Here is a 72,089-nt window from a genome sequence, read left to right as displayed (position 1 = left end):
TCTCTGGTTTTTGTTATGCATCTTTTCGCGGGGCAGCCCTGTGAGACTCAGAGCCTGCTGTGCTTTCTGAGGCTATAGTTTGCATCAGTGAGCCCTGTCTGATTCATACCACCTGAATAAACTTGCTCTTACAGTTAAGATGGTCTCACTTTTTTTTTTTTTTTTGGAAGAGGGAAGGGTGCAAAGAAATTCTCTTAAACATAAAATGATTTAAAGACTTATTTTTTTAAGCAGATACTTTAGTGTATGGTCTCTGGTTAACCCTTTTTCAGGGGGCCTTAGACTGTCATTGTTAGTATTAAATCAAGTCCATGCTGTTAGCAAGTTGCTGTTATTTAGGACTCAAAACTAAACAAAGAGAAACACTCAAAGAAAAGAGATTAACAGAGCCAGAAAAATATAGTGGAGTATGATTTTTTTGCCTCTTTTTTAAAACTAACTAGACTTGCTAGGATATTGATTTATGAAGAAAATCTTATGGAAAACTTCACTTGTATTTTTGATCAGAACTTTCATATGAACAGTGGAACAGTATACCAGAGCCCTAAGTCAAATTTTGTTCTTAAGGCCTTCTTTCTCTAAACTCACTGGAGCTGCTCTGGATTTATATCGGTGTGACTGAAAGCGGAATTTGGCTGAACATTTCCAGGGGGACAATTAAGAATAGGGAATGCAGTCATGTTTAGAAACCCAAGGGAAAAAGAAAAAAAAAAAAAAAAGGAAAAAAAAAAAGGAAAGAAATCCCAAAAATCTTTTTTAGAAAATAATCCCATGAATTCTTGAATCTCAGACTTTCACATCCAAACTCAAAAATTACTTGTTCTGCAATTTTTTTTAAGTAGGTAAGATCAATTAAAAATTTATATCTTAAGCCGCATCCAAAATCTGCATCTTCTGCAGCGCTCATCCTTTCGAGGGAGAACGCAAGCAGGAGCCAGTTCATAAATGCAAGGTCACTGGAGGAATTGTCTGGGACAGACACTGTGGGGCTGAAACCCCGGTGACTGAAGCCGTTTCCCATCACCCTGCATAAGAGCAGCTAACCAAGAGGGGAGCAGAAATGAACCATAGCTCCACAGTGTCTTTCCTGGCAGGGGGAGACGATATTCCCAGCCCCTTCATCCTCAGCCTCAAAAGCCTGCCAATTTTGGATGATGTTTTGGGTATGTAAATACCTACCCTTGAGAAATGCGCTGAGACTACGTTCTTGCTCCACAAAGACTGACTGCTAGCGCTGATGTTTTCAAAGTTAGCGGTGTGATCGTTTCGATTGCATTATGGTATTCTTATTCTGGAAGCAGAGTCCACTGGGCAAATTAATTTCTGAAGAAATAGCTGAATGCCTGCCTGCCAAAGTGGATAATGAGTGTATCGCCAGTGAGTCAGAGGGGAGTCAGCAAGGGAGGCTGGACAGTGATAAAACAGCATAGAGGGAAGCTCAGACCTTGGCATCACTCTCATCTCTGCTCTTGAGGGAGTGCATAAAAAAGACAACATCCAAAGCCCTTAGAAAAATAGCCTTTAATGAGTCCCATAGAATGAACCCGTAGAAAGGATTCTGTGGAGGCTGGAGGAATTTGAAAGTGCAGCGATGATCAACCCAGTAGTGCAAACATGCATAGCCCATAGCTGCTGAAAACCAGTGAATCTCATCTTCACCTTCAGTTTTTACTGTTTAAATTATTAGCTATATTTTCCTAATATATTGAGTCCTTTTATGTACTGCATATGACTACTGCTTCTGGAAGTCAGAGAATTTTATATCACTTAAATGGAATATGTATATCCTTAAGGCTTCAAATAAAACTCAAAATATGGTTCCGTGGCATATTTCTAATAATGTTCATTTCTATAGCAATTTCACTTATCATTTAATAAGTTGCATGTATTCGAAACCTAATGTTTCTACTAGTGTCTGATGTGCAGTTCAAATTTGTGCAGAAACTACTGCAAGAATACTCACAAGAGTTATTCTGCTGCTCTGCAGGACAACTCTCTTTTCTTAGCGCTGTCCTGGTAAAGTTACCTAAAATATTTGTTTCTCCATCTGGAACAATAATGAGAATCAACTGCTGTCATGAAAAACTCTGAACATCACAGCAGAAAGCAAAAAAAGAAACAGCACAAAAAAAGAAACTTGATCTTCACAGCTTCCAGAACTGCGATATAAAATTAGGAGAACTCTCATGCAATTTCACAGGGACATGAAGGGGTGTAAGGCACCAAAGCTCTCTGCACGGGCTGCCGTAATAGAACTCTGCACCTGAGTTGGGAAATCTTCCTTAATTTTTATCTTGCTGTGCACTTCACTTTCCTGGCCAGTACAGCCGGTCAACCTTAGGGAAAGAGAGAGAAGATACTCCATGAATCAGGCTTGTAAAAGCTACTGACCTCAGGAATAAGAGGAGGGGACTGAAAAATCTCAGGAGTCTGGGACTGCATCCTCCTTCTCTGAGTCACTGGGGTGCAGGCATTTGCACCAAGCCGGTGTCAGGACCGGGTTGTACTAGAGGTTTGGTGCCAGTAAGGTACCACTGTACAGCCTCTCATTTGTAAGCTTCTCATGGTCTTGTAATTATTTTTCATGGCTGTCTAAAAAAGATTTCAAAACCAACAACTGTATTTAAAAGATAAAAAATAAGAGCAGTCAGAGAGGGTTTGATTCTGCCCCCGCTGAAACCAGTGAGACTACTACAAGGCTCCCAGTTTACAGCTGCGGAGGTACTCTGTGTACCACAGTTTCAGGATGTGACCATCTGTTACAATAGCTGGTCACCCGTGCAAGATTTTTTCATTTTTAATAAAGGAAGAGACATACTTTAACAAATTTCCCAGGAATAAATCTGCACATGTTCAAATCAGGACATATATCTGCTTTTATACATGGCATCAAGCTATACTGTAAGTAAAATTTCTCCTTCTACAAGTTTTCAGATATCTAACATCTTCACCTATTCCTTCCAAGGCCGTTTCTAGCTTGCTAGATATGTGACACAGCAGAACAAACCAAAAAGTCTGCAAGTTCTGGCACCAGGACCAGCATCCCTTCGATAATTAGCAAGACTAGATCTGACCATGGGACATAACGATGTTGCTCGCATCTTCAATAGTGACTAAAATATTGGAATACAATTTTCCTCATGTAATATTCTAAAGCTTTCTCCTAACACAGACAATTTTTTTGTTCTATCAGTCACTGAAAAACAGTTTATGCCTTTCACAGTTTATGCTTGTATATTGTCATTTTTTTTTCCCCAGTTCCTAGAAGTCCTCCTTGACGTACAACACTGTGTTTTGAAAATCAGCATCTTGCTTCCTGCCAGAGCCAGTAGATATGCCAGCCAGTATTAGCTGGTTTCTAATTTTTTTCTCTTTGTGCTAGGAGGGGGGGGGGGGGGGGGGAAGTAAAAAAATTTGCTGACTTTAGATCTTAGCCAATCAACTGAAGACTTACTGGTGCATTAGAGGCCTATTCAAAACAGGGTTTTTCTTGCAACAGGAGCCCCTAACAATTGGTAATGAGGACACATTCCGAATTGTTTGTGAGCAGCTGCTTAGTAGGTAAGAGCTTGTTTGGATTCAATTGAACAGTGTTTTTAGAAGCAGTTACTGACCCCTGACCCTTCCTACAGACTGGGTTGATGGGATTAGGGAAAGCTAGCGTTCAGCTTACACTTGGCTATAACAAGCTGGCAAGAGATAACATACTTTTTAATTATCAAGTTACACCTCTGCCAAAGTTTGTCTGCGAATTTACCGAATGGGTCAATGAACTATAAGAAATCAAGCTAGCCTATGGGATAATAGTTACATAAGAAAACAGTCTTGGGGAGACATAATTAATACATTAATGTGATTTTTTTTTTCGTTTGCAAATAATTTCAAATTTTCAAATCTTATTCTACATGTCTCTTGTACACATTCTAAAGGCAGGTGTTGTAAGTGGTATTTATGTCAATGCATCTTATAAGGTAAAAAAAGACCTAAATTACTTCTAAGAGTTGCCAAAAAGGTAGTCAAGGAGAAAAAACCCAAAACCATGCCATACATGAAATTTAAATTGAAAGAACAAACAGAATAACATTAAAATTTGAAGCTTGGTTTGTTCTACCACTCAGAGGCTGGAGTAATATAAAAATGCTTACTATTGGCTAGAAGCCAATTTGCCTAGCAGTCTACAACCATAAGAAAAGGAGACAATTGTGGTATTATTTACCTGGAATAATTAAAGATAATTTCTGACATAATAATAAAATTTTTTTCAGAGGCCCTAGGGATTTTATGTCTTAATTTTAATTAATTAAAATGAAACCAAAATTATAAAGCTTAATTATTTTGAATTATTCTTTCTCTGTTTTCTTCCAAGGATGAAGTGTGAAGAATTCTCCAGTTCAAGTTATTTAAGGCCCGTAGCTTTCTGTTAGAGCATTCAGTTCTGGGAAATTCTTGGTACAATAACCACAAAATTTATGCGCACTCAGACTGATCCTTTAATGGATTACAGAACTTACTGATAAAATAAAGCATAGCGAGCAGTGCCACTTGGTAAGCAGTAGAGGTAGGTTGAAAGCCGTAGCACGGGTTGGAAACTCGGGTGGATTTGCAGCAGACCCAGCAGGTTTCCCAGGAACACTTGGGATTTCTCGTGCTACTTCTTTCAAATCTCCTTTGTATCAGGGAATGGGGGTCTCAAGACCAGGTTTCGGTTCTAGTTACACCAAACTTCCTGTCTCAGCTGGAGCAGGTCTCATCTTCTGTTTAAAACAGAGAGGATGTCTAGGCGGGAAGAGCAACTGTGGGCTGGCAGACACCTTGCGTCCTTGAGTCAGGCCTTTGCCATGGGAGTTACCACGTACCATCATTTCATGAAGTGTCCAGCCACCCTCTCAGAAATAGCTGTACCTTTTCTTTCCTCTACCCCTATCAGAATTTGGTTTCTGGATCTCAGTGCTCTAATGGTCAGGGGCCTTTTAATTTCAGTCTTGAAGCTGTTAATGGCTAGGCTATACCCATTAGTTCCTTTGACAGTAATGTCTTTTAGTTTGCATAATGCCTTCCCTTTCCTGCTGTTTACTTCCCTAACATGTTTATACATGGCAATCGCTTATTGCCTCAAACTTTGTTTTGCTAGGGTAAATAAGCCAAAATTTTAGAATCTTTTGACATAGCTACTTCTCTATCTTCCTGATTTTCTCATGAGCCAGTTTTATCCTCTTTCTATTTAAATTTTTCTTTCTTAATGTGAGTGTCCAGAATTGTACACAGTGTTTCAGAGGACACCTCATAAGTGTCTGCTGCTGTGTGGATACTTCTACCTATACATCTCAAGATTACATCTGCTAGGCTGCCTCCCTGCTGGTCTCCCAGGTCCTCCTGGCCTTGGTTATTTAAAAGTGGTCTTCTAGTTTATAAAAGCAATGTAGCTATTGAATTTTGCACCATTGAATTTCATCCTATTTCTATTACTTCAATCTTCAAGGTCATTTTCTTTTTCTTGTATAGTAATCTAATAATGTATTGACAGTGCAAGTGGAGGGCACAGAAATAAAGTGTAGCAATGGAGGAGGTGTGTGCAGAGACCAGCTTTAGTCTGTCAAGGTTAGTCTTGCCAGGATGCCTCTGTGGGCAAGGGAAGGAGAATAGCTTGTCCAGAAGTCGAGTCGGAGCCAAAGCCTCATTACCTGGTATGAATTATGCTTGGTGGAGTTCATCCGTCATTTGCCATAGGAAGAACGCAGAGAAGTTAGTTCCACTGGAGTTAAGTCAGTCTTTGTGAATGCCCCCAACAGCTCTTTAAATTACTTTCTTCACCAGTAAGCTCATATTGTTTGTTTCTTAGTCGTTCTGGAAATATTAAACAGGATTAATCCACACACTCACACTTTAGGCGATTCTGCAGTAGCTTTCCTCTTGCCCCACGCTTCATGTCTCAGCCCAGTGCTGGTAACCCTGTAGGTGATCCCTTGTGTGCCGTACTGTTCCTCTGCTGATCCCAGTGTCTTCGGTACTCTCGTTTTGCAGTGGTAGTGTACCAACTGGTGTGCTGAGGTTGACATTAAAAAAACTCCAAAAAAAACCAGGCATCAGTATCTAGTGTGGCGTAATTTACCTATGACAACACCATATTACATAGTCTTTGAAGTCTTCAGGCCTAATTTCACTGAAATTTGCACACTGGGGTCAGGCTAAAGGATCCTGTAGGTGCTAGGATGACTGTTCTTTATGCGGGCACTGTATTTGTGTATTCCCATTATGAGGACTGCCACCAGGTTGATGGGTTTATTCTAGCCAATTGCTATGGGAATGTGGGTTTCACACACCTACTCTACCAAATCTGTGAGACTGCAGGTCATCTGAGTAACCTCAATTTGAGTTTAATAAACTATTTTGGGCAAATAGTTCACTTTGCTTGCGGATGTCTCCTTTTCTGTTTGCTTCCCAGTGTGTCATCCCACGTTCAAAAACATGGGTCTTATTGAAAACTGAAATCATTAGATTTTTCTGGCCAAATATAAACTGACTCAAATCAAATGTGGGGCTTTCATGTATATCTCATCCTCACTGCAAAGTCTTTCAACTTCCTGCCTTTTTCTCTATCTAAGCACACAGCTAAAGAAAACTTTAACTATTTAGTCTGATTTCCTTTCTGAGGTCAGATTCAGCTTGACTTTTAGCTAGTCCCATTTTTGCCAAGTCTCACTTTAGACCTGCATTTCTTGACTTCGAAGTCATAGTTTTCTTTGGTGATCAGTCCTTTTTTCCATTCCTTGTAGGCTCCCTACTTATGCTTAATGTAATTTTCAAGATGGTTATTCTTCCAGTGAGGTCTGGAAAGTTCTTGTACAACGTTTTGTTGGTTTGTTGTTTTTTTTTTTTCTCCTTGCCTGGCATACAGATTCCAGATAGCTTTAGCAGGTTTGACATGGAGACATTCCAGGCTGCCTCCAAAATCAAATCCCCAAGTTCCTTAGTTCAGGCGGCCTCCCTAAATAGTTACCTTGGGTTGCATCCAAACTCAGCAGCTTGCGCACCCGGCGCAGTGCCTGCAGTCCCAGTTGCTTGATCCCCAGATAGTGCGTGGTGTCAGAGCGAGGTGCCTCTCCCTCCTGACTCATGTGCCCAGATTTCCTTCTCATCGAAATCAAAGTTCAGCAAGGAAAGGGAGCAGGCGCGTGCCAAGGTTTTGCCCTCATACGCTTGGGAGATGGCCAAGGCCTGTTTCCAGATTTGGGAGCTCAGAAGTACTCACGGCTGTCGTTAGCTTAGATGAAGTTCTGTCTTTTTGAAATGAGGAACTTTAATGAGTTTTAACCGCATTCTTTTTTTTCAGTTAAATTAAATGCTGTGCACTGAAGGCACTGCTAATTAACAATAATACTTCTTCAGCTGGATGTATCAATTCTGTTTGAGCTGGTAGTACTCTTTTTCCTCACAACAGGATAATTCTCTGTTGTCTGTATCTTTGCAATGACAGCACAATAGTCTTTATTAGTGTCCAGATTTGATTCTGGGATCAATAACAGACTCCTATCAATTACCCAGTGTTCCCAGAATTTATTTCATCCTATCTCCCACAGGTGATTTTACCCAAACAAGTATTGTTCCATTTTATTGTTTCTTGTTTCTTTACACATTATGGATATACATTTCTGGAGAACCAATTTTATTTTAATGTTATCTTTTGTCAGCATATTATGTCCACCTCTACAGTCATCATTACTGAAGTTTCATTCAGTGCTTCAAAAATTCAAGTTCCTCCATGTTATTTCCCAGGTTTCTTCATTAGAGTAAGAGCATCTTACCACCTGCACCTAATTCTACATCTAAATTGGACTCGGCACAGTTTTTCTACCCACTGTATCCTGCTGCTCATATTGATATTAACCTTTCCCTTGACTAAAGGAGTTAAGACCTCCACCATTGAATGGGTAACATGAAGAAAATAGTGCTCCTGCACCTTGTGAAGGGGATTCTCAATCTGAATTCTTTCGCTGTTGTGAGCTGTCGAATCTGCAGAAACACCTATTTACAAATAATTACTCTCCAGCTTCTAAGGCTAGCCAAGGCCTAATGAAGAATTAAATTTTCATCAGATTGACAGATATATTTCTTACCAAATACACAATGTTATATCTTCAAATCACAGTGTGGATCTCTACTTCTCTTTATGTAACTGGGAATGAAGAATTGTGAAGTATTAGCTAAGGGGACTTTTTAGACCTATTTTTTGCATGCATACATGAAGTATGTGTATCACAAAGAAGATACAGAACAAATGAGATGGATAAACAACACAAAACATCAGATAAGAAGCCATCCTGGCTCCAAGGCAAGGCCATGCATATTTTTTTCTCCACATTCACTAATACTTTACTGTAGGATTGCACTACCAGACCTAGGCTTTAGGCTCGTGATGTGAGTTTTGCTGATGGACTTAAATCACTTAATGTTAGTTTAACATCCAAAGGGAAGTCTAGCTGTTAGCTAAAACACAGACTCTGCTAATATGGTGAAACACTTTGTTACTGTAGGAAACAAAACAAAACCCAACAAGTCAAATTTTAAGCGATGTCTATAATACTGAAATAACTGAGGATTTCTGCAGTAGTACAGTTTCTGTGACCCCATGTTTGCTTTATGCAGTTTTGTATAAATGAAAATGTTTGTCTCAATTCTACTTCTCTATATTAATGTACATGCAAAACCACACACACACATATACATAAACATGTATAGGTATTAGGGGAAACTTTAATGGCACCATCCCCACTCCTGGGTTAGTGCTAACATGTGCTCTCAAAAGACACATTGGTGTTTTTAATTCAGTTAAATTGTAGAAAGGAATTAATTTTGGCATGTCTTTTTAGCTTTATACAAATGCATGTACACATGAGTATGTGAGTGAGATAAAGAGAAAGAAAGAGACTGCTGAAAGCACGATGTGAAAGTGGTCCAGCATAAATGCTCCGGATTAAAATAGCCAGGAACAGTCCTGTGACTGCTAATTAAAATGGATATGCAATTTCCCAAAATACTCGATAACAAATTAATATTAACTACCAAAGAAAGTTTCCACAGGAAAGAAGTAGCAGCATACTAAAATTATCTTTAGTTTATTATGATCTCTGTCAAGGCAAATGAAGAATATCTACAGCTTTAGGTATTATAGAAATGTCTTATGTTTTGGATTTGTTGGGGGTTTTGGTGGTTTTGGTTTTGGTTTTTTTTTTCCCTCTTAAGCCATATGGATTTAAGATAAAGTAGTCATTTTCATAGGAAGTGTAACTTCTATCTATAAAAGATATGAAAGAATTATAAAATAACTCTTAAGCTATGTGGTGACATAGCAACACATTTTTGAAATTTGCAGGTCTAGTCATAGAGGAGCATATTTTATTAGATGCATAGCTTATTTGCAAAAAAATATGGGTTTGGAGGTACTAAACTTATCCATGAAATTCAGTCATTAGTTTGTCTGAATTGTTTTTAAGCTTTGAAAAAATGAATTTTTTTTTCCCTGAAAATGTGTGTAGATGTAAATTTCTACTATAGTTTAAAAACACTAAAATTAATTTAAATAATTTATTGGGTTATTTAACATTATCTAAAGAAGTTTATCTATACATTTAAGTTACTTTAAAAATATATTTATTTTTTGTCTTACTTTTTTTTTTTTTCCTTAGATAATTGGGGAAAAATATGTTACAAGTCATGTGAAGCTTTTCATATATGCCAACAAATGAAAAAAAAAATCTGGTTACTTGCACTGCTGTATTTACAGCTTGGTAAAAAATGGCCAAAGACTGTTTGTGTAGAAATTTTCTAGAGATTTTGTGTTAGTGCAGAATGTGGACACTAGTTATTTTACATGTCTGTGGGACTCAGACTGGTCCCTCTCCACCAGAGCACATTAGTTCATGCTTCACTTAAATAATGAGTATACTACAATGGACTTGTTTATTTGCCTAAAATTAACCATATGCTTTTATTTTGTTCCTGAATCCAGGTTAGCTTGTGAATAATAATAATATATTCCATACTTGTTTATGATTTTTGAGTCTGTAGCTGAAAACTTTTTAACTGTATGTGGCTCAAAGCATCTGCAAGATGGAAGAGTAATGCATAAAATAGCTGCTTCTGGACAAATGATATAAACTTAGGAGGCAAGAAGTGATATTTTCTTGTGTGAGGCATCTTGTCATACAATACAACGCAACAGAAACAGTGTGAGTTTTTTTGCACATGCAGTCCCTCTGAGGTCTGTTCATCAGACTACACACGTAACTATCTGGAGGAAGTTTAAAGTATCCTCACTTAGAGGCCAAATTTTCACAGGTAGCACCTACTGAAAGTTGTTTACTTCTTGCAGTATTTTACATCTGCCACTAATGCAATAAATGGGGAGGCTGAAAACCAAACAGTATTATTAATGGTGACAGAAAGCTTTTAGCCAAGCTCCCTATATAGTGATGGATATTGTTTATCATATTTTACTTGTTGCTTTAAACTTCCCCTGTCAGAATGAATCATTGATATAGGAGAAGAGGGACCAGATAACAGGCAATGTGATTTGTCTAATAGTAAGTTCCTCTAATCAAAAAATGTCGAAAAAAAAAAAAAGAACAAAGAAGGCCTGTCTATCTGCCAAAAACTGCCCTGGTTGTACTCAGGTATCCTGGAGAATATTTTGCCTTTTATATAATACACAGAGAGCTGCACATTAATATCAAAGGTTAAACCAGAAATCTCTTAACAATATCATAAAAAAATCAGTTGTTGATGATTTTGATTAGCTTTATTTCTTGGATTTTGTTTTCCTCATGGCAAAGTTGTTGTACATAATCAAAACACTGCTACAATCGCTGTTCTACAACAACCATTCCATGTTTTTCTTTCTGAGTTATTTATGTGTTTCCAACTCTTGGTTTTACCAAGCAGTGTGAATTAGCACAATGAAAAATGACAGAAAGATCTGCTAATTTATGGTTGTTTTTTTGAGCTAAACTAAAAGACTGGTATTTGGAATAATAAATGCTTCTAAAAAAAGGTAAAAATTCTTACAGATCTAAGAAAATATTTCTTGTACCAGACCCAAACCATTTTAATAGCTGTTTAAAAAGTTGTACAGATATATTTAAAAACAAAAATTATTTTTTTTTAGAACCCACTTTTTAAAAAATTTTATTCTGCAAAGTTTTAAATGCTTATAGTCTTTACTTTTTTTTTCAGATTTCTTTCCTAAAACATGTTACAAATTTAAATTGTTCTTTTATGAATATTTTTGGTCAATTTGAGCTGACATATGTGAGTGAAGCAAAGATTTTTTTTTTTGCAGCTATGTTTCTCCTGCAACAACTGACATACAAGTTTTGATAAATAAGAACCGATCCCTCAGTTTCAAAACCTGAGATGAAAGTGAACAGCACATTTTAGTGTTCTTTGATGTCTGAGTGGTTTTTTATTTTTCACTTTTTGTGTGTTCCTTCACTTTCTCATTCTGATTCAGACCAGAAACGGCATTGGAGTAGAGATGCTCTGACTACATGTTAGTGTTTTAGTTCAGATCAGGAAAGTATTTTGAAGTACATGTCCCAGTAGTCCCTGCTCTGGTTTACTGCATGCAGAGGTTTGAGTGCCAGGCTGAATTCATTTTGCATGAAATTAAACTGGAAAATGTGCTCTAGAGGCACACCAACTGCACTCCAGCCACAAATAAGTATTCAGGTTATGGGACCAGAGTAGAGCTAGTCTAATAGTAAATAAAAAGCTCTTAAACTGTGGATATTAAGTCCTGAGAACCATATATTTCTGTGTACAGTCTGCTCCTTTTGGTCCATTCTGCTTGCTACGGCAAACATAGCCTCATATGATACCGATTGTGTTGAACAGGTGACAAAATATCGTGGCAGAAATGTTAGTCATGTGGTAATCAATAACAAAATACCTGTTCATGTCAGTTGTTTCTCTATTGAAAAGCTCTTTTCATCACATGTGCTACTAATTTTGCAGAAAGAAGAGACAGAGATAAGTAACATAAGTCAAATTCAGTATGAACTTGCGAATTTTTGTGCCATTCCCATTGAACAAACTTTAGACAGATATATATTACTATGTTTCCCAGTGCTAGTGTAGTGTCCCTAAGCCTATTCCAAAGTAGGACACGTGATTATTTACAATAATGGCCCAAAAGCCATTTTCTTAGTAAAGCTAATATAGGTCAAGTAATTTTTGATACTGGTTAAACATTTGCCTTAGGGTGCTGATGAACTAAGGTTCATTCACTAAGTTCTTGCACACAAGGATTTGGGAGTGTGAGATACAGATTTAAAAAAAATCCACATTTATTCTTACCTATATAATCCTACATAATTAAACATTGCCCACTTGCTATTTGTCCCATAGAAGGCAGATGAAGGTTTTGCATTTGACATTTGTGCGAGCAGAAATAGTCAGTGAATTAAATCTGTATTTCCTGTCTGTGGAAAGTGCCTTGGCAAGGAAGAAAACAGCTTTCTCAGAGTCAGTAACAAAATAGATCTTGAAATTTCTACTTGTAGATGTAATAGATCCTGTAGTTTAAACAATGCCTGTAATACCAGTTCTACCTACTCAGATTTAGCTCCTCCTTAGTTCACTCCTTAGTCTACTAGAAGCAATTTTACTTTATGTTACTCAGAGAAACTACTTTAGCATTTTTGAAGCATTCTCCTTTTATTTAAAATCTGGTTTTATTTTTAAAGGTATACCAAAGCATCTTTCAGTTCAGCAGAGATCTCTTCCCTCTGTGCATATCTAGTCACATACCTGTACTTTGGAACCAAAAACACATTTTCACTGCAGGTAATTTTCACTGCTGCCCATCCTGCTGAGCTAATACAGCTAAGAGGGAGTGAGTTGAGTCCTACTTGTTCTTATGCAGAAATCACAGAATTAATTCCTGTTAGAGGTCCAACCTGTTACACCTGCGTAAACCTATGAAGGGTAATGGGGTTGCACAAGTGTCAGTAAAGGCATAATAGGTTTAATCAAGCATAACAGAAAGTAAATTGCTCTGCAAAATCCTCATTACTAGAGATGAAGTGCATTCATCTGTCTCAACTGTTAAGCCATAAACTGTCCAGGCAAAGGCAGTTCCTACAACGATGATTCTCTGATTTCAAGTGAAACCTCTAGGTGACATAGTACAAACAAATAATGATTGTATGATAATAACCTGGACTGACTACCAGACAGGGTATTAGTTTGCCCAAAACAACCGTTTATGTACAAACTCCCTACAAGTATTCTAAAAATTGAACTGAAAGACAATCAGTGAGGATGGCAACTTTATTGCTTTTAGTTTCATTTGCAAAGAGAGTTGACTTATGTCGGCAGGTTCGTATTAAAGTATGCAGAGTTAATAGTCAGCAATTTTCCCCCTCAACAATATAACACTTCATATTACAAAAAATAAGCTATCAGCTCATAGTAAAACATTTTTTAAAAGCTATTGAAATATTGTTGGTGGGTCACCAATATCTCAGTCTATGTATAGGAGAGTGTGAATAAAGATTGGCTTAAATAAACTAAATCTCTCTGTTCATCACTGTCCTAGAACAGTGTAAATAACAGATTAACAATATATTTGGGCACAAGAGTCACAGTAGACAGTGACATTATAGTATGACATATCATGACAATGTAACAGGGTCTGAAGAATAATAATCCAAGAACATGAATATAAGCTGTTGTTTATGGAGAAACCATATGTTGCATTTTGTTAAGACTAGCAGCAATTATGTCAGAATTTGGCCTCTCAGCATCCCTGCTACACTGAAACCAAAGGTCTGTATAGATTGATAAAGCTTAAGGTCTGAAGGACCCCTGCAGTCATCTCTTCCAGCAACCACAATGCGGGCAACAACAGCTGCCCTCAATTCGTTTCTTTTTGCCTTCTAGACATTAAATTTGATTAACCTTTCCTTTCTCAACATTGTTGAAGTTTTGTTCCCCATAAAGATGTTTCTGGACTAAACACATCACATGTCATCCTTCTCTTGGGTTAACTACATTTCTTTGATAAACTAAGTAGATGATTGAATTTTTTTGAGTTTTAACTATAAGTCATAAGGTAGTGTTGGTGCTGTGATGGTCTCACTATATAACTGAAGAAATGTTCATGAGAGGAAGCAGTATCCATTATTAGACCAACTTACATGGTATTAAAAAGGAGATGAGCTTTCCGATCTATTATATCATTCTAGCAACACTTCTTCAAACTTTTCCCATTTCGTGAATTACCGACAGAGTTTTCCACAGATATTGCGCCATGTTGAATAATCCTAATGGATATTCCCCAGTTTTAGCCAAGGACGGTGTTAACATTTTTGGTCAGGGTGTTACTTCCAGAGGTCATGTTCACCTGGTTGTCCTTGGTGACTCCCAAGTTCTTTCAGAGTTTTCTTATATAAATGGCTTGCACTTCACTAATTAATCACTGGCCTCCTTTCTTCCTTTTTTCCTATTTTGCTAACCTTATTTTGATGACATTTGCAAACTTCATTAGTAATGATTTTTAAAGTTATTATACAGACTGTGTTGACAATGTTTTAAGCAGTGTAGATCTCCCAGAAGAAACATAATTGCTTAATGATAATTCTTCAAGTAAGATTACAATTTAAGATTGATCAATAGCTTGTTTCCAACTATATGGTGCATGCCAACTCAATTTTATATAATTCTGACTTTATTGGCAAATAAAATGTCATGCAGTACTAATCCTGGACATAAGTCTATTCTATCAGCCTTTTTTACCTCTACTAACCACACTTCCTGTCTGATCTGAAAAAATCATCAAGTGACTTTGATTGCATCTGCTTCCCATCTTTATTGGAGTTGTGTTTCCTTGCATTAATTCTTTATGAATCAATCGCCATAGCAGATTTTCCATTATTTTGCCAAAGATCAATGCTGGATTGACAGACCTGTAATTACCTGGATCTGCTCATTTATCCTTTTCGAAATATTCACACATCACTGGGTTTGTTCCAAGCATCTGGATTTCAAAAGTTATTTTAAAACAGTTGTAGTGTCCTGGAGACACTAGGCTGTGTCAACTCTTCCAGAACTCCTGAATGCAAGCTATACAGATTTCTTGATGCTAAATTCACAACTTTCATAGCAGGCAGCTATGGTTTTAGGGTATGCCATAGAAAGTTCTGTAACTCTTCCCAGATGTTCTCATCCTCCTGGTAAATTTTTTTCTCTTTCTTATAGCCTGAACTGTAACATGACCCATGACCCATGACCAGGCAATGTCTAGGACAGTGCTTGTTGGTATGGGTTAAAATCATGCAAGGGAATATGCTTAAAATTAAAGAGTTACAGAAAATTACCTACCATTGCTCAAACCTGTCTCCCAGCCTTGTTTTGTTTACCCATATAGACATAGCTCTTGGGATTAGAAGTTCTCCCTGAAGGACCTCAGCACATTGTAGAAGCATAAAACATGGTGGTATAGGTAGCTGTAGGAAGGTGGTGTCCTTGTTCATCCTGCAGTGACTCTACCTTAGTTCTCCCTCACCACACCATTCCTCGACCTGCAGATCCTGTGCATCCTTCATCTCAGCTCTGTTTGGAGAGGCTGTCCAGCTTCACCATACTCGCTTCCTACTCACAGATCAAGGAGACCATGCAGATAACATCGACTCAGGTAAAGGCAGCAGAGACAGGCAATGCGTGGCCTGGATAAGGCCAGGATGGGACAGTGTTTCACTGCCCTGGGTACTGCAATACCACAGCAATCTCAGACCCGAAGAGTTTGGCGATCATTTGTTAGCATATGCAGGTAAGACCATGAACCATCACAGTGCTGGGCTGAAATGGCATTAGCCTGTTACCTGCATTATCTGCTTACATTTTTTGACAGACACAAAAATGCACAAAAAGTGCATTTTACCTACCAGCTCCCAGTGTGAAGATTTTTCTCCACCTGCTGTGCATCTGGCTGCCAGGGCTGCGGTGCTTCTCAGAGAGCTGTCAAAGGGGAGCTCTGCCCTGGGAGCTGGAAAAGACTTTTGAGGGTGTATCAGCACAGCCGCTAAATCATGGTGGATATTGAGGTGTTCATGGAGAGTCTGTTTATTTTTTTTAAGCTAAACAACCTAGTCCTAAGGTTTTGTGGATTTTTTTTTTCTTTTCTCTTTTCTTTTCTTTTCTTTTCTTTTCTTTTCTTTTCTTTTCTTTTCTTTTCTTTTCTTTTCTTTTCTTTTCTTTTCTTTTCTTTTCTTTTCTTTTCTTTTCTTTTCTTTTCTTCTTTTCTTTTCTTTTCTTTTCTTTTCTTTTCTTTTCTTTTCTTTTCTTTTCTTTTCTTTTCTTTTCTTTTCTTTTCTTTTCTTTTCTTTTCTTTTATTTTCTTTTCTTTTCTTTTCTTTTCTTTTCTTTTCTTTTCTTTTCTTAAAGATGAGATTATCAAGATGCTATCAGCCATGATGTTTTGATGGAAAGCTGCTGTTACCTTCATCTATGAAAAGTGGTTGTTAGTAAGGAAATAACATATTTTCTACAGTTTTCTGAGTAGCTCTGGAAACAAGAGATGAATTAAAGAACATTGCAGGTTCAGTCTCTTATTATTACATTCTTAATTTCTGAATGGGAAGATCCAAAAGGCAAAAGAAAAAAATCTAACAATTTCTTATCTCCTACCTGTCTTGCTGTGGGAGATACTTTGTACCCCTCAACGCAATAAAGCATGGGAAATCTTCAATAAGTTGCTCATGTTTTCTTAAAGCAAAGCAAGTGACGCTCAGTGATACTCAACACTACATTCAGTGCAGTGTCCCTCTACCCCCTCCTGTCATTTCTGCTCACCTCAATAAAATTTTGTTTCTATGCCTTTGTGCTGCAGCAACAAAAAATGACTTTACTGTAATGAAGGCGCTAGCTCTGTGCTTCCTAAATTCCATATGAATTGATTAAAATAATGTATATACTGCAGTTTATTTTTTATCTTTTGCAAAAAAAATAAGGTGAAAATCCTTCTCTAAAATGAAATTGGAATTAATTCTTAGGGAGGTACTATGATTATAAATGCTAGTACAAACGTTCCATTCTAAAACCCCAAGTAAATATTAAGTAGGTAATCATTGTTAAATAAGAAACCGGTATCAGTATTTGCTTGTATTTAATCAATGTACATACAACAATAATGTTACATAACATTAAAACAATTTTGATCATCATCATTTTCCTCCAAAGTCAGATGTCGACCTGCATTTCCTGTGTTGTAATTACACCATCAATACAATATACACTCACCAGTAATCACAGCACAGTTTGCCTGGTAAGAGACAGACGAGGAGTGCAAGGATTTCCAAGTACTGCTTTGAGAGTCCACTGTGTTCTTCCTTCAGCTTAGACACAAGGCATCTATTGAATAACTTTTAAAATTCATCGTCATTTTCTGATCCAATGTAAGGCATGTGAGTCTGGAAAATCCATCTGTTAAGACCACATTAATTTCTCATGTAACTCCATTGAAATCAGTGATAATCCACCAGAGATGAAGGAGACAGAGACATTCAGGATTTCTTGGGTGACTCCCATCTGCAGGGCAAGACATTCACAGACCTGTGGAACAAGAGCTTTCTGCAGAGATGGCTTCTCTGCCTGAGCTGCCTCTCTGGCCACAGAGCTCCTCCAGGATCACCTATTTACTTTGGCAGGAATTCCTCCTTGGCACCCAGTTAAATTAATCTTTTCCCGAATCACCATGCAAAAATATGGTGATATATGCATATGGAAAGATATGCAAAGAGAAGTTGCCTGGAAAATTCACATTTTGTTCCTCTATATTGGCTTTAAAGTTCTGCTGCAAGGTGCAAAGGGAACCATTGCTATAGAGACTACCATCAATCTCCAGGAGTGAGGGACTGCTGTGGATCCCATCTGAGGAAGGGAGTCTGGAGGATGTCAGTCAGAACGACCTTAAAAGTCAAAGAACCTTTCTGGAGAAAAGGCATACACTTGTAACTTTGATAAAAAAAAAAGAAGGCTGGTCAAATAAATTATGCAGCCCTTTAAGCCATGGAGACTTCTGCATAACATTCATACTTATGTGAACAGGCTACAAAAGGGCAAAATATAGTCCTTGAGAGACAAACTTCATACGGGTTTTTACCAACAAGCATTTCTAGTTTCACTAGCTTCTAAAGCAAAGTCACTGCAGTGAGAATTATGAGTAAGAAGAAGGGCAGGTACAGAAATATCACTTCTTAAAAGATTAATGTAATGAAATAAGTAGTTTCCTTCCCAATTAAACAATGTGGAAGACAATTTTACAAGGAACATTTGAAAAAAATAATTATGGTGTTCAAAATCAGAGAACCTTAACAGATGTACTTCTTAACAAAGCTACTTTAACTTTCAGAGCTTGCAAAATTCTCATGTGTCCTAATTGGAAAGGGAACAGAAAGGAACTTAATATAAAAAACCAAACTTTCTGAGCTGTTTCTGCTCAAGTTCTGCCAAATACTCTTTCTGTGTCTTGAAGAAATAGGACAATTACCTTTCTGTCTAAATCAGATACAGACACTGAAGAATCTTGTAAAGGAATGTGTCCTTTATAATTAATGTGTGAGTCACTGGGTTTGTTAAAATTAATAAACGGGTTCAGATCTTCCTGTTTGTGCACCATGTAGCGCTTCTAGCTATATTCCCATTGTAAAATCTTGACTGTCTAGGCTTTTGTTTTCAACCTCTCAGCTGCAAAAATCTGTTCCAGATTTAAGCTCAGCAAATTTTAGGTTCCAAATTTTGGGACCTAGATCAAACTTATTGTTGCAAAATTTCAGAAAACAATAGTTTAGATCCAGATACAATCTTTAGAGCCAAAATGACAAAAGACAACAGGATTTTCAGCAAAAGAAAAATGTAACTTAACACAGAATTCAGAAGAAAACCATAGTTCTAAGATCTCAGAATCAAGTTGGGGAGTTCTAAAGTTGTCAAAGAAAGGAAGAAAAATTATGAAAAAAGCTCTTACTTGTACTCTCTGGCTCTCTGTTCTTTATCCATTTTTCTTCCAATTATAGTGGTGTCACTGCTGAGGATGGCCTGATAATACACCCCTGTACAAATTGCTCTTTGTACTGACAAAATTCTCATTGAACCCAAGAGAAATTCCACTTTAAGGCTGTGGAGCATTGTTCTTGGAATTAGCTGAAGAAGGTAGGAGAATGAGGCCAGGTAGTTTCCATCCAAATGTGTAATATCTACAGGAAACACATATCTGGATAATTCCTCCCACTGTATGATTAAGGACTGTGCAAATCCTAGCCTGGTGGACTCGTTGGTGTCTATGAAAAAGATATGTCTTTTTGCTCAAAAGTACAGGACTGACTTCTGTGCTGAGGAGAGGTAACATCTGTTCTATCAGTGTCTAAAGATGGGAGACCTCCTCCAAAGCTGTTTCTGCTGAAGATTGCTCTGAAGAATCACCCGCTCTGTACCTGGCTGTCTTTTGCAGTTGAAAAAAAGTAGTTTGTCTTTAGAAAACATGTCGTACACAGATCTTTCTGCTTGACCTTTGATATTTAGCTGTGAGTCAGGGAAATCTTGTATCTCTGAGAGCTTCCCTGTGGCGAATGCTGGGGACTGAGAGGAGCACCGATGAAGGTGCAGGAGGGACAGTCCCTGAGCATGTCCCTGCTCAGCTATTCTCTGATACCGCTGGTACCATCACTGATGTCCCCCTGTGTGGTCACAGTCTCCTGTGGAAAGACCAGCCATGTCTTGTGCAAATGACATGAAAAAAAGGTAGGATTCTGCATAGGTGCACGTGCATATATGAGCAGTTAGATTAGGTAAATTTGGAAAGAAATGTAAAACGAAAGTAAAAATTTTAGATTCATCTTCTTTCTAAAGAATCAATTGAGCCAGATCCAAGGACTACTGGAATCTGAAAAATTGCTTCCAAGTGTTGCGTGTCATGCCTACAGCATATCTGTTCCTTACTGGACATGTGCTGTGTGAATCCTTTCCATTTATATATATCTATATATAAAAAATATTTATAAAAATGGAAAAAAAAAATATATATTTCTTTTTTTCCCCAAAAGACTTTTTGGCCGATTCTGTTACAAATGTCGTTTTATTTGAATGGGTTTATTTTTGTTAATCCCCCTCAAGATTTCCAAAATTCCAGCCTTACTTAATTTCAGTCATCTGCTTCAAACTACACAATCAGGCACAGAGGGCTGTCAACACTGAACATCCAAAATCCTTCCCTTCATGAAATCTACAGATATGTAGTAATATTGGGTGAGGAGACAGTTCATAATGTGTTCAAGACCAACACACAGCAACCTAGCAACAACCAGGCATTATGATGTGAAAGACCAAGACACCCTATATAAACACAAAACACTGCTTTTCTCTTTCTCCTTTTTTTTTTTTTTTTTACTTTTCTAATATCAGTTAAAAAGAAATAAATATCCTTATTACTTTTGTAAAGTTACTATGAATTATTTAGGTAAGAAATAATTGCAGGAAGCATTGTAGGGAAAATGACCCTCAAAGCCAGCAAAACTGCAAGTCAACCTGCCGTCATTGGACACACAATCATCATTAATTTTAATGAGATGTGGGAGTATGCAGTTCAGCACAAGGAGGAGAATGTAGCCACTTTTCAAAAACCTGCATTGTAGGCTAAGGGAATTTTACTAGCACTCCAGATCAATAGTGGAGACAGCAGTCAATATTAGTAGACCTCACAATCATCATTAATTGAAATCTCTCAACCTTCAGTTTGCATAACATAGCAGCTAGTGCCTTAATGAAGAATGAAATGTCTTGCAATGTTACAGCTTTCCAACCTCCTGCAATGTCCTTCTGGACTAGCATGGCTGAAAAGAGTGGCTTGACTGTCTGTACCTCCAATGCCACATGCAGTCACACACATACATGTATGCATACTCATATGTCAATGTAAGATGCAGGCAATTAAAAAACCACCTAGAAATTAAGTATCTGAATTCAAATAAAGTTGGTCAAGAAACTTTAAAGTGCAGCAGCAGAAGAAAACAAAACAAACCACCAAATAGCCTCACTTTATACAGAAATGAAAATGTGGATATTGGACAATATACATAAGTTAAAAAGTAATCTTCAAATTTGAGGTGGAAAAGTTGGAGACAGATAAAAAGATTTTGAAATCTAAGCTCATATTAAAGCAAGTTTTCTGGTTTGGGTCTTATTCTCTCTCTCTCGTCTTTTTTTTTTTTTTAATAGAGTGAATAAAGAGGCATTTGGAAAAAGATCAGGGAGGGTAAAACATAATAAGAATCATTTGCTAGTTGTCAGCCTAAACGTTAAGATGATTGAAGCTTGCAATTGTTCTGTCCTACCATATGTTAGTGTCTGTGTAAAAGAATCTGATGAAGATGATGAGATAACAATTTTCTGGCTGTAATGAGCAAGGAGACTAGGAAATTGCTGGGAAAATTGTGGGATTAAGGCCCATTTATGGCAGAAAATTGCAAAGAACTCTCAGAGCAAATGCAGGAAGGTAGTGGCTGAAGTATTTATTGATTCCACAAATCAGCCTTTTTTAAAAAGTCTGGCAAAAAGAAATGCTTGTAGGTCTTATAATGCAAACCCATACTCGCATACATTAAAAGTTATTTATTTTCACGATAACTCTTTCATTCTCCCTGTCTTCTCCAGTTGTGAGTGAAAATTCTCAGCAATAAGCTGCTTTTATGTTCCTGTTTTCTTAACTGCTTTCAGCTATTATTTCATGTGGGAGAAGAAAGTGTAATGTCCCTTCCAACTCTACCATCTCTCATGAATTATTATAATTGATAGTGATAATAACATATAATTGTTCTCACAGCAGTTCTGCTCAAAAGCCTGAAGAGAAATACCTGATTACATAAGCGAAGATAAAAGTACAAATCCAAAAGGCTGCACTTTTCCTTTTTCGAAATTTTTTATCTCGACTCTTGTCTTCATGTATTAGTCTTCCACAACTTTTCCTTTTCTATTTCTCTATTTCATTTTTTTTTCTTTTTCATCAACTCTTTATGCTTCCCCTTATCATTCTGTAAGAGTAGGTGTAGTATTGGTCCTAGTTCACAGCTCCTTTGGTCTCTTACTTCTCTCTCTTGTAGATTCTTCTGCTGTGGTTTTTCACTTATGCAAGATTAAATATGAGAAATGGCAGAGACAATTTGCTTAGAGCTGGGTTAACAGGATTGGGTTTACTCATCTTGAAAAATTGTTTTTAAGTGTTATTGGTTTTTGTCTTCTCAGCACAAAAAACCCCAATCCCTGCAGAACTTTTATGGAGAGAAACCAAGAAAGCTGCTATGCCAAAGTAGCCAGTAGCCCAGCAAATCAGATGCTCAGTGGAGCTGATCTGGGGGAATGAAACACCAAGGCTTGTTCAACCTAATTCCAGTGACTTGAAGCTTAACTTTCTAACAAGAATGTTGACAGTTCAGCAGTTTACTGGCAAATTTTCTCTGATAATTCTTTATTCTAGGTTCGACCCAGAAATTGCGACCTTAGAACTATATATATAATTTTTTTTTTAAGATTGTCAGCATTGAGTAATGAAAAATTTATTTTGACTTTGGGAGTGCACTATATCCTTTTTCTTATGTTTGCAGGATATATGTCAACCTGATGCTTGGCTGAACGATAAAATTAATCTCCAAGAGTCTAATGTCTTCAGACACATTTTACCTGAAATTCAAAACCTACCTCAGCATTTTGAAGAGTGCTGAATAATATTCCTAGCATTCCTCTAATTCTTGTTTAAATGCTGTTTCAAATAAACAACTAAGAAACCTTAAAAAGAAGGGAAAACTTAAATAAGACTGACGGGCTTTTTCTCTCTTTGAAATTTCGTGATAGAGCACAAAACTTCATTAATCTAGGAAGCAATGGCCCTGTTGTCTCTATGGTCATGAAGTACTGTGATTCCAGGCAGACTTTGGGGAGGAGGAACAAGCTGGCATTTGCTCAAATATGCATTAAAGGAGAGGGCTGCCAAAACCTGGAAAACTGAAGAATCTACTCAACGGGTAATGATAAGGAAAAGAATTAACCATTTTGGATCTTTAATAATCTCCCAAAATGATGTAATCCATGTCCTTTTAATCTTTATCTTGGGAATAAATTAATGTATTCCCATTTTTGTTTCTTTTTGTTCTTACTGTAATTTTCTGTCACAGAAATGAGGTGAGATAAAACTGTAATGACTAATACGGTCCCGAAGAAAAAAGCAGGCTGTTGGACTGGTTTGGGGAATGTGGATTTATTTTCATTGAGAAAATTGTGTCTTATTATTATAAGTTTATTGAATAAACTGTAGGCACTGGTTACTTCCCTTTTGCCTACAAAGTACAGACGGGTTGGTAGTACTTTCATTTCTGTGTGAGAAGATCATGGTGTCAAGCACAATATCCAGCACCACCCCACAGTGCAGTCAGCACCAAGAAAGAATCAGTCTTGAAGGGGGTCTAGGCAAAATACTTGTGGATTTTTGTCTGAAAACACTTTGTTGACACTTTTTCGGTGTTAAGCTGTTTGCTGACTAAGTTTCAAAGAGAGTGTTAGTTCTGTATAACAGGTTTTTACATTGAAAAACAAATAGAGAATTTGTATTTTTTTTTTCTAGTATGTTCTTTGTGTGTTGATTATTTTCATCTGTTCTGCTTCAGAGGCTTGAGGAGGCACTTATGAGCTACTTTTTTCCCTGTTCCTTGTGGGTCATGTCAACTATAGCATGCAGTGGGGCTTCAGAATCTTGACCTCTGTGAGATACTTTTAAGCCTCCAAAATCCCGAGATTACACAAAAAATCTGACCAAAGAGGCTGACCTCGCTGGAAAACAGAAACATAAACCATCTACATTACATGTCTTTTGAGACAGAATTTCTAGGTTGAAAATATTTGGAGTCTGGCCTGATGTTTATGTAAAATTACGTAAGACTAAGATTTTTTCAAGCTTTTCATCAATAATTTCTGATATGCAAATTTTATCTACAGCTAGTTCTAATAAAAAGTTTGTTAAAATAGGCCAACTGAAGAAAGAGAAATAAGTCAGAACAGATGAAAGGGAGAAAAAAAAAGCAAAAAAACAAACCACTGTTAAATGATTCTTTGAGCAAAAAAGAATTTTTACATAAACTTCCATGAAGATATTTATGATTAACATTATTTTTTATCAATGGCTAGCTCCAGTGCTGACTCCAACAATGTTAATGCTAGTCGTCCCTCCACTATCTAAAGCTCAGGCAGAAATTCTGAGAGGATGCACTGGTGTATTACAATTGTGATCATGATAATGTCAAAATGTCACTAATGAAAGGAGGTAGCGTAGTGGACACAAACATTTCTCCATTCTGCATGAGCACGTATTATTGTACTGAGGGCAGGCTGAAGCTTTTTGTGTCAGAGCTACTATGTTTTTAAAATTTGAAAAGAGTATGCTGAATTTTATCTTTTTTTTTTTTTTTTTTTTTTGGTCAAAGATGACCATCTAAATTTACAGGCAAATTTTGGTAAAATTTACTGGTAAATTTATAAAGGAAATGACTATATTATTTTATTTGGTTTTAGTTGAAAGAAATAAAACCATATTTCTTTGCCTTAAAATCTGCCACATCAAGGCTTTAATCTGGGAATTTACTCAGGTTTTTAAAAAATTCTTTGACTGGGCTGTATACGCTGAAGTGTGTAACAAGCTACATACATGGCCTATTGAATAAGTAGGTACAAGAGCAAAATAGGATCAGAATGAAAAAGTGAGGTAAAGCTCTCAAGCAATATAACAAGCAGTAGTCAGCGCATAGACGTTTTCAGCAGAGGTCACCCCCTTTGTTTTTCACTTTCTTCTCCTTCCAGTCTTTCCAAGCAAAAATTTCAAATTACACTCCTTCATCTATTAGAGGATAACCCGCATACACACAAGCCACCCCTTTGGAACTGTATTTCTCATTATTTTAATCTCACTTTGCTCACTGAGCTTTATATTATGCTTCATCCCAGTTCTCTTTTTACAGATGAGGTTTTTACTGCTCAGCACAAGTGCAGAATTTGTGCCTTGCTTTAAGGCTGGTAACTGTTAGCAAAACATTGGATGGGAATTATTTGTCTCTATTATTCTGCACATGCTGCATCATGAAAAAAATTAAAAAAAAGAGACTCACAGGTAAAAAAAGCATACATCATTAATGAAGGCTCTGAAGGATTTCAAAAGGGTGGCTTTGCCATTTTTCTTTTTTAAAAAACCAATAAGGGGATTCCAACAACCACACAATTATCAAATTTTGTCAATAAGGTTTCATGAACACGATTCCCTATTATGGCATATTAAAAATGTTAATCATTCAGTGTGTCTGTACTTAACCCTAAAGAGAAAGCCAGTTGCATTGTTTAGAGACACTAAGAATTCATTGTTTTTTTCTCCAGGGAATGTGAGTACTGATTATGAAAGTGTCACATCAGTTATGTACCTACTGGAAAAAGTTTTAGAAGCAGAAACTATATTTTGCTGCAATCAAAGCAATATAAGTGAGTAGCCAGCATTTTTCATTGATTTTTCTATCAGAGTGGCAGCAAGTTTAAAACTTTCAATCATAAATATCATAAATATAACATACAAATTGTTTTTGCCTGCCATATCATACTGTCATTTTAATTTTTAAAGCCGAGGGTTTAGAAATGAAAATACTTAACATACATACACACACCCCCCCCATGATAAAAAATAAAATAGATGGCTCTGGTCTGGATTCAGAAGGGGTCACTGCTTTGAAAATGGAGCTGCTTGAAAGTTCTCAAAATTTATTTTGATTCTTTGACAGTTTTGCACTCAAGGTGAAAGGAGCTGCTGACGTCAATCCCAGTTGATAGGCAGTGACTCTCCACTGTATCTGACATTAATTAATTCTCTTTCTAGCAGGGTCAACAATCAGAGCAAAGACTAAATAAATCAGGAATATCTGTGTGGAAATCAATGAAGTTACACTTGTGAAAAGTAAGCATGAGAGCAGAAAGAACCCCAATAAATGTAGTTCATTATTCATTTCACTTAATTGCTGTGGAAAATAAGTGCCTTTGAACTTACTAAGCCATTAGCAGAAGACGCTCAACCCCTGTCTTAAAGAAAAGGGTGATTAATACTTAAGTGTTTCTCTGCATCCCGAAGACATGATATGAAATGATGATCCCACCACTGGGAGCTTTCACCACTGGACAGCAATCGAACCATTTCAATGGATCAGGTGGGAATGAGGAAAAGACATGTTTCCCGGAATTCAGAGTTAAAATAAGGCTTTGGTTTTGCAATTAGTCTGCAATATACTTACACACTCTGTGAAAGAATATCTAAGCTGCAAATAAATTCAATTATCTTTAGCTGTTACATCTCCTGTCAACTCATTTTTCTTCCTGTGAGGAAAGGCTTGTCCTTCTGCTCATTCTATCTACACCACCTACTCTGCTCCACATGCTGGGGTGGACGTGATCCTCAGGCCATACTGAACTTCTGACACACAGTTGTGACCTGGGCACTTGGAATAACGCTTCTCACATTCAGCAATCAAGATGCAACTTACTGTGTTATTTTTAAAATCTAGGGCACATGAAGATATTCCAAGTTACTAGTGAATCTAGACTTTGAAGAAGATTTGTTTTCAAATCAATGCAAAATTAAGGAAAATTACTTACTATTTCGTATGGATCACAAAATCAGTTGTAGGAAAGAACTTTTGCCCTTTATATGTGACTGCTACCTGTATGAAGTTAAGAAGACAGTTTTAAACTGTTAAATTTGACTTCTGATATCACTAATCCAGTTTTGTGCTCTTTAATTTTTCCAGTTGATTTAACTGAAGCTGTTTTAATTTTTTTTTTTTTTAAATTAACAATGAATCCATGTGTCTTTAGGACCATAAAATCTGAATTTGCATTTGAATGTCTTTAAAATTCTGGGAAAAATAAAACTACTGTTCTATTTCTTTGTTATAAGTTTTTCAATCCATCTAGATCAATACAAAATACTTCTTGATTATTTGTCAAATCTATAATTTGTAGACACAACACATACATCTTAGGAAAACTAACTAACTAAAAGTCATATATTGAAGTTATTCAGAAATGAAAGTTTTCCAATCTGTCACAAATATCGCAAGTCCGCTGCATAATATCAATGTTACTCCAAGGTTTATGAGAAGGAAAAAAAAAAAAAAAGAATAGCTATTTATGGCAATTAAAATATTTCATGCAGCGTTTGACAGTCCACATTCACTCTTGGTTCACCAGAGGGCAAACCAGTGCATAACACAGGAATGTTCAGGGACATTTACCAATACTGCAGGGCAGAATTTAGAGACCTGTGATCCATGTGTACAATTAGTAATGTAATTTCATTGTTTTATTTCCATTAGTAGAAAAATTGACATAGACCATCTAGACTAAGTGTAGCTTAATTGGTGAATTACTTTTCTGCATACAAAATATGGGAGTTAATAAGTATCTGAAAGAAGACGGAAAAAGACCTGATGTGCTGCCCAGTTTTGTTCTTTTTCTGCTATGTTAAGTATTGATCTGTTTGAATCCTAGCATAGCATAAAGGCATAAACCGACAGATTTTTTGACCACTGTTTACATTAAGAAGTTTATGAGCCTTAGAGTATGAAAATCCTGAATTTTCTCCAGGAAAAAATAAAATCGTAGAATGACAGAATCATCTCCCTGCTCAAAGCAGAGCCACCTACAGCAGGTTGCTCAGGACTGTGTCCAGTTAGGTTTTGAATATCCCCAAAGAAGGAAATTCCACAGCCTCTTTGGGCAACCTGTGCTTCATCATGCTCGTAGTAAAAAGAGATTTTTCTTACATTGAAATGGAATTTCTTGTATTACAGCTTGTGCCCAATAGCTGCATTTGAGATAGTCCAATAGAATTAGGAATGTAGAAAGACTGTAATCTAAGAGGAAGTATATTCTGGACCAAGATATGAGAGATTTGTAAAAGGAAAATTATAGTAATATCTGTGATTTGATCCAAACACCTACTTGGGGTTTGTTAGATATTTCTACAAGGTCTATTATAATGTCTTCCAAGTGCATGAGTGTCTGCACTGTCATAAAAGTCAGCTCCCTTGTTTACTCCAAGTCCCAATCTCTTCATCATAACTGTGTACATACAACTTCACACCCAAGCTCTCTTTCAGAGTACAGCAGTAAGACCTTTCTGGGATGAAATTTGGTTGCAATTCTGAGAACATTGGCTCTGGTGGGCTGTAAAACACTTCACACATTATTTCAAGCATTTTGAACTGGGAAAACAAACAAAAAACAAACAAAAAAGACAACCAATCAACCAAACCAAACAACCCCCCACACACACACAGGTGTGCTAGCAGAAATCTGCCTCAAGTAGTATGCAGTTTAGATGCAACTGGTTTGCTCTTGAAGCAGTTAGCTCTAATCTACACGGACATGAGCCATTTGGAATCACATAGTCTGGAGATCAAGGACTGATACGAACTTCCTAAGTTGTGTAAGTGTAGCTGTAGATGTCAAGAAAGCTTTGAGATTTCATATTTTTCTCTTATGAGGGGAGTAATTCTTTCTGAAGTCAAGGGGATCCCCTTGTATTCTGCTAGGGAAGATCAGACCCAAACAGGATGAGGGTAAGATCCTTTGCGTAAACTGGCACATCCTGCAGGGTGTATGACAGGCAGCAAAACAGTATGAAAGAGAAAGATTGCAGAGGAACTGTTTTGAGATATAATGCAAGATAACTCTGTTCCTATGCTTCTTATCACCATTCCTGCAGGTTTCCTAAGGATAATAAATTTTAGTTTTATGCAATGAATTTTTTAATGTCTTTTTTACCTGAGTAACATTGCCAGTGAAATATTAGTAGGTTTCAGAGAATCTGGGAATCAACGGTTGTTAGCTGTGGTTATTGCTGACTGTTATATGCAAAGGCATGGGCTATACTGTCAAAAACAAGTGGGTTTTCCTTTGAGAGGCATTAACATGCTTGAACTGTTCCAGGACAAAGACACTGTGAAGATGAGACACTGCAGTTTCACCACGAGACAAGATCACCAGTGTTACACTATACTTAAACTCATGTTGCCTGACTGATTATAAAAAAAATTAAACCATGTCTTCCCAGCAGTTTTGCTTTAGAGCAAGGTAATATGTTAGTTGATCCAGGTGAAAAACACATACCTTTTGAGCAGTGAGCCCAAGACTAATATGTCTGCAAGGTCTCAGAAGAGATACACTTACAAAGTCATTGCAGTGCATATCGGGTGATAATATATCCTTCTCTAATCCCTGAACTCAGTTGCTTTAGAAACTTTTTCACAGAGACAAGGAAGGTGGCATTGTCATCTGAGAAGCGTTGCAATGGTCTGTTGTTCCTAAACCTGGAATCTTTCATCATTACCTTCAGCACCTGAGGCACCCAAGTTAGGAATGGAGCTGCTTTGGGTTCACTGAAGAGTCAGCGGAGGGAAGTAGGCAGCTGGAGATCTTGCCCTCTGCATTGCTCTCTTGTAAGTGCTTTTCTCTCTTGCTCTGCCTCTATAGGGTGAGTGGGGAACCTCGGTTAAGTGTCTAAAATTAAATGCAAGAAAAGCAAACAAAGCTTTGAATGGATTCTAGTCCCCCCAAACAAGAGTGCTCCATATTATTATCTGTCCATTCTTTCTGGACTGACAGTTCTCTAAAATTACCTGTATGTTTTCCCCAGTGCCACAAGGTCAATGAACCAGTGAAGTAGCAGTGTTGAAAGAAGTTTAGGGAAACACAATCAATTTGCACCCTTTTGCCAAGAAGATTATATTTCCTAAATGAAAATGAAAAGAAACTCTCAAACTTTCTAACCAAGTAATTTTGAACTAAAATAAAAATAATAATAATAAAAAATGAACTTGTGGAGAAGTTGTGGCTTTTGACTAATGACGTAACAAGACATTACTTTCTTCAGACAGACACTTGTATTATCATTGCTAGCTTCTCATGGAATTGTATTGGAACTGTATGTTTATTGGCATCTGTGAAGCTTCTGCTTGCAAGAGGAATAACCTGTGGCATTTACTTGTGAGAAAATAAAGGTGAGTGAGAGAGATCACTTTTTAAAAATGAAAAGTATATTGTTTCCTTTGTATTCTAATTACATGCTATTGTGAACAATGTCTGTGTGCTTTAGTGATTCCCAAATCCTTTCTGTCTCCTTGCCTTAACTCTGACTGCAGATCAGAATGACTTAAAATTTATTCCCTTTCTTGTGATGTCAGATGCAAAAGATGTTATTGCCTGCTCCAGCTTTAACAGCCAGAGTAAAATCAACAGCTCAGTCCTGTACCGATGAAAACAGTGGGAGTTTTTTCAGTCACTTGTGTAGGCTCTAGATGGTGATTATAATCCACATCTACCACAGGCTGGCCCCTGATCTATACCTCTCCTTCCAAAACCATCCCTGTGTCCTATGTATCTTCTACTGCTATGCTGAAATCACGGCAATTTCTCACTTTTCACTCCATGTAGAATCAAATAAAACAAATACTACACAAAGCAGAGAGTAATACTAAGTCAAAGCAAGTTTGTCCAGTTCTGGAAACCATCTAGCTTTACAATGTGGTGCTCTGCTTGGTCTAATCTGTCTGCCGAGGGCCTTGGGGAAGGCTGAGCAACAGAGAGCCGAGGAACTGAGGTCCACTCTGCCTTTGCAGCTGTGTTTTGAAACGTTTGGTAACTAACAGGGAGAAATACTGCTTGCCTAAAAGACCTGAAAAGGTTGTGAGTTTCAAGTGCTATGTAAGAAGTTCAATTTCTTGAACGTTTTTAAACATTTTCTTGACTGAAGCTCTGCTCCTGAGATATGGTATACACAGTGGGTTTCATAAAAAGGACTAGATGTTTATACATAAACTGAGAACAATGTTAGGTTAGTATGGTGTATAGGCTGGTTGTCTAAAAGGTAGTTACAAGCAAGTGCAGGAACTTCACCAGGTTTACCAGAACCTGTCCGCATCATTTGGGTTTAAACAGAACACGAATTGCAAAAATGCAAGGAAACTCAACTTTCAGGTCTCCATAACTCTGCAGAATGACGTATCCAGGGAAGTTTCTCACGGGAGTTTCAAAAGACTCAGAAATGCACATTCATATGTTGCTTGGATTTCAACCATGCCCTGAGGTCCTCACACAAAATTGGGGTCCTGTTGTGTCTGGTATTGAAGAACCTCACAGGAAGGTATAGCTCATATACTGCGTTGCTCTGTCTGTCCAGTATGTGATTAACTTTTCAACTCATCTACTAACACTTATTAAATCAACACATTCATTGATTCCTACATGTTTCTACAATTGCCAGATTGCAGCAATGCTTGTGTGAAAGAAATCCTAAAAGAAAATGAAGTCAAATGTCCTTTTGAGCACCTTATTGATTTCAGAGTAACAGCTACCAGAAAAATGTCCTAATAATGTTCTGTGATCCCTTTACTAGTTCTTTGTAGCTACTTATAAGACTTCAGAATGATGCATCATCATTACTTATTAGTTAGATTTCAGAAGAATCCACAATGTGCTGTAATGTTTCTACAGTACAGGCAGTCCTTACCCAAAAAAAGGGAAAGGACTAAGAAAAGAGAAGATGAAGGAAATAGAGAGATTTATCTATTCTTAGATAGCTCTACTACTATTTAGATGATCTTTTTTCTTCCATGAAGAATCAGAGATACAGTTTCACTGGGCCCTTTTTCACTTATATTCAATCTCTTTTTTCAACTCATGTTCACTCATGGGATAAATGAGACCTATAAGCAAAATGGATTAAATAGCATGTTCTGAACTCCACTGAAATCAATAAAAGACTTCTGCTAACTTCAGTCGGCTACAGACTATGCTTTAATCAGCCAGGTGTGTTTAAGTGTCACCATTTCCTTTAAATTAATTTTAAATACAGATAAAGAAAATTATCATAATTGACCCAGATTCTATTTCTGGGACATCCAATCTTGGAACATTACAGCCTGAAATACCTCCCTAAAAAGAGATGAGCTTTTTGTGGATGGGAGAGGAATGAGAGTCAGACAAGCATATAGCTCTGCTTAAACTATTAAACTTTGTCCAATAGTGTTAGTTATCTGTATTTCTAATTTCTTCAGACTATAAACTGCTTGTGCCCATGTGCTTCTAAAGCAATTAGCACTTTACTGACACTTTGAATTATTAATATTATTGTTGTTATTAATTCTAAACGGTGGCAAGAAAAATTGAGTGTCCTTCATACAGACAGTGAGGCATGTTTTGACTGTCATCAGTGGGACCTTTTGCTGTGTTTGTGATTTGAAGTATACTGTTGACACCAGCACAGATACCAATACTGCTGATAATTGTGGTGGCCAAGTGTCCCATCTGATAAGTGAGAGCAGATTTTAGCTGTGCACATTATTTAATGTGTGTTATATGAGAATCTAAAATTGTACTTGAACTGTATGGAGAGCATGTCCTTCATCTCTGAGTGCATTCTAATTCTGCAGAAATCCTCCAAAAGACAGGAAGAAATTTTAAGATCCTTAGGACTAAGTGAATTTCTGAATGAATAGAATGAGTAGAATATGCAGGAGATCCCTTCTCCCTCCCACTCACTAAATAAGAGTCAGAAACTTAAATAGACTGCATGTTTGACACTGTCCTCCCCTGGCTGAGAATACTGCAGCCCAGTCACTCCATGGAATTAGGTGTATTTCCTCTGAAATATCAGGTGGAACAAGCATACATGCTTGTAGTCCTTCTGAAATCTGATTCATAAGTCTGACAGATTTTCCTCTGAACCAAAAGTTATACGGTGTGCCAGGCTTCAAATATCTTATTTCCTTTTTCCTTAGGGAGACAGGAGACCACTGATATCTAATTTCCGCTTTTAAACTTGATCGCCACCTTTTCTTATTTTGTGCACTAACAATGATATTTTTCTCCACTCTACTTCTGGAATACAAAATTCTGGCATGAGTTCATTTCAAACCATGGCCAGGATGAGTGAGGGATACTCATACTGCCAATAACATACATAGGCTCACATACCTATTAAAAGCTATAATAAAATCCTACAAATACTAGCTTTTCCTTCTTCTCACTCAAGCTTAGGAAGTGTGGGTTGGATGAGGGGTCAGTGAGGTGGGTAGAGAACTGGCTGCATGGCAGGTCTCAGAGGGTTGTGATAAGCAGCACAGAGTCTAGTTGGAGGCCGGTATCCAGTGGTGTGCCCCAAGGGTCAGTGCTTGGTCTGGTCCTATTCAACATATTCATCAATGACCTGGATGAGGGGACAAAGTGTAGCCTCAGCAAATTCACTGATGATAATATGCTGGGAGGAGTGGCTGAGACACCAGAAAGCTGCGCTGCCATTCAGCGAGACCTGGACGGGCTGGAGAGTTGGGTGGAGAGGAACCTAATGAAATTCAACAAGGGCAAGTGTAGGGTCCTGCACCTACGGAAGAACAACCCCAAGCACCAGTACAGATTAGGGGTTGACCTGCTGGGAAGCAGCACTGCTGAGGAGGACCTGGGAGTCCTGGTGAACAACAAGCTCTCTGTGAGCCAGCAATGTGCCCTTATGGCCAAGGAGGCCAATGGTATCCTGGAGTGCATTAAGAAGAGAGTGGCCAGGAGCTCGAGGGAGGTTGTCCTCCCCCTCTGCTCTGCCCTGGTGAGGCCACATCTGGAGTACTGTGTCCAGTTCTGGGCTCCCCAGCTCAAGAAAGACAGGGAACTACTGGAGAGAGTCCAGCGGAGGGCTACGAGGATGATTAGGGGACTGGAGCATCTCTTGTGTAAGGAAAGGCTGAGAGAGCTAGGTCTTTAGTCTGGAGAAGACTGAGAGGGGATCTCATTAATGCTTATAAATATCTAAAGGGTGGATGTCAAGAGGATGGGGCCAGGCACTTTTCAATGGCGCCCAGTGACAGGACAAGGGGCAATGGGCACAAACTGGAACTCAGGAAGTTCCATCTACATATGACGAAAAACTTCTTTACTATGAGGGTGACTGAGCACTGGAACAGGCTGCCCAGAGAAGTTGTGGAGTCTCCTTCTCTGGAGGTATTCAAAACCCACCTGGATGTGATCCTGTGCAACCTGCTCTAGGTGAACCTACTCTAGCAGGGAGGTTGGAGTAGATGATCCCCAGACGTCCCTTCCAACCCCTGTCATTCTGTGATTCTGTGCACAAAACACCTTTTATTCTATGATTCAGCCTCACCTCCGTTCTGCCAGTGCGGCTGTGGCTGCAGCATCTGACACATTCTTCCCCTTAGATGATTTTCCTGTATGAGGCCATGCTGCTTCTGTTCAAACAGACATCACAGAGAGATGCCTTCGTTTGTTCTGGAGTCCCATCTTTGCCTATATTTGCTCTTAAAGTCCTCACAAACTGTAATAAAGGACAGCAATTTCCAGAAATACTTGTGCATGCAGGAAGCCACTCTTGGCCACTCAGTGTCATTTTTATCTCTTCCAAATACTGCAATCTCATACATGCTCCAGTTAGTCTCTGTCATTGCAAGGAGATTGCTGACAACCATACAGTAAATTTATGCTCAAATAGAAGATGCCCACTGAAGTTGCCAGGACTCATTCATGAGAGATCTGATGGTCAATCACTGATTTGTCCTTTGATGAGACAAAGCAGCTCCAGTCAGAATCTAGATGCTTGATTTGTAACCGTTCAAGGCTAGCCTGCAGGGACAAATCCTCCCACAACTTCTCGATTACCACTTTTTATGCTGCAAGTGTTGTCTTTAACAGCAGTGAAGGAACCATTGTGCTAAACAGCATGGCATTAAGCAGAAGTTTATTATTTAAAGATGCCCGTGTTGTAAGCTGCCGGTAAGGGTTTTGCCAGTCGTATCTGGTGTTCCCGTGATCTAGCAGCAATATAACCCTGTAGAGACACATCCCATAGAGAAGTATTGAATTACCCTACTGCCATGTGCTTTCTTAATGAAACATTAGCACCTTTGGGACTTGACAAGTTTCATCCATGATTACTTCAGCACAGGTAGTATGAAGAAAGCAAGCTGAAAGACAGAAATACGTTTTGATATTTTTTTTAATTCCAGAATAACATATCTGTTCTAATTAGAGAGGTATCTTCCAGGCAGATGTTCAAATCACGTGGGAATTTGTATGCCAAATGCAAGATTAATGGGCTCACATGCTAATGAAGCACTCTTTCACTTTCCATGCCAGAGAATAAAAGCACCAGCCCTTCAATGGTGAAGCTGAAGCTACATCCTTCCTTAGCTGCAAAGGTTTATTCCTGTGGGATTCTTCAGAGATTATTTCACTGATTCATCGAACAATCTTTTTAGCTTTATCCTTTTCATGCTATAGTGAAGGGCTTAGCCCTTTTCTCCTCACATAGGCAAAACTCATAATTTGCACGCCTAGGGTATATAGTACCATTGCTCTGTGAAGCATTTTCATCCTGCTCCTGATGAGGCACTAAACAGAAAACACTTCCCCTAAACAAATGAATACTGGCTTGGTTATAAGAAGTGACATTTCAGTCTGCCCCAGATAGTTGACCAAGAGTCAATTTAGTGTCAAAAAAAATAGCAAGCTGCCCATCTATATGAAAGGTTTTTGGTTTTGTTTTCTTTCAATTGTAGGCAAGCTGACTGAGATTCAATCTGCACCATCAAAAAGGCCTTTATTTTGTGTTATTAAATGAAAGCTGAGCTTATCACTGACATCACAGGCTAGTCCTAATGGCTTTTACAATGGCCCTAATGGCCAGCCTGAGAGACTCCCTGGGCCACATTCTCAGGCTGTATAAACTAATGAACAACCGGACCCTTCGTTTTTAGTACTTCCTTTCCCCATGTGTCCTTTTCCACCCAGTAGTAACCTACAGTTGTTTCCTGTGTCTGAGATTTGGCCTTACAATTTTCATACAATTAATCATTTTTATACAAGTTCCTGCCTGAAATCTCAAACTTCTAGGTTCGGAAGGTCGGGTTCGAGGTGTTCATGAGTATAGCCTGATCTTCTCGCTCATCTTTGCCTACACTTGTGTGTATGGCTATGCCTGAGGGTGATTTAGGAATTCCCTCCACCAGCTTATCATTGGTTTTGTAGAACCCAAATTACCTTCATTTTCTTTGAATTTTATGGAAAGGAAATAAAACATAATAAAATATTGTTCCCAAAAGGGCAGTTGTGTAGTATAATCTGCATTTCTCTTCTATTTCAGGCTGCCTCAAGAGGACACTGTGTTGCCAAGGTTATACAGCTATAATCATCATGTATTTATGCAAAATAAGAACTATGTAATAGTGTAACATTAAACATGACGAGATTATTAAAAGGAAAATACAGATGAACATAAGCCTTTTCTTCTAATATTTCCTTTTATAGGAGTTTGAACCAAAGCTTTAGTCAAACACCTGCATATATCCATTTCTTCATTACTTTACCAGTCTCGATAGACTAAGACAATTAGCATCTCTGTACGTTTATTAAATACATTGAATTTCAGGTCACAAAATGTTCTTAACGAGAAGTCTTTTAAAATAAGCTCTAAAGGATCTGTATTTTGTAAACACAAGTGCTCAAGCACTGGAGGTTTTATAGCTGGAACCAACCACACCACAACCATTAGCTATTTGGATGTATTAACTGCTGCGTGTGGCGTCTCCTAACAAGCACTGAATGCCCTCAGCTCCCAATCAGTCACAGAACTGAGCCCTGGATTGTTATCTTAAGCCCTAAAAGACCTCCCTGTGTGGGGCAGGATAAGGATCAGACCGCAGGATTCACTGGTTCCCACCTACCCTGGCTCCAGGGACAGGGAAACACCCCTCTTTGCTCCCCAGTCTGGGATGTGGGCACAGGTCCGCAACACTCTTTTGTAGATACAATGGAGGGTCATTTTGCTGCCTTTGCTTCCATGCAGGAACATCACAACATGTAACATGTAGGAACACAAGGCCTTCTTCAAATTTATACAGTTTTACAGTGTTGCAGTACATCAGAACCGATGGTCTGGATCAGGTCCAAGCCCATCCAGCCTGGTGTCCTGTCTCTGGCAGTGCTGAAGGTGAGTACCCGGGGAAGTATAGAAGAAGGTGGAGGCACACACTGATATTTCCCAAACAGCCTCCACTAGTTGAACTGCAAAGGCTTCTTGTGCCAAGTTTGCTTTCTAGGTGTTTCCATTATAGATTTATCTTCCTTGTTCACTCTCCCCTTGAGTCAAAGTGAGCTTTGAGCACCCATCACGTCCTGTAGCAGCAAGTTCCCCACCTTGGTTACACACAGTGTGAAAAAATACTTCCTTTTGTTTGTATTCAGCTTACTTCTTGCTCATTGTACTTGGTGCCCCACTATTTTTGTACTGGGATGAAACAGTGAGCAAGCCATCCTTATGTACCATCTCCACACCACTCATGATTTCTTAGCATTTCTCTAGAGTTGTTCCTTTTCCACAGCTATGACACCTGGTTTATTTAGTTCTTGCCTCTGAGGAAGCCTTTCCACTCCTTTGGTTGTCCTTATTGCTCCTCTCTAAACTTTTTACATTTTTCTGGCAACTTTTGAGATGGGAAGCATCAGAACTGCCTGTGTAAGAATATGAAATCTGCCATCCCTCGATGTTTCTGAGAACAGAAAGTGAGGAATCAGCCCTTGCACAAGTCCCAACATCTTCATACAGGTTCTATCAGAATCTGTTATCTTATGTTCCCAAAAGCAGTAATTGTGCAACAGATTTGGTTGCCTTTCAGTCAGGTGTAACGTGATTCCTGAATGTATATTACTCCACACACCCAAGAAACCAGGCGGAGATTCCACATTATAATTTTTCAAGTTGCAAAGCTAGTTTACGAGCAATCTTCCCCTCCCATGTTGGTACTCAGATGTGGCAATTCAACTCTCTGGGTGACCATACTCAAAACTGGTTCAGTGAAATGATCTAAGCTAACAGACACTCTCTCCCACCCTTCCTCAAATGTTGCTTCTCTTTGCTTATTAACCTGCATCACTCCGGCTGTCAGCAGCAATACCAATGAGTGAATTAGCCCTGCTGAAGGACTGATAAGGTTCCCTCACCAGAGGCGGGGAAGCAGAGAAAGGAATGAGCAGGTGAGAGCAAAAAAGGGGATGAAATTTCTAAAATTGGCTTTCCACCAGCAAAATCCTCATGTGAAACCATGGTCTCAGAGGTGATGAGTAGCTGCACTGATTTGATCAGTTGTGCTTTTCTCAGGGAGGGATTCTGCAGGTGGGAGGGATTTGGGGAGGGGGGGGAGGCGGTTCCTGGGTTGAAAGGTTTTATGTTTGTGCAGGCAATGATGCTCTGAATTGTTTGTGATTTCTCAGGGATAGGCCCGCTGCCTGAAACATCTATTTGGCAACATAAACAACACACTATACTCTTCCCTTCTTAAAAATAAAGGAACAGATTGAGAGATAGAGCATAGAAAGAGGGGACTCTAACGAGCTTTGCAGGGGGAGGTTGTTCCGCAACTGGGACAGCAAGCAGAGTTTTCAAAGTACAGGTCAGGAAGTTTAAGAAGCGAAGATTGGAGAAACCGAAACAGGAAAATGCAATTCCAAACTCCCAGTGACATATTTAAATAAGTTCTGCCCTCCTTAAACTCCGGATTTGCTGCAGTTTACATCACTAATCCTCGCATTCCTCACATGCCAGTCAGGCCTCTTAAGGGGGCACTTGGGCAGGGAGGTGGTCTGTGACTCCCCATTCCCCTGCTCCATGAGCAGAGAGTATTTGCACAGATATTGTATCCAGTGTGCCCTTATGGCTGTCAGACAGAGTGTGTTCCCAGCCGAACACGCTCAGCCAGGTCTTCTCCCAGTGCCAGTCTATACCTCACCTGATACAAGTTTACACCAGGGAGGATCTGGCCAGATATTTTTCCAGTTCCCTCAGAAAACCTTCGATACAAAAGCAATACTTTGGAGCATTTCACACTCAGAAGATGGTTGAGCTGTTTGTTGGCATTTTTCATGAAAATTTCTGTCATAATTTAATCTATTTTCAAACTTTTTTTTTTAATTTGCATGTATATCACGAATTGCTTGTATTTCTGAATTAAAAAGTAATGTAAGTGCTAGCTCATGATTTATTTCAGTGCAAAAGCTCTCAGTATAAGCAAGTACAGAATCAGTTTCTATATGAATATTCATATGTTTATAGCACAAAATATCAAAAGAAATAAAAGCAAGAACATTTAATGATTGCCTTAACATTCCTTTATAACCTAGCAAGCTAAAATCACAGTGAACTTTGATTTGTTATGATATTTCAATGACCAAACATTTTCATTTCAAGCACATGTTCTTTGAGGAAATATATCAGGTTAAAAGAGTTTACGTTAAAAAAAAAAGACATCTTAAGCAAAGGTTAAAAATTACACCATGAAAAATGAGATCTTTCTGGAGACCAGGAAACTAAATATCAGAGGAACATGTTATCTTCATGAAGAAAATCTGAGTTTTAAGTGAAACCAGAGGGGAATGGGTCACTCCGCGTGACCCTGCAGGCATGCTAAACAAGCCTAACTCCATTTCAGAATTCGTCATTGACTGCTGCAGCGAGGTGCTTGAAATGGGGCTGTGTAGTGTAGCTCGACAGTATTGTTTTCCGTCTCCATTTTTCACAGGGAGACCAGATGAAACCTCAACACAGAGAAAAATAAGTATTTCCACTTAGATTTTTTTTATCTTCCTCTGGAGTCAGCTATTTGAAGGTTTGGTGTTTTGATAAATCAGTGCAGCCACGGTACCTTAGTATCTGCTCATGCTGATTAGTTCAATTAGATCTAAAAGTCTGTGTTAGATATCGTAGTTAGTAGATTTTAAATAATACATTTGGTCCTATGCATTTTAATAACTGTGTTTCTTTATAACTACATGTTTGTCACATGTATATTTTATTTGGATTTCTGGTTTTTAGTGGTTGATAACATTTATTTCTTCATTTTGAAAGTTTATTTTAGTTGCTTATTTGTTAGGTTTTGTTTGTTTGTTTGTTTGTTTGTTTTTTTCTTTCTGTTTTATGTCAAATCTGCCTGGAGTTTAAGGAAGGAATCTTTTAAAGACAGTTTTTGCATCTTGACATAAATATTATATGTTAAACATTTATTTTATTTGTAGCCATCTGTGAAACTGAGGTAACACAATAAAAACATATAGAATACCTGCCTGCAGTTTTCAAGAGTTCACTATTAGCTTTGCTAAGATTTCAAGAATTTTACTTTTTTTTTTTTTCAAATTGTTTTATGAATGCCATTAAAGACCAAAGGCACTTTCAGCACATTAAAATGTTTCAGATTTAGAGGCAGCCTGACATCTGTCTTTGGTGTATTTGGTTTGTGGAGAAAAGTTATGAAATGAGAGAGTGAACACAAGGAGTCAGACCAGCTAGCTGTTACTGTACGCATGGGTGCATATATAAGATTGGATAGGAAGTCCTTTGGCCAAACACCTAAGACAACTGCAGTAAAGCTAGTAACTGTATTTGGTTAAATGCACCACTAAGGTTTAGGAGACTCTCTGTACCAGAACATAAAGAAGTTGTTGCAGCTGCAATAAGGTATTAACTCAATGCAGGAATAGGATAAGACCAGCAAAAATTTGTCAAAGGGATTCTCTCACTGTGATAATTTGATTATTTGCTTTGAGTTCTTTATGTTGTAATTCCACATCACTGCAATCCATCTGAAGTACATATCAAAAAAAAAGAAAAAAAAAAAGAAAAAAAGAAAAGCTAATTTGGATTCTGGTGGCATAAAAAAATTGGGATCTGTCCCGTTTTCTGCTCTGGCCCGTGGATCCTAAAATCCTTGGTCCAAAGCAGCCAAATGTCAGCTCTCATAAGAAAGCCAGTTGCCAGATGTTGGAACAATTGATGGCCCAGATGACAGAGGTCGCCATTTGTTTTGGGCAGCTGTCCTTCAGGGAGCCGGTGCCCCGGAGCACCGCCAGCAGACGCCAGATGGCTCCGGGTGGGTGCTCCGGCTGCCCCCAGGGCCAGGGGCTCCTGGCAGGCTCGGGGAGGGGGGGGGCGGGCAGCAGATTCCCGGAAAGATATCGGCCAGGAGAGGTGGGATTTAAATCAGAACCTTTGAAGTCAATACAAGTTAATATGAACGAATTTGAGGACGAGTATAATAATTATTTCTGCAAGGAGACAGCAGCGGCAAAGTTAGGCTCCCTTAGAATATCTAAATACCCAAATCATTAAACTTTCCTGTGACCTGTATATCCTAGGTCAAATTCATATGGAGACTACAAAGCCCACAGGCTAAATTATATATTTGAGGACACAGCTAATCAGTCTCGCCTAATAAAACTACAAGAAAATGCACGCTCCGAGCTGACATCACCACAGACAAACTGCATGTAAAAGTGCACTGTAAAACAACGAGTCTAGTGCTCTCCAACTTCAAACTGGGATGACTGGAGGGGGATCTGATGAGGAGCTGTAAAATCATTAGTAGAAAGGAGAAGGTGAATAGGGAAAAATTGGTCACTGTCTTTTCAATACAAGAGCTAAGAATCATCAAAGGAAACCAGCAGAACCCAGGTTCATAATAAACAAAAGGACCCACCCCCCAAACAGCATGGAGGTAACCCTGCAGGATCAGGATGGGATTGGAGGTTCAGAAATGGGTAAGTCCATGGCAGGCAAATCTGTCAAGGGTGCCTGAACACAAAGAATCATGTGCTTCCTTTGTACACAAGTTCTTCTCCAGGTTATTTATTATAGGCTCTGCCAGGTACAGGCTGGTGAGCTTGGCAGATACTTGGTTTGGGCCATTACAACCATTTTGAAGTTCTCACCTTCAGCATTGTATAACCACAGAAATCTGGAGAGGGAACATTTTTTTAAAAAGGGTCCCTATGTGGTATCTTATCCAGATTAGTTCAGTCTAAGGAAAATGTTATAAGGCCTCATAGCTTACTTGTTGCAAAAGCTCTTTGGAGGTGTGGTGATTTTCAGATTTGCTTTTCAGTGTTGCCCCCCTCCCAGCAGAAAAACAGCCTGTTACGGAATGAACATGAGGTTATAAACAACAGATTTGCTTTACTTCATTATCTTTTGCGACCACATAGAAGTAATACATTGGCCATTAGAAACCTCAGGTTGAAAATCAGCAGTTACCATCCTTGAGAGGTGGATTGCAGTCCTGGTCCCCATTCTTGAATTCCTTTATTTTCCTGGGTAAAGCTATACAGCTTAGCAGTCATGTGCCATAATCTCATGCCTGCTGCATGGCAGTTTCCAAGGAAACTCGCAGGCTGCACATGCTAGAAGTGATCCTGAGGGGATGTCAGCTACTATTGCCTTGGTGGAGGCTTTGCTTGAAGTGGAAGCTTATGCACGGTAGAGGCTGGGTTTCCCTTCCTAGATTAGGAAGTGAATGCTAGAATGTGTTTACAACAAAGCACATATTTTCTAGACAGAGATCAAAAGGTAAGACTTCATAATAATTTAATTTCCTTAGTGTATTCTTTTTTTCCCAAACCATGTTCCACCTATCTATTTCTGTAGCCTAATATTTGTGATCTGTGAAATCTTAATGTGTCTGAGTGACACTATTTTGTGAAGATTACTTTTTTTAAAATGGCAATAACACGTAGGAAAAAAGGGATTAGGAAAACACACATGAAGATACAAGCTGAATAAAACAACCTGGGAAGCATAAGTATTTGACAAAGGGTACTCTGCTAGAAAGAAAAAACGTAGTTTAAAAGATGAGACAAAGGTCCAATCTCCTAATAAGATAGGAGTAGCATCTGATATCTGTATATTACGTGTATCCAGTACCATCTGAGTGTGTTGAAGGTTATCAGGCTGCAGCTTTTCAGCCTCTAAGACTAAGCCTGCCTATACTGCACAGCTCCTGTGCACCCCAGAGAGCATGTAATATAGGGATATTTGTGAAAGTGTCCATGTCAATACCATTCACCTACTCATTTGGCCTGAGGTTACAAAGAACATGTATTTTGGGAGACGATTATAGATTTGTTTTTCTTTCCTTCCCCCCCTCCCCCCTTCTTTGTTGTTGTTGGTTTTGCTTTTTTATTGTTTTTGAGATAATGGACAAACACTAATTTTGGCCCTCCCAAGTCAGAATATAACACTGTGAAATATAACGGACCGCGAAAGAGAGAACAGAGTATCTTCTGGTGTCCAAATACTAGAGGAATGTTTGAAAAGAACCAGCATACCATTTGATGAAGATTTTTATTGTCCTTCAAGAACTGAATCTCAGACTGTAAAACATCAGAGTTTAAATCCAAACATTTCTTTCCACCATTTAATGTGAGACACTGAACAAAAAAGCTTAGTGATGGTGAGGCAGTCAGGAACAGAAGGGAGAAGGTCAAAGCCTGTGTCTTCTTATTCTAAACCAGAAAAGTAACAAAAAGTAAATAACCCCAGCCAACTCCCCACTCCACATTAAAATAGGCAGAAGAGAAAATAAAGGTTGGAAGAACAGAAAGCTACTACATGTTACTACATGTTATTTTAAACTGTTTTAAATTAGGTAGGAAATCAGTGCCATATTATCACACAAAATATACAGTAGAGGAGGAAACACAGAAACACTTCCCTAAATTTACCAAAATGCATTTGTTTCATAACAAAAATATGTATAAGGAGGAATGCGTATCCAATCTGGAAGAATGTTAGCATTTAACACTCTTTTCATCTTTGTGAAAATACTCCCCTTCTGGGACCTTGCCAAGAAAGAGAGATTTTGACAGGCTGACTTCTTCCAGGGAGATACTTCATGTCTAAATCCAGCTTCAGCTATGTGTCCTTTTCTTCTGAATAGTAGCTAGTGTGTGATTTTGGGTTGGTGTTTCTCTTTTTGTTGTTGTTGTTGCTGTTGGGTTGTTTTTTTTTTTTAGAGTGAAGGCCATTGTTTGATTTTGGACAGGAACACTGTAATATGTTATCTGGCACATTTAAATTCATCAGGTATTTGGTAGCTACACATGTATGGAGAGTCTGCTCCCTTTTAATCTAGAAACAAAGACAGAAAAACCCCTTCATTTGTAAACCTATGCAATTGCAAAATGTAACGTGGAACAAAAAAAAGGGAAAAATCTCCTTCGTGCTATTTCCTCCCACTTACAACACCATGAGATCAAAAAAATAATTCGACAAACAGGAAGTTGCTTCGAAATTATAGCTCCTTCTATGAAGCTGACATTCTTGGTTGCCTGCTCTCTTTGAAGAAGAATAATTGAACAGGCTCTAGTTACAGGGGCCAACTCTTTTGAAAGCAGAGCTCTCTAGGTGAAGGTTATTCTTTACTCAGGGGTTAATCAGGGACCTGGATTTCTGTCTCTATAATACTGCTAGAAGGAAAGGATTGAAAACAAATTCCTCTCTTCAGAATTGCCCAAGATTTCAGTCTCCAATGTTGATTGGCACTGATAACAGCTTCACTCTGTTTTTTTTTCTCTCTCTAATGAAAGTATTGTCAATTATCTTTTCTTTTTAACTATTTGCTAACAGCTTCTACCTCTAGATACTCTAATGACCTGTAAAATGTTGAATACTTTTTGATCTCTAATTCAGCAAGTCACCCTAACATGTGGGATCTTAAAACCTGTGAGCTGGTTGTGCTTGTGGTGTGCTGGTGCTGTATAGTGTTACGGATGAAGACAATGGGAAAATCTGTATGCTTAAAGAGTCCTTCTCGGATTGCAGCCTGAGTCCAGATTTCTATTCCCTGGTTTATGGAAGTCAGTTTCCAATTCAGGCACTCGGTGAGATGGAAACATGCTACACAAAGACAAAGAAGCAAGAAAAAACAACCAAGATGGATCAGACATAACCCAATAATCTGGTGGTAGAAAGTGGACCAAAATGGAGTTGAACGTACAGTGGGAAATTATGTGTGAAGGAAATCTGGGTTTCAGTCTCATGTCTAGAAGGAGGTGAGGTGAGGAAGGACACACTGACACTGGCAATTGGAAATGAGCTGAGGATGCAGAGGAAATTCATTCCTGACTGGGTCTTCTTAGTGCCTCCTAAGATGTCTGCATCTTCTTTAGTAAGCCAGAAAATAAAATGTCCTTTTTTTTTTTTTTTTTTTTTTTTAGATTTTTAAAAGCACTGCCTATGAAAAAAAAAATCATAGATGAAGCAAGGTCCAAGGAGAGATATTTCTCTGTCAAAAATCTCCTCCCTAGAGCACTCTGCTCTTACCTTCCCTGCTCTAGGACTCAAGTAGAAACATTCAGTCAACCCTTTTTCAGGCAGTCAGGTAAAGCAGACTATCCCTGCTGTTATATTTTTCCTAAACTCTATTTCTAAAAAAAAAAAAAAAAAAAAAAAAGAGAAGTCTTTGGTTCCTCCTTGACAAATGAGTTTTCCTTTTTTTTTTGCTGCATAGCCACTGAGCTGAAGGTTGCTAGCCGAGTTTCTAACCAGCAGATGATTTGGCTTGATCTGAGCTGGTGCAGTTACATCTGTCCAATGATTGCATTTGTCCAGATTATTTAATCTCATAAAACATACTGGACACTGTTTATTTTAATTCAATACCTTCATAAATACTTTTTCTATTTCCAAGACAGTGGCTGCCTGCCTGGTTTTAGCCACTTTTCTTCCTTTCTGCGTCACCAGACTCCTCTTCTTCTGGCTTGGAGACTTTCCCAAGGGTCTGTAATGTTCCAAAGAGAGCAAGAAAAAGAAAATACAAGTGCAGTGATGCTACTGAAGTGCTTTATTTCTGTGAGGGAGTACTGCAATACTTTGCTCTTTAGTCTTGGTTTTATTTCATGAAAATAGTTTCTTTCAGACACAGGGAAACTGAGGCAGAGAAATGGGTCCCACAGGTTAGTGAGTGCTTCAAGGAAACAGAATAACATTCCCAGCTTCCACCAATCCTTGTCAAATTATTCAGCAGCATTGCAGGAGGAGTTCAACACCTGAAGGAACAAGCCATGAGTGGCCTGTCCGAGGTCAGGGGAGCCAGTCTGAAAGCTCACGGTAGCGCTCCGGGGTTCCCGTTCCCAGCTGTCAGCATGGCTGTCGAGCTGTTCACATAGATTACCTGTGGTTTGCCTCCTTCCATTCTTTCCCACTGTTTGTCAGTCTCGGGTTTTGACATCTCATTTAAAATTAGACCCTAATTTTGAAACCTGATCTACATGAGCGCCGTTCGGCAGCTCCAGGAGCTCAAGGGAAAGTCTGCCTGCAAGGAAAAAAAAAAACAAACCCAAAAAAACTCGTGGGATGGCAGCCAACGATTGCAACTGTTCGTGGCTAAGACGCTCGCAGATTTGTCCAGCATCCAGCTTTCTGGGATTGCATCCTCGGTGGAGCCCCCAGGTGCCGGGAGCAGGGCGGGAGCCCCTCCAGCGATGCTCCGGGGCCGTGCGCCACCTACCGCCCCCGCCGCCGGGGCCGCGCCCCCGCCTGCCCACCCCCGCGGCGGGCATCCGCTCCCCGCCCGCTCCGCCTGGAGCAGCTGCCCTCTCCTACGAACTCACAGGAGCAAGGACAACCCAGAAAAAGGGCGTTTTTCATGCTTTTATTTATTCGTCCCCCCTCCCACCAGAAAAATAGCAGCACTTTTGTGTTTTGTAGCTTGTCGCAAAATCGAGGCATTGTTGGAAGTTACAAGGGGAGAGTCCCACCGCCTCTTCTGCTAATTTTCCACCGTTGTAAGCTGTTCCCAAAACCATCCAGGGACATGCAGCATATTTGTTTTTGTCTCTGAAGAAAAGGCTGAGTTTTTGAAAAGCCAATAAGAACGCACAGGAAAAGAAGGTCCTTTCAGAAAGGCTATTTTGGCTTTGTCTCACAGGTATTGTCCATGTAGGAATTTGCTTATGTAGGACATAAGAGTGTAACTGAGCAACAAGACAGTAAAAAAATCACTCAACAATTTCTTTTTGTGCTTAAAAGTGCTTAGAAGCCTCTATTCACCCCCAAAAGTCTAGCAATGGCAAAATGAGTCTTGGATCAGGGACTGTCATGAGAAGTCCTATGGCATGTGTGCCAGCCTGAAAGACAGATGTACTAAAGAGGATCTAGCCCTCTGCGATCCCGTCTATACTGGGATGTTAGTGCCTGAAATTAGTTCATGTTCAGAACAGGGTTACAAACTGCTTAAATCTGCAGACACAAAGTTCATAAGGCTCTTCTTCATGACTGAGACTGCATACCCTTACTTGGTCACGCAAGTTCAGGGGACATGGGTGTCTATGTCTTACCTAAAACTCCACTATACATGAAATTCAGCTGAACACACATCAAATATCCAACTCAGTTCAGGAATAAAAACACCCAAACCACCACCAATTTAGTTTTATGACTAAATTCAAAATTAAGACCTCTAAACATATTTATTTGAAAGCACAGAATGTGTCTAACCTCCCATCATGGTCAATAAAGGTGAAACAACAATCAGCTATTTATAGCATAGAAGACTTAGGGGACATTTTATTTACCTAAACATAGGTATGTATTTCCACCTGGGGTGCCCTCATGGTGTTTGTTGAAGCAGGATGTGTCAGTCCTATCTGCTGTTCTCATGTGGATATATTGAATAAGTCTCAAAATCAACTGTCTTGTGAGACACCCCACGTGCAGGCAGCTGGACTCAGTCTGCAGAGGTTGAAACTCTTATGGAGGCTCCAGGAACTACAGTGGAGGCTCAGGCAGTCAATACAACCATGAACAATGTGTGTCCCTATAGACTTCTATACCTAGGTGTCTTAATTTTGAACAGCATTCTCCTATATTTCCAAAAAAGTTCAGGGAAGTTGGCTAACTTCAACAGTCATGGCACTTACCTTTCACGTGGCAGTCTAAGGACTCATACAGCCAAGAGAGAAAGCCTGCTTTCAAGTCTGCGTCTCTAGACAGGACCTGATATTACTATGCAGACAGTGCAGGAAGGGTTCCTCACCACACTATCGGTAATGACCTTGGTCCTGGATTGAGAGGATGAATCTTAATGTCTTTAACATCTCTTTTGTGCTGCTGCAAACTGCCTAAAATCCAATTGCTTGGGACCTTCCTAAACAGGGACACTGCAGAAAATCAATCCAAATTAACTAAAGGTATAAATTTAAAGTGTTAAAACTCACTTTTGGTGTAAGTGTAAAGACAATTTAATACTGAATAAGGGGATCCTCAAAGGAGCTTAATGAGGTTTTGCTAATCCACTTAAAGAAGTGACTCTTTCTTGAGTTTCCCTGTGGACACACCCCCAATCTTTTGTCATAAATTCACTATTACTCTTCTTGTTTGCATAAATTTTATAAAGCTCATGGGTTCAATGCACCAAATAATGTCCACCTATCTGCCGCTCAGTTATGCTCAGTTACACTAGAGCTGGGTGAGAACATTGCTGACATTTTTTGAGAGTGTGCAAACTTCTGTCACAATTTGTTTCTCTATATCTTTTCAATGGTTTGTTTAAAAATAATAAGCTATATATTTTATTTACATGCACTTTTTTCCCCCCTGAATTGCCAGCCCTCTCTGTACCTCTGACAATTCCTTAAGACTGAATATTACTTCTCCCACTTGTGATGTAGAAGCAGGAGCTTAATCTCAGGCCAGTCATACGGAAACAGGGTTCAGCCTTCTTAAATGCAGGAGCTGTTCACATTCCCATTGGACCTTAGCATTTAACACACATATCAAGAAAACGTAGGACAACGAATCATTTGTTTCTTCCTCATGAGAGGTTTTGAACCCAATTTTTCTGCTTGCTCAGAATGCCCAACTCAGCAGATTTTTTTTCCTTCAAGAATTAGCATACATTCAACGCTAAATGTATCTATGTTGAATTAACACATGCAAACTAAAATGCGCTGTGTTTTGGTAAACCAGGGATTAACGGGAAATACGAATTCCTTGTAAAAAAAGAAAAAAAAAATATTTTCGGCACCAGCGCGGCTCCCCGCCCGCTGCCGTGTCCCCCGCCGGCCGCCCCCGGCCGCCGTAGCGCCGCAGGGCCAGGAGAGGGAGCCGGCGGCCCCCGCAGCCCCGGCCCGGGCGTGCCCGTCCCCGCAGCCGCGCTCCGCCGCCGCACCGCCCGGCGCCCAGGGCGCTCCGCGGGCCGGGGTGCGAGGCCCGAGGGCGGGGGGTCCCGGCGGGGTCCGACCGGCGAGGGGGAAGGGCTCGGGGAGGAGCGGCAGGGGAGCCTGCGGTTCAGCAGCACGGCGCGCAGCTGGTGTGGACGACGGAGATTCGGCCGCTGAGACGGTGGGATGGTCTCTGGGGATGGAGGTCTGGCAGGAGGAGACGGGATCCACCGGGACAGGGCAGCAAAACATCTTTGCCCACCGGCTGGCCAAGCTGGTGTGGAGGGCTTTAAACGAGGAATGATGGGGAAGGTGAAGAGGGGGAAGAGAAGACCAACGATTAAGTGCAGAGGTTGTGAACCGGCTTTGCAAGCAAAGAGTGCAGGGTGATGCGGACGGGAGACACCTTGGAAGCAACAAAGCAGGGTGGAAAGGGCCCCACCTGCAGCATGTGCACGTACCTGCTGAGAGGATAGCACATGGTAGAGCAAGGTTTATGAGGAGCTGCTGAGGGAACTTAGCCTGGAGAAAAGGAGGCTGAGGGGAGACCTTATCGCTCTCTACAAGTACCTGAAAAGAGCTTGTAGCCAGGTGGGTGCTGGTCTCTTCTCCCAAATAGCAAGTGATAGGACAAGAGGAAATGGCCTCAAGTTGCACCAGGTGAGGTTTAGATTGGATATTATGAAAAATTTCTCCAGTGAAAGCGTTGTCAATCATTGGAACAGGCTGCCCAGGGAAGTGGTTGAGTGACCATCCCTGGAGGTGTTTAAAAGACGTGTAGATGTGGTGCTTAGGGACATGGTTTAGTGGTGGACCTGGCAGTGCTAGGTTAACAGTTGGACTTGATGATCTTAAAGGTCTTTTCCAACTAAAAAAATTATGTGATCTTGTACCCTTTATGGGGAATCAGCACAAGTGGGGTCCCTCTGAAGTGCCCACACACCAACACCTGCAGCATGGGGAACAAGCAGGGCTATGGTCTCGCTGCAATCACTGAGAAGTGGTGGCATAGCTCACACAGCTGGAGTGCTATGATGGAAGGGTACAGGGTCTTAGGAAGGACAGGCTGGAAGGGTGAGGAGGAACAGTTGCCCTTTATGTGAGAGAGCAGTGGGGATGCACGGAGCTCTTACTGAGGATGGGCGATCACCCAGCTGAGAACCTGCTTCAGACAACTGGAAGAAGCCTCAACTTTGCAGGTGCTAGTCCTCATGGGAGATATTAACCACCCTCTTATCTGCTGAAAGGACAGTACGGTAGGGCACAACCAATCCAGGAAGTTTCTGGAGGGCTTTGATGATGACTTCCTGACATGGATGATTGAGGAGCTGATGAAGGAAGATGCTCTGCTGGATCTCCTACTTACAAACAAGGAAGAACTGTTCAGGAATGTGAAGGTAAGCAGCAGTGACCATGAGATGGTTGAGTTCAAGATCCTACAGGAAGGGAGCAGGGCAGAAAGACTGGCCTTCAGGAAAGCAGACTTTGGCCTGTTTAGAAGATATGTTTAGAAGAATCACAGAATGATTCAAAGAGACCTCTGAAGGTCATCAGGTCCAATCCCCTTCTCAAGCAGGGCCACCTAGACCCAGTTGTCCTGGACTGCGTCTAGATGGCTTCTGAGTATCTCCAAGGATGGAGAGTCCACAGTGTCCCTAGGAAACCTGTGCCAGTGCTTGCGTGGTCACTCTCACCGTAACAAAGTGACAGCACTCCAGGTGTGGCCTTAGCAGTGCTGAATAAAGGGGATGGGTCACCTCCCTTGACCTGCTGTCAATACTTTGCCTAATGCAGGATACCATTAATGTTCTTTGCTGCAAGGGCAAATTGCTGGCTCATGTTCAACCTGGTGTCCACCAGGACCACCAGATCCCTTTCTGTCACACTGCTATCCAGCTGGGTGGCCCCCAGCACATATTGGTGCATGGAGTTGTTTTTCCCCAAGTGCAGGACTTTGCACTTCTTGTTGAACTTCATGAGGTTCCTGTCAGCCTGTTTTCCCAGCACATGGAGGTCCTTCTGGATGGCAGCACAACCCTCTGGCATATCAACCACTCCTCCCAGCATAATGTCATCTGCAGACTTGCTGAGGGTACATTCTGCCCCATCATCCAGATCATTAATGAAGATGTTGAACAAGACTGGACCCAGTATTGATCCCTGAGGTACACCTCCAGCCACTGGCTTCCAAATAGACCTTGCACCACTGATCACCACCCTCTGGGCCCAGCCATTCAGACAATTTTCAATCCACCTTACTGTCTGCTTATCCAGCCCATACATCAACAGTTTCTCAATCCCATGGGGGACAGCCTTGGAGCAAAGAGAGGTACAGAAGAGCTGGCTGGTTTTCAAGGATTGCTTTCTCTGTGCTCAAGATTCGTCCATCCTGATGAGTGTTCAAGCAAAGGTGGCAGACCTGCATGGATGAGCAAGGAGCTCCTCACTAAACTTAAACATAAAAAGGAAGTGAACAGAAGGTGGAAGCAGGAATAGTGCCTCCCTAGGAGGAATATGACCCAAGAGGAATAAAGAGACACTGATCATGCAGGGCTGGGGTTAGGAAAGCCAAAGCCCATCTGAGGTTGAATCTGGCAAGGGACATGAAGGGTGACAAGAAGGCCTTTTACAAGTGTATCAACAGCAAAAGGAAGACTAGGGAAAATGTGGGCCCACTGCTGAGTAGGGCTGGGGACCTGGTGACAAAGGGCTAGGTAACCAAAAGGCCAAGGTACTCAATGCCTTCTTCACCTTGGTCTTCCCTGGTAAATTTGGACTACATGAATCTCAGGTCCCTGAAACATGGGAAAGTCTGGAATTAGGAAGACTTGCCGTTGGTGAAAGAGGATCAGGTTAGGGTACATTTAAACTAACTGGACATACGTAAGTCCATGTGCTCTGATGTGATGCACCTGTGAATGCAGAGGGAGCCAGTGCTAGCTCATGTCATTTTAAGGTCACTCTCCATTTGAAAGGTCATGGCAATTTGAGGGGATTCCTGAGAACTGGAAGAAAGAAAATGTCACTCCAGCCTTCAAGAAGGGGAAGGTATACCTCTGCTCAGCACTGGTGAGACACATCTGGGTGCTGTGTCCAGTGCTTAGATCCCCACAGACATCCTGGAGTATGCCCAGCACAAAGATGATTAAATGCTTAGATCGTCTAACTATGACGAGACACTGAGAGAGCTGTGATTATTAAATATCTGTGTATAAATATCTGATGTGGGGATTCAGTGACAGGGCAAGAGGCAGTGGGCACAAATTGAAATACAGTGTGTTCTTTTTAAATATGTATTTTTTTTTTCTTTTCTTGAGGGTGGTCAAATACTCAAAGAGGTTGCCCAGAAGGGGTATGGAATCTCCATCCTTGTGGATACTCAGAACATGTCTGGACATGGCCCTTAGCAATCTGCCGTATTTGACCCTTCCCTGGGCAGACAATCTCCAGAGGTCCCTTCCAACTTCAGCGAGCCTGTGATTCTGTGACACTCAGCAGTTTTCATATCCCCCAGTAAATTACCACAATGAATAAACAAGAAAGGGAGAAATAAAGCAGCCAGTATGAGTGCAACACTGCATGAGTACAATCAATATTCATCAAATAGAAAAAGCAAAAAATCAATAAATTAAAAATTAAAGAGTAAAAGAAAAAGAAATCTTCTCTTTCAATAAACAGGCACAACTGATCTCCACTGCCACAGACCGTGGAGTCTTTCTCATTCTGTGCGTGCTTTCAGCTTACTGATCCACATACACAGCGGGGAGCGGTAAGGCTGCAGGGACAATCATTTCATAATTGTTAGGTGAGTTGCTTTCAAAATCTGACATTGTTTCCATATAGTGACTTTCTCTTTATGCATATAATACGCACCTAACATATATATGCAAATGTATATCTCTATGTATACACACTTATCCATATACACATATATATACATTCCCTCCTGGGAAGTGTAAATATGTCCTCAGGGCTGAACAATGGATATTAATAAATTGCCAATGGATATTAATAAATTGCCATTGCTCTCTCTGGGAGAACAAACATCTAGGAAATAGGCAGGAAATAGCTAAGACATATTTTAGTGCTAGTATATGGTTCATAGATGCTCTCATTAAAAATTTTTATTAAGACAAATAATGCCGATGAAGTTCAGGACTTGTCTTTTTCACGAGGCGAATTCCAGTTTTCTCTTGCATGTTTCTAAGGAGACACAGAGATGTTTCACGCAGAAAAGGAGAGTAGTGTGGAGCTCCCATTGCCCATGGCTCTGGTAACCTTCCAGCTGCCTCTAGGACTGTGGCAGGGTACAGAGATGGTGAGTGGTGCGGAGTTCCCTTCGTCCACAGCTTGGGGACCCTCCCTCCGCCTATGGGACCATGATATGGTATAGAAATGAGCAATGTGTGTTTCCTTAAGCTTAGGTCAATGTCCATGTACAAGTTGCAACACTCTCCAGATGAGTGGTGGAGGGAGAGGACTGGAGTGTGCCATGATCTGGTTGTGTCTCTGTCCAGGGCTGTGGCTGTCAAAGACAGGAGAATCAACAAATGGAGCAGCCACCCTCTGTTGCCATGGGCAGCCCCTTCCTCACTGCCCAGGGCTCTCCCAGCCTCACACCAGGACTGTCCATCCCATGTCTCCCTGAGAGCCAGGAGACACCTGTCCTGGGCCAGTCATGTCACCAGCTCCCCTGTAACAGGGGCCACCACCAGCGTTCTGCCCGCTGTGACATGGCCACTACATTGCTAGGGCTGGTGCCAGGAGCTCATGTGGGGCCCAGCCCTCAGCCACCCAGGGAAGAAGAGTGTGGAGCAAAGAGCCTTCGCCCATGGCTGTGGGAAGCTTCCAAGCTCCCTGTAAGACTGTGACGGGGTGATATCTTATCTGTCCTGTAGAGCACTGACAACTCTCCAGCTGAGTGGCAGAGGAGGAAGAAGATAAGAGCATGCCTTTGGCCACGTCCATCTGTAATGCACAGGAGAAGCAACGGAGGAGCAGCCATCCTCCATTGCCGTGGGCAGTCCCTGCCTCCCTGCCCTCCCCTCCCAGCCCTCTCCTCCACTGCCAGACTGGGCTGGTGCAGGCCTCTTTGTACCCACCCGGGGCACCACCAACATTCTGCCTGCTGCTGAAACAAATAAAAAAATGATAATATAAACCAAAACAAAAGCAACAACTGGTAATGTTGGGGAGGGAAATTAAGTAGCTGTAGCAGCAATTTAAAGAACAGCTTGGCAAAGATTGAAGAGAATTAAAAGCTGCAAGTCTTACCCACTACCCTATTTTAAAGTTCTTTCTGGTAATTCATGCTGAGATGTGTGGGTATGAAGGTTAATTGTGGAAGAAAAATGCTTGTTGAATTGACTAGAGGTAATATTTCACACCTTTGGAATTAAAGACATCCAATGCCAAACCCTGAACCCATGAGTGGCTGACAGTGCTGAGGATGTTTCAGCATGAACTGCAAGACTTGTGTCTTTCTTTCCCCAAAATGAACTGAAGATTTTGCCAGACACTATCCTGTGCTACACAGTTTGGTTGGACACTAGAACAAAATCCATAAATTAGCTTCCGTCTGCTTGGTTCACTGCAGACCTTTACATCCTCTTTAACTGACCAGACCAGAGGCAATGGGCACAAATTGAAACACAGAAGGCTCTGCCTGAACATCAGGAAACACTTTTTTTTCTGTGAGGATGACTGAGCACTGGAACAGGTTACCCAGAAAGGTGCTGGAGTCTCCATCCTTGGAGATACTCAAAAGCCATCCTGACATGGTCCAGGGCAACTGGCTCTAGGTGGATCTGAGCAGGCAGGTTGAACCAGATGACCTCCAGACCTTCCAATGTCAACCATGCTATGATTCTGTATATCGTAGATTAAAGCAACCAGAAACTTTCCATTCTGCATCCCTATATAATTTCGTCCAACTTTTAACAGCTTACACTGAAAATTTCCATGTTTTGCCTTTAGATGGAAAATATTTTTTAAAGTATTTCAGTTATTTGTGAACCCACTGTTATGCAAACATGTTACTGAATTGCAGTGGCTCTTTGTGAGAGAGGAAGATGGAAAAAGTAGTGTTATGAAAATTTTAGCAGTCTCTTTCACCTTCATTAGTCTCCATGTTGTGCTCTCTTACCAGGCTGTGGCAGCAATGTTAGCACAGCCTGTGGAAGAGAGACTGGTTCGTTGGGATAAATGAAGATAGCGAGTAGGACAGAGGCTTGATTCCCTAAACAGCAGCAGGGGATCAGGCACCCCAACAGGTAGGAGCTGGAGGTTGCAGAGGTTGGAGCGCAGTTTTGACTGCTCCTGCCCATCCTGGATTTCAGCTCCAAGGAACTCGCTGCACTCCCACCGCATGACTTATGTCGAGGAAAGAGGGTATGTCCCCCACTTTCATAGTGAGATTGGCTCTGTCCCTCACTCCAACAACTGTGTTAAAGCAGTTCTCACCGTCTTTTAACGGAGAAATCCTCGGTGCTGGGAAACATTGCCTTTGCTGTCGACTGAAAGCACCAAAACTATGTCTTATGCTGTCTCTGTGTACTCTCTGAGCATGCACACCTGATGTCTGCCAGGTTGTCCCTGGATCATCCCCGCCCTGCAGACACCCAGCATTTCTGAGCCTGAATAAGACGTTCTCTGAAGAAAGGGCCCACAGTGCCCTTGGGCGCATGGGATAGATAGGAAAGGGAAGAAAAGGGAAGGAAGGTAGTAAGAGAATAAGGCAAGGGGCAAAATTAGGAACCAGAGCTTGGAGGAAGGATGCATGCAGTGATACAGGAGCAGCAGTTGTCCAAAGGCAGAAGGAAGGTCAGGAAGAGGAAAGCAACAGAACAGAGGTGAGAGAAATTCAGGGAGGTAATGCCAAAGGCCAGAAGTAACAGTGACAGGAAAGTTTATAAGCAGTAGACGTTCTTGTCTAGATCCTGCAATGGACAGAAAAATCCCTAACTCTTCTCAGATAATGCCGTATTCCTTTGGTGTTTAGGAAATAGCTGAAAAATATGTTAATTCTGCTGCGGTATTAATCATTGCCACCACATTTTCTGTTAAGGATAATAGAGTTATGTTCCTGCAATTTCATAGGCAGCAGGTGAAGTTGTCTTCTAATCTCAGATGATGCTGAAAGGAAGTATTTTGCCTTATTGTAGAGAGCTATCTCAGGACCCTGGATATTGCGGATAGTTTATATAAATTTCCAGAGTATGAAAGTCAGGAAATGTACACTTAAAGTTAGGCAATGTGAATATTTTCTCAACAGTGTCTATTTTCTTTTTACACATCAGTATGCTTTGTTACAGCACTGACGAAGACCCATGGTGCCAGTTCGCCTGCATTTCTTATGCTGAAAATAGCTTGATACTGTGTTACAGTGAAATGAGATTCTGTGGCTAAGCAGTTAAGGAAATTTGCAATAGATTCAGCAACGTCAGTCTGCTCCTTGCTGTCTCTGAGTTCTTGTTAGGAGTTTTTGCTTCCTTTTCCCTAACTGAACCAGCTAGGAAAAGCTTTCTTCTTCATTTGAGCTGGGGAATCAGAGAGGACTGAATTTTTTTGCTAGCCACATTGGTTTTTTATGTGCCAGTGGCTACCAAAATTGGATATCTTATGCACCATAACACAGCAGGCCACGTAGCCTCAGGTGAACATACAGCCACCATTATGAGTCTGTGTATTGATTTTATTACCATGCTGCCTTGAAGAGATGGCCTTATATCTGTCAGCTGCCAGGGATCTCGGGTGATAATGACTTTAACTATGTGGGATTCTTACTAAAAGCTTGTGGACCTCAGAATGTCTTTTTGCATTGAATTGATATTTTGTCAAATTTCTCCCATCAAATATTGCTGATTTGTCTTATTGAATTGGGTACTGATGCAATTGAACAGTTGCAAATATGAAAATAAAATGTCTGGCAGTATCTTCAGTGCTGCGGGTGTATTGAGAGCTCTGGTATCTGGTAGCATGCATCATAGAAATCCATGAAAGTTTCTTTTGTGTGTCTATACTGATAAATAAGAGAAGGCCAGAGACCACTGTCTGGCCCAAAATGGGATAAATTGACTATATTCACACTGTATAGTCCTAGAGCCTGAGGGTCCCTAGGGTTATCCTCTGCCCCCTGTAGCCCTAAGGCACCATTATAACTCCTGGGCTTTTTAACTATTGTTATTGGTTTTTTGGGGTTTTGTTTGGTTTGGTTTGGTTTGGTTTGGTTTTTTGCTTTTAGGGTCTGAGATAACTTGAAGACTGTTATCTGTCAGTGATGTTTTCATAGCATGAAGCTGCGGGCGTGTTGCATGGAGTGTCTTGTGGCATGAGGAGTGTTTGAGGGTATAGTGCTGACTGCTGCAAAGTTAGAGTGTGTAGGGTGGGGGACACCCAAACCACTGCATTCTTCTCCAAGTGGCCTTTTGGGAATGGTCCTGGCACATGTTATCCCCTGAACCATGCCCAGGCATTGTCTTGGAGAACACTAACTGGGACAGGCAAAAACCCTGCCAGGAGTATGCTAACAATTATGCACTGCAGAAGACTAGCGGTCCCTTCCAGTGCTCAAATTCATTGCCTGGCACTGTTTTATTTAACAGCATAGAAATGACCTGTGCTTTAAGTAATTTCTTTCAGAAATATTATGGGATTAGGTTATAAAGAATTCTCTTACCTCTAATTCTTCCCAGTCCCCCATAGACTATATATGAAGCTTTTTAATTTTTGCAGTTTTCTACAATACAGGACCGTGTCAGCATTGCCACTTCAGCTCAAACCAGTAGTGTACTTGGTCTGTGCTAATGGCTATTATTATGTTGGCCTTTTTTTCCTCGAACAATTCAACTGTCCTTGCTGTTTGGAGGCATTTCTCCAGATCTGTCTCCCTCAAGGATGCCTCCTGCAAACTGGACTCTTTTGTCCCAGAGACAATCCTAAGTTCAATTATGGAATCTTTAATGTCTATAAAGTTACACATATTGTTTTCAGTTCTGAATATGTGTTCAGTCATTATTCTGATTTTCAAATTTCTGGGTAAAATGAAACAAAACAACAAAGCAAAGCAAAAATATCCCAGTAATACTCTATTCTTATCTAGTCATGTTATAAATTTTTGTAATAAAAATAGAAGACAACTAGACCTCAGACTGCTCATTTCTTTTATTATAGGTAATGGTCTTCATAGGATAGCTGGGATAGAAAGGTACTAGGTTTGCTATAATCAGCAAATACAATATCCATTTACTAATTCTAATGATGAGATACAAAAATCTGAAGGTATTTTGCAAGAAACACAGAATCGATAATAATTGTTACAATTACAATAGTGCAATAGTGCCCTAGCTATCTACTGATAAAAGATCAATGCAGATTTAAGTAAATAGAGCTTGCCATGAAGTTATAATGATCTACATAATTAAGTAAAGTATTTGAAGTACTTCCAGTGTAAGTATGCTTAAAAAAAAGAGTATGGAAAACATTTATGAGGGATGGTTTTTCTGAAGGTGAAGTATAGTAGTTATTGATGATATGACCTCTTTTATAAAATTAGGAGTATGAATTTGGAAGAATATACATATAAGACTAGTTTTATAGCATTGATTTTTTCTGTTCTGCATTTATATGTCTTCTACATCTATGATGATAATTTTTCCTGTATTTTTCCATGAAATAATGCTGTTACGTCAATAAGAGGGGAGAATGTGTAGATACCTGCATAGATAAGAATGAGATCCAGAGGTCAGACCTTGTAAATAACCATGCTGTGATCTAAGGCAGCAAGTTGATTCAGTAAGAAATTGATTAGTCAATATTTCTGTAGTCTCATTCTGTCTGGAGTTATCAAAAATCTTGCTCAGCTGTTCCATGCTTCAGGCATTACTTACAACAGCAATGTCATTCTCATATCTCTTGTTTTTCTACAGGTAGGATAGTTAAAAAAAATTACTTCAATTTCACATTTTTCCCATGGCTTTCTGCTATTTTTCTCTTCTGTTTTTGCTGTCTGAGTTATGGTTTTGTTTGCCTATTCAAAAAGATGAGAGAAGTCATTATTTTGCTTAAAACTGCAAGAAGCTTTCTGGCACTTTTTACTTGCTTTCTTATTGCAGAGCCCTGGGGAAACTCTAAGGCTGATTTTTGACCATGACAAAGAAAATCCTGCTTTTTACTGTAATAAAGCCTGAGATTATCTTAGAAACTCGTGACTCACGGGATTTAGTCTTTAAGACTAAGCACTGATTATTACTAGAACTCAAGATAAAACCAATCCTGCTGATTTGGAATCAACCCTGCCCTTCTAGAGCTACAGAAATAAGCCCGCTAAGCTGAATATTAGCTAGTAGGAATTATTATGGCTTTGTACATATAGAATTATTTAGTATATCTTTTGACATGTCTTCATCTTCATGAGAGAAACTTCAATTAGTATTTCAGAAAACATCACAGATAAGCCCCCTTGCTTGCCTACCCACACTAATTGTGGTTTCTTTATCCTGTACGGTCTCTTTATGTTTCACTGACTCGCTCCAAGCCTGTCCTTACATATCAGGCTTTTCTGTTTCAGCATATTCCAGTCTTGTGCCCACTGGAGAGGCTGAGCCAGAGAAACAGCCAAATGTGCATCCTTCTGATGTCAAATGTAAACGGAAGCAGTCTTGCCTTGTTTAGTCTTAACAAGTCTTGACAGTGTCCCTTTATAAAAAGACAAGGTTTTCTTAGTAAACGTGTTTGGGAAAATCTTGTTTTGATTGACAACAGTGACAATACCCTTAAGGGATTTTGCATCATACCGTAATGGAGCTATTGCATTCTTTTCACACAGAACAGGAGCAGTGTGTGTTGGGGCACCTGGGTGGATGCTCCTTTCTTTCCAAATAACTTTTGTTTGCTTGGTTGGTTTTGTTTTTCTTTTTTTTCCTCTTCTGTTCCTCTGAATTTCTAGAAAGCACAAAGGCTGTTAAAACCTGCATTGGAAAGACTGCTGGGAAATGCTAGAAAAAGTGTAATTGAGATAGTTCTGTCACCTGCACATTTGTTTTTTTTCTCCTTTGATTAAAGCAAAATTCCTACTGGTGCAGGTTTATCTTTTGCAATATACAATGGCCAGTTGCTTGTTCTTGCAATGTTTTGTATCAATAGATCATCATCATCATAGGTGACAGCTGTGTGAAGCTGTCACAATAAATATAGCAATAATTTTATTGTCTGTGTTGTTAGAATATGTTCAGGGCTGCAACATCTCTACTTCTGAAAAAATGTCAAACATGAAATGCCTCGTGACTAATAAAAACACTGCATACAGCATATGTATGTGGATAAGTTACATGTATATGCTGCACAGACATGTGTATTTATAGTTACATGCTGTAATTATGGCGAAAGTTCTGTCAGCATTTCCAGTATAAACATCATTTTCAGGATTTATTACACAGCTATAGGATTAGATCCCAGATAGAATTTGGCAAATGAGGCCTCAGCGAGGGTAGCAAATTCTTCTACAGATTCCTTTTTCAAAAAAAATGCTTCATAATGTATACAAACACAAACAGAAACAGATGTTTGCAAAGTTTTTATTTGTGCTGGTGTAATTAAAAACCAGCACAGGTTTAAGATGAAGTTCACCTCAGAGAAGCGTCAGAGAAGTTAAAAAAAGAAAAAAAAAACAAAGGAAAATAAAAAAAAGAAAGAACTCATCTTGCCCAGCATAGTCTGCTTCTTTTCAGTGTTTCAGGTATTTTTCTGATGAGAGTGTGGAAATATCACGTCCACCGGTCTCTCCTTCAGTTGGCTCAAGTGCGGGACCCTGCTCCAGGCTTCCAGGGGACAGAGAACCGCACGCCAGCTGAAGCTCCGCAAGCCTCAGTGATGCTGGAGTCGCATGAGCGATCTGGTTTCATGAACATCTCAACACTTAGCGGACATTGCAGGGAATGCAACTTGCTGCTGTTGGAACTTGTTTTCATATGGTCAGATTCTGCTTTATTCTGGTGTTCCCAGAGCTTGCAGAAATACCCTCGTTCAGCCAGAGGTGGCTTGTGGAAAAGTTTATAGGAGAACTCTGTTGAAATTTAGATGAACGTTTGTCCTCCCACCTTGATGATTGTTGCGCTTTCAGCTCAGAGCAAGTGGGAAAATATAGAGAATAGCTTTCTGAGTACTAGCTATGGCACGGCGGGGCGGTTCAGCCCTGCTTTTCACTGAGCTAGCTGGAACCTGCTCTCACTGAAGGGCAGATGAGCTCCCTTTAATCCTGGTTCTGCAGCTGTACAGACTCAAGGACCTGCTGGTGGACACCCAGTTCTTCATGGTTTCCTGATTTAACCTACTTGGAAAGATATCTCTGAACCCACTGCTTGGTTCAACACAAGGAATTGTGTATACATTTGGAGGGGAAAGAAGTATCTAGATGCTCTCAGACTTTTCAGGCAGAACCAGAAGCCCGTGATGTCATGTTGCACACAAAGAACTTGTCTGATTGAAGAGCCACCAAAGGAAAGTATCCAAGACATCACTTTAGGGACAGACAGAAGTGGTGAAAAATAGAGATTTTGCTAGTTGAATCTCTTAGTGAAAAAGTAATTTGTTAAACAATACATATTGAAGAACTACATCTAGTTCCTCAAATATCTTTGTTTCAGCAAGGAAAAAAGAGTTCCACCTAAAATATTCTGGTGAAATAAATTACATTATGCTCATACTTAGCAGAGTTGAAGTTTGAACCCAATGAGCTTTAACTAAGTATAAATTTTATTCTCAATGTGGATGAAACGATCTAAAAAGAAAAAAGGCAATAGAAATGTGTCAGAAAAGATAATGCAAAGCTACAAGTAGCTATTGCCAGGCTGATCTAAAAGTAGTGTCAGCATTTCTATCCCTTTTCATACAATTATCTATACAGAGAGAAGCATCATATCAGAGAGGTCGGTCATATTTTAAACTGGAGTTGTAAGTAAACAAGGGCCTTTGAGACTGGCATGTTATTGTCACTTTTGGTACTGATGACAACTGATGGTTTACTAAATGATAAACCAATAGTCCAACAGCAGCCAGGGTTTTGTGGAATGTCTATATGATGAATACTTCAAACACTGGAGGATAACACAAAAATCTTGTGATTCTTTACCATAAATATATATATACACACTCTAAAAGATTTAAAAAAATCTCATAAATCAGCCTTCATATAACCATGTTATATATAAATGTAATAAGAACAGAATATTTTAAGATTCAAAGTGTAGATTTTATAGTTTCTTTCTTGTCATCTAACGCACTGAAAAACTCTCATTCTTCATTAAGGTTTAATTGAAAAGAAGGAGTAGAAGGCACCAGTCTCCTCTTGTATTTTTTGAATGAATGGTTTTCATGTCATATAGCATGAGAAATCCATAAGGACTGATGCCCTTTAACTAAAACCAACACCACAAATTTGCTCTGATTAGCTCAAGAAGAACAAAGCACAGCTATGTTCTTGAGATTATAATCGAAGTTGCTAGTCCTTACTTTGAAACTGTAGCCAAGAACAAAACCACAAACAAACACACATTATTTTTTATCTATACAATATAGATGTTTGTTGTGGATGATTCGTGGTGATTAGTTTCCATATTCCAAGTTATAATCTTGAGATCTGGTATATTCGCTTATGCAATCATTATGAGCTGAAAATGGGTAAACTTTCCTGACACTGAAAGCTGACTTTTCAGTTATTTTCATCAAATCTGAACCATCAATTTGTCAGCCATGATGTGTGAACCAGTTCCCTTCTATCTATACTAAGGTGCAGCAAGCCTTCCGTTTGGAAAAATGGAGGTGAATAAAGGTCACCAGATCTCTTTATCTGATTGTAGCCAAGAAAATTGCTGAAAGCAAGCAAGTATGCTGCAGGCACATTGGTGATTTTTCACAATGCCATTGAGTAGAACCTTGAAATCTGGTGCAGTCATAGATCATGGACCTGAGTGCGCACACACACACACAAAGGACAAAAAGAAAAAAAAACAGGAAATCCAGATTTGAATGAGAATATTCACTCACAGGGCAGTCAATGACTGAGGATTTTGTTTTGTTTGCCATTTCATCTTTTTAGTCTTTCGGTGTCTCTTATTTTGTAACCTCACCCTAGCCTTGCTTTATTATTATACGCTTATTTGTCTAGATCTGAGCAATATAAAAACACCCATAGAAAATCTCTAGGTGCCCATAAAATTAATTAGATTTACAATTCCAAATGATGGCTACCAAACAGCATAGTAATAATCCCATAGAGAGAACAAATTAACTTGGCTGGCCAATAAATCAGAACAACAGAGAACTGTGTTTTCTTTTTTACCTCCAAGAAATAGAATCTGAGCTTGCCCAAATGCTTTATCAAATAAATGGCTCTTCCAGGATGCTCAGAAGGTCATGGCGTTTGACTGGGGGTGGGGGATGTATTTTTTTTTGTTTGGGATTTTGTTTTACCATAAACAGAATAATCAAACACATCTCTCTCTCTCTCTTTTTTTTTTTTTTTTTTAGTATGTGTTATGTGTCCCAGTGGGTATGACATTGTGAGCTATCAAGACTGAAAATTTTCTGATGTCACTGCTTCTATTTATCATGTTCCATCCAAGAAAATAGCCATGTATTTATTAATTGGTTGAGTCATTATTAAAAATTACAGTTGTGCTAATGTTACCTGTTAGCCTCTACAAGACAATGGGTGATGAGTAATTACATATTGCAAGTGGGAATGAGTGACCAAAGGCTAATGTTCTGTGGCAAAGCACAATGTAAAAAATTTTTTTCTCACTCTCTAATAATAAGTTCTTGCTGTAGCCCCAGATAAGCTCTTGGGTGAAGGGACGGCCCATCATTTGCTTTATTCACCTAAGAAACAGGGCCCTGATGTGGTTGGCCTCTAGATTCCAAACCTTCCCCATCTTGGTTTAGGGTCTAGCTGTCCTGCAGCTCTTAAAAGCATAATGTCCTCTGGATGTGGTGTCCCTCCCGTTGCACTTTCTCTACCCCCGAGTAGATGGCAAGGCACAGATACCTGCAGAATGTAATTCAGACTTAATATGTGTCCAAATACCAGGAATTTGGTCAATGACTGTTTTACACTAGGTGCTAGGAGTTTCTTCAATATAAATGCTATTACTAATAAGTAAAAGTATAATACACGCCACAGAAAGCAATGTAACCAGCCTATAATTTTGGATGGTGGCTTCAGACCTGATTGCATTACTGTGTCTTCCTATAATTTGTGAAATGAATATTTAAAAGTAAAGGATTGACATTTAAGGTAAAAGTACCTCTTCACTGACCCCGGGCCTTTCTCTTTGATTCAAAGCAATCCTAGCAAATTTGAGAGACAAAATTCACCAAGGTTAATAACAGAAAATGATAGCCAATGCCGAACTCTGCATCTGCCTGCATGGATGGACGGCTATCCAACCGCATCTTGAATATGATTAAAAATATATTTTGACTTTGAAATCCAAATGTATCTAGCACCTTCCTCCCTGGAGGACCAAACCAGATGTGCCTTGTTTTTATCCTGCTGGCAGCTAAATGTAATTTCCTAGGTAGACATCCATAGAAATCCTGTGATATCTTAAAAAGTAAATTTCATCAGGCTAAACACAGATCTAAAGCATTAGACTAATGCAATTTTAAACCCCATCCCATAAAGTTATATTTCACAAAAGTGGAAAGCAGTTTCTATTCCTTTTTGCTGCAAATTTTGTGAACATATGGTGTAATGTGGAAACATGGATAGTCAGAACAGTTAGCAGTTGCAGTGGTACTGCTGGCTTATTTCCACTTTACAAATTCATACGAAGCTAAAATATCACGCTGGTGACATATGCTTACCGGCTCTCCATTTACTGCCTGCAGCTATGGGCTCCTGTATTCTAATGGTAATTCTACAATCTGTTCACTGACAGCTCAGGGGGCCAGATGATATGCACACTACTGACAGGGACATCACTTTCATGAAACATTTACTTCTCTGCACCTGAATATTGGAGTAATCATATAGAGAGTCGACACACCATGAAATAGAGTTAGACTGAAGATTCTGAGAATAAAATAGCAGACTGTCACTCAAAATAAAGTTCATTTTATACCCAGCAGAGCTAGGTTAAAAGACATTTCCATACACTGAAAATGCTTTCCATCTTTAAAGCTGCAGTTTAAAAGAAAAATGTTTTCCCCGTATTTTAATTCAGTGGCTCAGGGGGTAATTATTACACTCTGAGACTTGCATTTCAGAAAGCTTGTACTTTCTTGTCCTGTGCTATTTGAATGAAATCTGAATTATAGTGGGTGGACGGGCACTGAAAATTCAACCCTGCCACATTGTCAAAAGCACCACCCAACTACCTCCGAGTAACTTTTTATTTCACTGTGCTGCCCTGGCTGTAAGGTTTTGAACGCTTGGAGGTCATTTGCACAGAGTCACCTCTGGGATCGTACCTTTACATCTTACTGAGGCAGCGGCGTAGGTGCAGCTGAGCTTTAGGCAGCGGTTCACTGCCCGAAGGAACGTACGAACAGCCAGGATGGGGTTAGGCGGCTGCTGCTGCGGAGTTACGTCCCTGAGCAGCCGAAGCAGTCAAAGAACACGCTGTAGGATCGGGATCAGGAGCTCAGAGCAAGAACTGCTGAAGCATTCCTAAGCAGACATAGGCAAGGCTGATAATAAGCACGTTCAGGTGAGAGCTGGTAAAATGCATAATGCGTTGCATAAATGCTATATTTTACAGAAAAGGGTAATGACAAATTCCAAGGCAAAAGGTTAACTTAATTATGCAAAATTTGAGAAAAGGCCTAAAAGGCCAGATAATATCTTATCGACCTCTACCATTCCCATCAGAAGATAACAACCAATTATCTAACATTAGGAAAGAGGAATAGAGCAGTAGAATAAACCAGAGATTATTCCCTTGCTAATATAGACAGGGCAAGTATAAACAATCTAATGTGTGAGCCAGCAGTTGGTAAGCATGGAAACCGTCTTTCCAGTACCCATTCTATCTGTGAATGGAAATATAGTATTGACATTAATATATTTTCCATGTTCTGGCCATTGTGAAAGTAATTATAAACAGAGAAATTGTCAGCCATGCCATTGAAGAAGAAACTTAAACATTACTAGGCAGATGGGGGGTAAAGTTAAAAGCTGGACTGGAAGGCACAGAATGAAGGACTATCTGGAAAGAAAAACAATCATGGGAGAAAAGAAAGGATATTTTGAAATCTTTCCACATGCTAATGTACCACTGGACATGAAACATCACACACACTTAGAAGGGAAATGCACAGAAAGAAAAAAGGAGATTGCTGAGAAGTAACTCTTGCGATTGCCACCACTGGTGACAGAGAATCCTCACTGTCAGTCCTTCCTGATGGTCCATTGAAAATTTTGGGGTTTATGCAGTGAGAAAAAGTGCCTTGATTGTCCTATGTCCAAATTGCCATATGCCAGACCAGTGAACTCTGGTCAGACACCATCATAACAATCTATGTAATATAAATCTTAATAGCTACATCTCTAGCTAACTGAAAGCTACACCTGTGGTTATTTCAACTCATTTCCAGCTTCTGATTTTCTAAATATTCTCAGTAGGCAGATTGCGTTAAAGCAGAGCCAATGTTATTAATGTGAAGTATAAAGATTTTGTTCTATAATACCTCATGTTCTTAAGGAATTTTCTCATAATATGCTCATTTTGTGACCAAGGAAAGGCTACCAAATTTTTCTTTCTATGAGGCAATCTTTCTGCTTGTTTCAGAAAGACAGCTGACATGACATTATTTTTCAATTATTAGTGGGATCCCATGTCCTCATGATTTCCTGAACCCTACGTTGAAGCAGCTTCCATTTGTGTTCTAAAGATGTAATGCAAAGAATTTGCTTTGGGGTTGATTGAATCTTTTTTTTCACTGAAAGGTATTTATATGAAAGGTTTTTATATAAAATGGCTTGTTTTGTAGAAAACTGAAATGTCTGGAGTTAGTTATTGGAAAAACATTTTGACTAAACTGGGAAAAAATATTTTGACCTAGTTGAACAGTTATTTTTTTAAACAAAAACTAATTGAAAATAGAAACCAGTTCCTGTAGTTGTCTTTGTATTGTCTTGTTCATGTGAAAATAAAATACATAGAGAAATAGGAAAAAAATGGTTTTTCCCTCAGAAAATATTTTGGTTTTTTAATAATATGCTAAAAAAGACACAGGAATACTTACAAGATTGAATCATACCTTCTTTTTACTCTACTCCAACATTTCAAAGAAAATATATAGCATTTTTTCACTAAGTATAGTAGCTACATTTTATAGGATTACCTGGAAAATCTTCTCTGCTTATACAACAGCAGGGATGGCTTAAGGCAATGCTACCACGTGGCTGTAGTCTGCTACAGAATGTGTACATCTAGTTTATTCTTTTATGCAATATTTATTTATATACCTCTTGTTTTTATTTACCCACATTTACAGTAGAATATTAAAATTTTATTGTAAAGAGTGCCTTTATTTTATAATAAAATACAATATCTTCTGTTCTGTGTGAGAAAATGAAGGACCACAAAATCTCTTCATTATTTTTCCCCAATTTTAAGTTTCTTCAAGCACTCTGCAATACATCTTTTTTTCAGAATTGCCTGAAGCACATTCTTGCAGTACTTCTTTAAAAGTGAGGTAGCCATAAATGCAACGGGGAGGGGTCAATACCGTGTAACTGCTGTCCCAAACCTGGAATGGAGAGTACTGCCATGACTACTTTTATGAGGTAATCCATTTCACATCTTGATTGCAGCAGACTTTTTGAAACTGCAATGCAGCCTGAAATTCAGACATTAATATACTAGAGTAGATGATTGGTTGTTATCTTCTGGTGGGAATGGTAGAGGTCAATAAGATGATGTGGAAAATAACACATCCTACCATGTAATTAAAAAGACTCAGGTGGATTTTGAAGAGAAAAGCTCTTTTCACTCCAGTATCCCTGAGACACTGGGGCTGAGCACAAATTTCTACCCAAAATATGCAAACTACTTTTATATAAAACTTTTTGCATTTCACTGCTAAGCTTGCACACATTCAATCAATGAAACAGAATGTCTTCTCAACAGAACTTATCATACATGTGTGAGATAACTAAAAAATCCCTGCTCCAATGACTGATGGTATGTTCAGTGTCTTTGCTATCGGGTCCCATACTCTTTGCATATTCTTACTGTTCCAAGTACATTTTTGGTTAGATATTAATCATTAGGTAATTTATAATACAAGTCCAAAATAATAAATTTCCTATCTTCTTCTCCATCCTTCTATGGCATGACACATTTTTTTTTAATCTGTTGGGCTAAATAAAACAAAAAACATATGACACACAGAATAATGCAGGGGGTAATCTCTTTGAATACGCATTTCTGGAAATCTCAGAGCAACTCTTTCCCCTGTTGTAGCACCTCAAGCCTCCCATGAGCAATGCAGGGGGATGGTGCCTTGTTGATAAAGTTCGTTTTCTGTTCCACTGAGCCACCTATACCATGCTTCGACATGTCTCCTGCTCTGTATATTTATCACTGGCAGTGACTTTCTTGGGTGCTTTCTCATCCTCATCTTGCAGCACTGGAGCCTCACGGGCTGGAATTGAAGTCACTCAGGTGCAGCCAGCGGTGGCTTGTCCCTAATGCTGTCTGACGGTGGCTCCCGCAGTGCTCCTCTCCCCTGAAGGGGAACTGATGAGTTTCTCCATCCCAAAGAGCATGCTTGGCACCTCCTTCATGCCTAAAATTTTCCCTGGTCATGCTTGCACTAGTAAATGCTGTGGGCTGATGGCTTCACATCAGTGTGGCTCTGAGGCTTCCTTTCTAGCCCTCAAGCCTTAGGGCCTGGACAGTGAAGCTTGAGGATGGTGCCTCACTTACAGTTTGATTTTTTATTATTTCAAACATATGTTCTGGAGTGTCTCAACCTTTCAGACTATATCATTGCATGCTTTTAGGATACTGGTAGGTGGGCGTGGGATCTGAAGGAAGTCACTTATGAGATGAAGACACCTGGTGTTTTTATCCTGGGGAATATGTAGGGTAAACTGAAGTTAGTAGTATATTTTTTAAGATTTCTTTCAGAAAGGGAAGCAGTGAGAAGTACAGCATATTTAGATCCTAAAGGTTACATACAAATTAATGCTCTTCTTTATTTCTGCGCTAGTTGCTGAGGCTTCTGGATTCCTGGGTCATTTTGTAGTGGACAATTTGGCCCAGCTGCTTCATGGCACAGAGCACAGCTTTTCCCTTTGCCCTGGGGCAGGCAGCCTGTGAGAGCTGTGACACCTGGCCGTGATTTGTGTTAACCACCCATGCTGCAGGCACCCAGAGGTGGACCACACCGTGGGGAGTCCAGGCACCACCAGGAGACGCTCATGATGAAGTTTGCCTGGTGTCTGATTAGGAACCAAACCACAGCAGTTAATTTCCAGGACACACTAACTTCTGATGAGTCTTTGCTTTCTAACAAAAACTTGTCTCCTCAGCATTACCACCTTGATGTTTAGGAATCCTTTTAGTGCCTTATTCAGGTCATTATAGATCTTTTCTGGGGATAAGCATCCAAACCAAATAGTGCATTACCAAAGATATGACAAACGTTATTGGGGTTAAATGGCCCATGCTGTTCACCCTGACATCATGAACAAAAAAATACTTTTGCCATGGATATAGCAGGTAGACTTTAAAAGATAAAGTTAAGATATAAAGCAGGAGTCTCTTGTAATGAGTATTTCCTCAGTGTGTTTTTTGATTGTTTGGAGCCAGCTCAGATGCTCAGTTTGTCCATTGTTACCAATGCTTGCCTGCTGATTCAAAGCAGCCTCTTTGCAGACTAGAGATTATGATGCCACATCATGATCTTTATCTGCCCATTTCTGCTCAGCTTCCTATTTTCCTTTTTCTCCAGCTGTAGCTCAGAATTGTACAAGTGTTCCTTTTCCTAAATGTAGAATCTTAGTCTATGACATAACACATATATGGTACCGTTATTCATCCCATACCCGGAAGATCTTTCCTCTTGTCTTTCTTCATTTCTGGAAAAAGCTGACAACAACGTTACAGCATTAAGTATTCATCTCCTCTGTTGCAGTGCATAGAGCAGGGACATGTCTTTTACCCCTTTCTCTTTATACTTCCATTAGAAATTTTTGCTATTGTTTTCTCTTATTTATGCCCAGGGTGGCATATGTGGACTCAGTATTTGGTTTTTTTCCTTTTGTTCCTGCCTGTACAAATTGGATTTCTTCATGTTTGTTTTCAGTGATTGGAGAGTGTCACTAATGCTTGTTTACTCGGGTTCTTTGTGCTGCTCTTGTATCAGTGACGCTATTTCCCTTACTTACAGCTTCACTAAGTGCAGCACTGACTTTCCTGATTTTTACACTGGGCACAACATAAAAAAACCTCCTTCTTTATAAAGAAAAACTGATTCTTTTTCGGCAACACACATCAGAAAAATAGATGCTACAGCAACAGTGAACTCCCAGACTGACTTCTTCAAACCAAATTCAATTTGCCCATTTGGGTAGAAAATAATAATAAAGCAAAGCAAGCTCTCCTGATTGATATAAGCACCTCTACAAGCTTCAGCTCTAATCCACACTTCTTCCTTTTCTCAAGCCAAAAGTTAAAATGAGGAGATGCATTTACAAGCCCACCTATTCTCTGCAAACCTTTTTTCCATAACGGAAACAGAATCAGTCCACTTTCTCCTGCATTGCACTACTCGGCTCACATCTTCATGGTGAGGTGCCAAGCGAGGTTGCTCTGGGTCTCCTGGATAGTCCCGTTGTCTATTCTGGAGCTGAATGGGATCTCTGGGTAGTTCCCCTTCAGTCAGACCCTTCACTGCCATTGAGACACTTGCTGTGACAGTCCCAACCAACTCTTCCAGTTGTCTTAGAGTTATTTACCTGCCTACCACTTGTCCCTAATCAAGCAAACAAAGAACTGGCTGCTGGCTGCCGGCGACCCAACTTGATCCGATAACAGGAGAATGAGTCGCAGGACTGAGTCCTGTGGGAAGGGATCACCTACACACATGGCAGCTCATGTCTGGAAAGTGAAAAAGATTGTGTTGTCCAAAATGAAAAACTAAAGCTGGTAGCAATTGGTTTGATTCCTTGAACTGTTGTTTTGGCTTCAGATTTCTCTACAAATTGCTGTGAGGGCTTAAAAGAAAGATTGTAACTACTGATTGGCTGAAAATAATAAATATGGGAAGAAAAAGGACTTGCAATTAGCTCACACCGACAACAACAAAAAGCAAAACAAAACACCCTCCTCCCCAAACCTAAATATCCTGCTTCTATGTCTCTTCATATCACTGTTTACCTGTTTTCACTTTTTACCCTGTAAGCCCAGTCAGGCAGATACCTTAGCTTCTTCTCTATTCAAACTTTATAAGCTTAGAGATGATAATAAATTTTAAGAGAGTTTTAAGAATTCTAAGAGGAAAATTTTCTTCTTCTGGAGTCTAAGATCTGTCAAATCTATCTTTTTTTTGAATAAGTCCCCTCTCCAGCCGTTAGCCTGGAAAGTGCCAAGTGCCAGCTCAGAGAGTCACTTCAGACCTGGAAGGGCAGTGCTGTCTGTGCAGGGTCCAGGGGCTCCACTGTCCCCCACACTCACTGCTTACATTTCGGCTCAGCTCAAATGCGGTGGGGCCATCACACTGCAGGTAGGTCAGCCCCACTGTGCATGGGACTTAGAGCCTATTAGTTGGTGTGGAGTAAACCCAGAACATCTGCCATGAGACTGCTATAGCTATGTGCGTAGAGTCTGTGTGGACAGCGAGCTCATTTACATATGTCAAAGTACCACTGAGATTTTAATTTGAAATGTTAGTGGACATAAAAATAAATGTCAGTAGATTTTGAAGGAGCAAGAAGTTAAGTTAAACTAACTCTGGGACCATGTGGCCCC

Source organism: Balearica regulorum, chromosome 3, assembly GCF_011004875.1.
Source record: "Balearica regulorum gibbericeps isolate bBalReg1 chromosome 3, bBalReg1.pri, whole genome shotgun sequence".
Taxonomy (NCBI): domain Eukaryota; kingdom Metazoa; phylum Chordata; class Aves; order Gruiformes; family Gruidae; genus Balearica; species Balearica regulorum.
This window is presented reverse-complemented; position numbering follows the sequence as displayed.